The 72,089-nt window shown below is 36.0% G+C and overlaps 1 protein-coding gene and 1 pseudogene across 3 annotated transcripts; one reads left to right on the top strand and one right to left on the bottom strand.

Moving 5' to 3' along the window:
* Positions 1-13,883: 13,883 nt before the first annotated feature.
* On the top strand, positions 13,884-58,024 carry DCN (decorin). Of its 3 annotated transcripts, none has more exons than XM_055118346.1 (8): positions 13,884-13,963; positions 19,753-20,005; positions 39,785-39,897; positions 45,072-45,285; positions 46,430-46,543; positions 48,772-48,865; positions 53,366-53,504; positions 57,306-58,024. In XM_055118346.1, the coding sequence occupies exons 2-8, from the start codon at positions 19,786-19,788 to the stop codon at positions 57,498-57,500; spliced, it is 1,089 nt and encodes a 362-aa protein (XP_054974321.1). In that variant the 5' UTR covers positions 13,884-13,963; positions 19,753-19,785; the 3' UTR covers positions 57,501-58,024. The 3 variants fall into 3 exon arrangements, with proteins under 3 accessions (XP_054974321.1, XP_004602793.1, XP_054974320.1); XM_004602736.2 differs by lacking the exon at positions 13,884-13,963 and adding an exon at positions 15,748-15,881; XM_055118345.1 differs by lacking the exon at positions 13,884-13,963 and adding an exon at positions 18,698-18,814.
* A 6,088-nt stretch (positions 58,025-64,112) lies between these two features.
* LOC101554448 (60S ribosomal protein L18-like) lies at positions 64,113-67,596 on the bottom strand (annotated as a pseudogene).
* Between the last annotated feature and the right edge of the window lie 4,493 nt (positions 67,597-72,089).

The raw sequence follows: 72,089 nt of genomic DNA, 5'->3' as shown, positions 1-72,089 counted from the left end.
GGTGCCCACTCGAGCAAATCGATGAGCAATGGGATGACAGTGACAGTAACAGTGAATTTTAAAAAATGTAGCACTATATCACTGTCATCCCATTGCTCATCGATTTGTTCAAGCGGGCACCAGTAACGTCTCTCATTGAGATACTTATTGTTACTGTTTTTGGCATATCCAATACACACAGGTAGCTTGCCAGGCTCTGCTGCGCAGGCTCGATACTCTTGGTAGCTTCCCAGGCTCTCCTAGAGGGGCAGAGGAATCAAACTCGGGTCTGCCAAGTGAAAGGTGAATGCCCAACCACGGTGCTATCGCTCCGGGCTTTAAAAATGTAACTTATAAAATAAGAGGCATTAATTTCTGTTCATTTTATTGACTCATTATAATTGCCACACAGCAAAACCTGGCAAACTCCCCTTGGCATATTCCATATGACCAAAACAGTAACAATAACAGGTCTCATTCCCCTGACCCTGAAAGAACCTCCAATCATTGGGAAAGATGGGTAAGGAGAGGCTGCTAAAATCTCAGGGCTGGGGCAAATGGAGATGTTCCTGGCACTCACTTGAGTAAATCGATGAACAGTGGGATGACAGTGATACAGTGACAGTGATTATAATTAATATTTAGAATTTTCCTTTAAACTAGATACTTATAAGCACAACTAGATGTTCTTAAAATTTGCTAGTATAACATTCCTAACTTTTCATTCATATATTAATTCATTGAACATTCATTTTGAATTAATAAAATATTTGCAATACTAAATTTTAAACATAATATGCAGTATCTTTTGTCTCAGAGAATACACTATATGTATTGTCTTATGAGGAGAGATACATTAAAACTAACCAGCAAAATAACATAATTGTCAATTTCAGAAAAATCTAATGTGATTTATGTTGGTATCAGTTATTTTGTTTTATTTTTTTGAAGTAGAAGCAGATTTTTTTTGGAAAATTTTAAGAAGTGGAAGGAGGGAGAGAAAATGAGAGATAGTATGCACTTCAGAGAGAACATGGGAGTCTCCAAAGGCAGCTAGAGTCCCAACTTTTAATAATTAGATATAGAACCATGAAAATACACATCTCAAGAGGGGAGATATGGGTGACACGGTCATGTGAGCACAAACAGTACATAGGCTCAGGCAGCATATGCACCAATATCAATTATTTTAAAAGAAATTAACTACTTATAAGAATGAGGATTATGACAAAATATTTAAATAAATATTGAATATTTGCACTGTAGCACTGTATTCTTCTTGCTCATCGATTTGCCTGAGCGGGCACCAGTAATGTCTCCATTATGAAACTTGTTACTGTTTTTGGTATGTTGAATACTCCATGGGTAGCTTTCCAGGCTCTGCCATGGGGGCAGGATACTCTTGGTAGCTTGCCGGGCTCTCCAAGAGAGACAGAGGAATCGAACCAAGGTTGGCTGTGTGCAAGGCAAATGCCCTACCTATTGTGCTATTGCTCCAGTCCAAATATTTAATATTTAAATGGCTATTTTTAGAAGCATATTTCACTCATTGATAAAATAGAAACAAAGTATATCCATGAATTAGGGGGCATAAAGTGATATAATGCTTCAAAGGTCCATTAAGTTGTTCACTGGTGGGCTTCACATACAGTATGGAAAGGCATATTAAGTAATGAATCCAGAGACTAAAGCAAGTATCTGACATTAGCCTACATTCTTTGTAATGTGATTTGTCTCTGTCATCTAAATCTGAAAAGTCACTTGACCTGTGTATATTGAGTAAAAATTAAATAAAATTAAAAATTTAATTGAACAATTACCTTATCATATGTGCTACTTTGTGTGTGTGTGTGTGTGTGTGTGTGTGTGTGTGAACTACTATGATTATCTTAGATTTTACCTGCCAATATTGGGGAACTATAAGATGTCCAAGAAATGTGCAGTATAAAGAGGAATAGAAAATTACAGAGTGCAAGACATATCTCTAGATTCTTTGTACAGGATTTGCCTATGTATGGTAGCATGGCTGAAATCCAGTAGACTTTTAATTTTTGTAAATTGATTCACCCTCACACAAACTCTGGGGTGACGTGACCCAGGTCACTTGTATTATTTTTCTACCTTTATGGGACTTATTATTATCCTCTCACCTATACTCCTCCTTTCTTATATTTCTTTTTTTTTCTTTTTTTAATTTTTTTAAATTTTTTAATTACTGAGTCACAATTAGGATACAGTTACAGATTCATACACTTCGTGCTTGTTTTTCCCTCATGCAGTGTTCGGGAGCCCATCCCTCCACAAGTGTCTATTCTCCACCACCAATGAGCCCAGTATCCCTCCCACCCCCAATCTCATCCCCCTCGCCCCACCCTGCCTCTGTGGCAGGGCATTCCAATTTGTTCTCTCTCTCCTTTTGGGTGTTGTGGTCTTTAATAGGGGTATTGAGTGGCCATCATGTTCGAACACTAGTCCACTTTCAGCGCGCATTTCCCTTACCACGTGGGATCTCCACTCACAGTTTACTTGGTGATCCATTCTCCATTTGGTATGACTTTCCCCCAGCATGTGAGGCTGTTAGGTTGTATAGCAAGTTCCAAGCTATAGAGTCAACCTCCTGGTATTGTATACTACCATTCTTGGGTATTAGTCTCCTACCCTGTTATTTTATATTCCACAGATGAGTGCGATTTTTCGATGCCTGTCCCTCTCTTTCTGACTCATTTCACTTAGCATGATACTTTCCATGTTGATCCACTTATATGCAAAGTTCATGACTTCATCTTTCCTAACAGCTGCATAGTATTCCATTGTATAGATGTACCAGAGTTTCATTAACCAGTCATCTGTTCTTGGGCACTCGGGATTTTCCAGGTTCTGGCTATTGTAAACAGTGCCGCAATGAACATATAAGTGCAGATGTCGTTTCGACTATACTTTTTTGTTTCTCCAGGGTATATTCCCAGAATTGGTATTGCTGGATCAAATGGAAGCTCAATTTTTAATTTTTTGAGAAGTGTCCATATTGTTTTCCAAAGGGGCTGGATCAGTCGGCATTCCCACCAGCAGTGCAGGAGGATCCCTTTCTCCCACATCCTCTCCAACAGCGGTTGCTTTTGTTCTTTTGGATGTGTGCCATTCTCTGTGGTGTGAGGTGGTATCACATGGTTGTTTTGATCTGCATCTCCCTGATGATTAGTGATGCTGAGCAATTTTTCATGTACCTCTTAGCCATTCGTATCTCTTCCTTGGAAAGGTTTCTTTCATTTCTTCAGCCCATTTTCCGATGGGGTTGGATGTTTTCTTCTTGTAAAGTTCAACCAGTGCTTTATATACCCTTGACATCAGCCCTTCATAGGATGGGTATTGGGTGAATATCCTTTCCCATTCTGTAGATTGCCTTTGTGTTTTGGTCACTTTACTTTTGCAGTGTCTTTTGTGGTGCGGAAGCTTCTTAGTTTAATATAGTTTCATTTGTTTATCTCATTTCTTAAACATTATTTACTTCACAAAAAATACATTAACATAATAAGGAGTTGTTGCCTCAGAGTCATGCCTATTCATTTACATGACCTCCAAGGTTGTTTTCTCCCCACAATGTCAGAATTAACATGTTATAACAGAGATTTATGATTCTAAACCAACAATATTTAATACCTGGCACTTTACCTAAGTAAAGTTTGCTGACTTCTGCTCTAAAGAAAGATTAATATGGTCTATGGTAAACATACTTCCCTCAACCAAAGTGTATCAAGCCCATTCATTCACCTGCTTGCTAAATTAGAATGTTGTTTTATTAAGAACAATATATGTTCCACATAGTAAACTAAAAAATGATAAAAAACTTAACCAGTAGGAGTTATGATTCAACCTGTTTATTGCTAACATAAAAAGGATTTAATGTTGAACTTTTTCTTATCAAGATACTAGAAAGAAAAGTGTTTTATTTAAATAAATATATGAATTCTACCCAGTTTGACAAGTTTGAAATAAATTTGTCTTGGTTTATGCAAGTTTCCTACTGGGATGTTTAATAAAGTTGGCTACTATACAGTTTTTCTTGGAGCAATTAAAAATTAATATATAACTTCAGAAACATGGAAGGTCTTTAATTCTTACATCTATGAAAGCCCAAAAGAGCTTCCTGCCTAAGCAGGTTTGGTGAAATTATTTGAAAAGGAAACTTTTCTCAGCAAAACTATTGCTCTGATGAAATGGGTCATGATTTATTTATTTAATAAGTCATTCATTTATTCTCTGTTTAGTAAAAATATTTTTAAAATTTTAGTTTTAGATAACATTGATTTATAACAGTATACATGTATACATACTTTAGTGTCTGTGGACCTGTGGGCCTGGCTATCTACCCCGGGGCACCTCAAAGGGGATGGTCTTGAGCTTCCCTCCCCATCCTGATCAGAGCTCCCAAGGCTGAAGACCTCCAGAGCTTTAGCCACAGCCATGCTCATGTCCCGTCTCCACATGTTCGGGTGAGCCTCACGCATGAAGGTACTGGCAGAGGAACCCAGGTGTGTGGGACCCGGAGCTGAGACCTCCAAGCCTGCTCAGATCAGAACTGGGCCTCTTCCTCCCAGATTTCCCATTTTCCAGTAGCTAGGTGGTTACACCCAGGGACTGCCCCCGGAGCCCTGTAATCCCATCAAGGGCCAACATCTAGAGACTTAAAAACAAGCTCTCCCTCTGGGAGAACCAGCAGGGTACTGAGAGTTTCCTGCCCACATGGGAGAGCCTGGCAAGCTCCCCGTGGTGTATTCATATGCCACAACCCGTAATAATGATGGGTCTCATTCCCCTGATCCTGACAGTGCCTCCAATGCAGCATCATTGGGAAGGACGAGTAAGGAGGGGCTTCTAAAATCTCAGGGCTAAGATGAATGGAGACCTTACTGAGACCACTCGAGAAATTTGACGACCAACAGGATGATGAAGATGATGATGATGATGATGATGATGATGATATACTTTAGTGATATATCATGTGTACTCCCAACAAGCCAATATTCCTCACCTTTGTGCATAGATCCCTGCTTTATTTCTTCTTGCTTTATATTTTTGTCTATGTTTCTTTTGGTTTTATTTATTTATTATTTATTTTGGTTTAAGGGTTACACTGGTGGTGCTCAAGAGTTACTCCTGGCTCTATCCTAGGAATTATTCCTGAGGTGGTCAGGGGACCAGATGGGATGTTGGGGATTGAACGCAGGTCAGACACATGCAAGGCAAAGCGTCCTACCCAATCTAGGCCCCTACTGCATATTTTTCTGACATCTCTTATGAGGTCAGATTCCAAGTTTGTTTTCATTGAACATCTTCTAATTTCTCACTTTGCTTATATATATACCACATGTGAATAACATCTGCCTCTGTCATTTCAGTGAACCTAAAGCCTGTTTAATCCATGCTGCAGAAGAAAGAGTTAGTCTATTATTAGAAAATAGATTTCCATTGGATATATACATATATACATAAATGTGTGAATATATGGGGATAAGTATGATAACAACGTCTTTATCATAAAAACATCTGTTTTTGGACACAAGGGTTATTTTCAGATCTTGGCTATTGCAAATGATGCTAGAATGAACATCAGTATACACAAATCTTACTGAATTACTATTTCAGTGTCCTTTGGAAAAATATGTAGAAATATAATTGCTGGAACTTTTGTTGTCCTAGTTTAATTTTTGAGGAATCTCCATATTGTTTTTCATGGAGGCTGAACGAGTTTACATTCCCACCAGAAGTGAATGAGAGTTCCTGTTTCTACAATCCTACAAACTACTTGTTGCTAGCCTTTTGGATAGAGTCCATTCTCAATGTTATGAGTTGACATATCAACTATTATGTAGATGTGTTATGCAATTTTTGTTTCCCTAACAATCTATAATAATAAACATTTTTATGTTCCCGTTAGACTCTTTGTGTGGTCCTTGGAAAAATAGATCAATAGAAACATTTCAAACAAAATTCAAAATTAAGAAATATAATCATGAGTTTTTAAAGTCTTCAAAACACTGTACATGCTTAAATATGATATTTTGTCTGATATATGCACTTAGTGCCCGAACCCATTTTTTTATAGTTTCAATGATTTGTTTAATAATTATTGAGCAAATATATATATACATATCTATTCTTCTAGCACTATGAAAACTTTTTTTAAATAATGGGAAAAACTGTGAACCTTATTCACAAATATTATTTTTTTTTACAATCAGGGAGATAACACAAAAGATAAAACACTTTTCTTGCATGTACCAAGCTGGATGATACCTACAGCACTGTAGCTGGAGCCTTGAGCACCACCAGATATGACTCAAAAACTGTCACTGTCACTGTCATCCCGTTGCTCATTGATTTGCTCGAGTGGGCACCAGTAACATCTCCATTGTGAGACTAGTTGTTACTATTTTGGCATATGGAATATGCCACAGGTAGCTTGCCAGGTTCTGCCAGGCTCTCCAAGATGGGCAGAAGAATTGAACCTGGGTCGGCTGCGTGCAGGGCAAAAGCGCTGCACGCTGTGCTATCGCTCCAGCCCAACTCAAAAACAAAATAAATGGTGTTTCTATTTAATAAGAAAAGATGTGTTCAGTCTGGACATTGGAGTTGTAGCTCAAATTTCCCTCTTCAAAATGGAGACATTTAGTTTTCTAGTTGCCAGAATTGTTGACAATAGTAGAATTAATGTTTCATCCTTTGGATGAAGGAAGCGTCTCAGATTAGCCTCTACCCAGGGAAATACACATACTAAATCTAGCCAGAGTGCCTGGACCGGCCCAGGTGGACAGGATTGAGGCAGGATGTCTATGGAGGATTAAGAAAATGAGAGAGTAATAAGAAAGAAAAATGGGGTAGAGGACTAACAGCTTCATGGATCAAAAGCCTTACTGTCCCACATGTTTAATATTTACTGTTTCGAACCAGGAATCTTTAAAAGAAGAAGAGCATTCTTTGGTCAAGTGCCTAGCTCTCTTCATTTACCGAGGGTAAATTTTTACATGTCCTGGAGCCTCAGTATACCAACACAAGGACTAGTTGAGTTTACTCATATAACAGAATCCATGCATCTAACATATACCATGCATTGGTTTTTAGTATATACCAAGATATGTGCAACCATTACCATAGACCACTTTAGAACATTCAGTCATGACATAAACCAGCTAAAACTAGCTATTTGCTGATGTTAATCTCCAAGCATTAACATATAGAATATATGCAACCATTTTCTGTTGTTACAGAAATATTTCTAGTAAGACCAAGATTAAAAAGTTTACTTGACTGTGCCTAATGAGTATATTTGTGATAGTAATTATAAAATTTATTTTTATATTTCCTGTTTTACAGAACTGTTTAGCTCAATCACCAGAACTGAAAATGCTTGTTTATTAATAAAAAAATAGAATCATTATTCTGAATGCAGAAGAGCTAAAGCCTTTAAATTATATTCTCAACGGATATTTTATAAACAAAGTTTTGTTAAAGTTAAAGCTTCTCTGGTAAATTACATTTTATAAAGAGTCTGTACACTTATTTTATTTCTTTTATCTTTTGGTTTGGAAGAAGTTTTAGGTGTTTCCAAATTACATCTTGACACTGTTCTGGCAAGCATCCAGTCTCATTTATCAGTGTTTATTGCCTGGAGTCAGAGTTATCCTCCAGAAGAAGCCCTTCTCTTGAACAGTTTGTTTTTGGCTCCTGTTTTTCTGATTTTCCACTCATTCCACTGCTGCACTATTTGAGAGAAAAAAAAAGTAAATACAACCAAACCAAAATCAAGCTTTTTCCTTTCCCTAAGTTAAAAATATGTTGTACATTTCCACTCACAAGAGATGTCTGGAATAGGTCAATTTATAGAGATAGAAAACAGTTACAGAGGTTACTGGAAATTGAGAAGGGAAATGTGGAATTATTATTAAATGGGTACAGAGGTTCAGTTTGGTGTGATGAAAAAGTTCTGGAAATGAATCGTAGCTATGGTTACATAACATTGCAGAATACTTAATGACACTAAATTGAGCACATAAAAGGTAAAATGACATATGTGATACACACATTTGCCACAATAAAGAAACAATTAAAAAACTCTTTGCAACCACCAGATTTATAAGAATGTCATGAAACACTTGCCAGTGTATCCTTGGTGCCACCATATTTTAATTGTCTGCTGGCAAAAGTCAATATTAGCAACAACTTGAAATTTAAAACAACAACAACAAAAAAACACCGTATTTTCTGTAGCAGCTCTCACTATGTGGTTTTACTTTTACCAGACAAGCACATAATGTTCTTAAAGTTTAAATAGTTAAAAAAAGTTACCAAGTCACCCATTCTAAAGAGCTAATTTGATAGCAAATAGTTCTGTGGTTCTAAGCCTATGGGAAGACATAAATGCTCTGTTTTTGGTTGGGTTTTGTGTTCCTCATACCATGAGTAATACTACTGAAGTTATTGAACCTAGCCTCAGGGATTGAAGGTGTTTCATGAGAAGCCAAGCTTTTGATGTAAACCTGAATCCCCAAATGTGATCATGCTTCAGTTTTCTTTTGTTTTCCCAATAGACTTCGAACTATAAAGTAAACCCATATATTAATGATGTAACGCTTTTGAAAATGATCTGCTAAGACAGCACTCAATAAAAATGGACATATAAATAACTTCTAAAGAATGATATTTCCTCAGGTATTTTAAGCGGATTTATTTTTTAAAGTATACGATTGTTTCCAAAAAGTAAAAACAAAACAAATCATAAAGACCCTCCTGACTCAAACAAGGAGGCATGTTTGACTTCTGCTGTCTCACGCACACATTTATACACACATATATACACATATATAAGTATATCAAAAATTCATCTTATGAATTACTAAAGAATCAACTTCAGTAAGGCAAGTACAAAGTGAGAAATTGTTGCAATTTTTGAGACAACTTAAATAAATTACTTCTGGAGGGACTATAAATATTTCTGATAAGTTTTCTAACAGTGAGAGTGACAGAAATTTTCTAAACAAAGTCATTATTTAATAATACAGACAATTTGAATAAAACTTTCCACTCACTTGTTCATTAAATATCTGGAAAGATGTTCTCTATGGTAGTACCATTATTTTTAGTAGGTTACAGAATAAAGGGCAATATTTACAGACTTATTAAGTGCCTTACAGTAAATAACATACTATACTGGCATGCCTGTATTTGAATGCTCCACTTAATTGCGCATATAGAATGAAGAAAAGTAAAACTGTCTCTTAAACTCAATGATCTGTCCTGTGAGTTCTATTTGACACAAATTCATCTAATTCTTTCCTCATTAAACTTCGTAAAATAAGATACTCTCCTTTGTAACGAAGTCGCTTAAGGCCATACAGAGGCAGAGACAAGAATCAAACCTGGGCAGCCTGGTTCAAAGATCTAGGTGAGTTCTCACAATATGTAATCTCCATTATAAGCTAATGAAGAAAAGTCATCTTAGTTGAAGGAAATTACAAGCATCGGATCTTTTCTTTGCACAATCCCAGCACTATTACTCCTATCTGAATAATAGCCACCTCCTATGCTTGGCCTCAACTTTCACATTCACAGAGGGTCTTTTTCTTTTATTTTTAAAAGAAAGTACAGCATTGGTGAGCTTATGATAGCATCCCTCGTTCTAACAGCATTATTGAGTAAGTAAACAATCCAGGATAAGAGCCAGGAAGGGATCTTAGAGGTAACATCTGGCTTTTATTGCCTTGCTGTGGAGTGCCCACCTGTTTTCTTTATATGTACATCTTCAAACCTGCTCTCATCTGTAAAATCTCAACATTTTGTCAGTAGTGTTGGAAGACTTCATTCTACAGAAGAACTTGTTTCATTCAAGAACTCACAGGAATAATTTCTATTCATCCCTTTGTTTTATATCTTTGATAATTCAGATTGCCTGGTTTCTTCATATAATCTTGTCCTAGAATCACTGTCAGGATGACAAATTAATTTTGTCTGGCTCATTTTTGACTAATTTATAAAGACTAGAGGCACAAATTAATTTTTTGCCTATAATTCTAACTCAAACACGGTTATGTTACAAGCATTAGAGGGTAAAACATATACAAATATGTAGCTAAAAATGTTTAAAAATCATGCTTATATAAAGTAGAACATTATGATTGTACTTAATAATAGTGTTGTATATTCTAAAGTTTCTCAAAAAGCCATAAAAACATATGAAAAATTGTAACTTTATATATAGTGGCAGGTGTTAAATCAATTCATAGAGTTGATCATGTTCTAAATATACAAGTAGCAACTATTTTTTTTCTATACCTGAAACTGTAGCACTGTAGCACTGTCATTCCATTGCACATAGATTTACTTGGGTGGGCACAGTAAAGTCTCAATTGTGAGACTTGCTGTTACTGTTTTTGGCATATAGAATATGTCACAGGTGGCTTGCCAGGCTCTGCCATCTGGGTGAGATACTCTTAGTACCTTGCCAGGCTCTCCGAGAGGGGTAGAGGAATCAAACCTGAGTCGGCTGCGTGCAAGGCAAACACTCTGCCTGCTGTGCTATAGCTCCTGTCCAAATTAGACAAAAACAAAAACTTTTAAAATGTAAAATGAAAGAATATATGATGACAATCTCTGGCTCAGCATAGATACTCCAAACTTTAATCATTAATATATGACAATAGTAAGTTACTGGTGACACTATTTTTAATGATATCCATCTTGTTTCTAAAACATTAGTATAACAATGTGTTATGAAACAATAATCAGGGTTGGGGACAAAGCCCAAATAGATGGAGTTCACTCCTTATATGCCTCCTGGCTCCTGGTACGCATGGCTCTGTGAGCACTGTCAATCAGGCCCTTCTGGCCACCCAGCACCTCTGGTGTGGCCTAATTGCAGTTGAATCATGAACTATCAGGACTGCACCACTGAGCTGAGTATTAGCAAGAGTAGTTCCTGGTCCGTAGCACCGATGGAAAGGCTGCTACACACACACACACACACACACACACACACACACACATGAAAAAACAAAAACCAATACCCAGTTTCTTTGATTCTGGTTTTGTGACTCTATAAAATCAGTAGACTTTTTTAGTAAAAAAAATCTTTTCTCATATTACTACATTATTCCAGTACCATTTATAGTATTTAACTATGAACATATTAATTGGCACATAAGTTCACTAATTATTATTTATTTAATGAATGGATGATTGCATAATTTATTGAAGACTTTCCCCACCCCCTAGAACATTAACCTATTTGTTTTTGCTCCCTTTAGTAATTGCCATTAACATTAGCACATTCATTTAATGTTTGACTCTCACACGTTAAACACCAACCATTATTAGTTTCTGCTATCACCATCCTGTGCTAACAGTGGTTCCAGTTCCAGTAGGTTGATACTTCATTCCAGCAACTAGACTGCTCCCACTTTGAACTCAAAATTTTTATTGTTTAGCAAATCACAGAATCACCTAAACTATTGCATGTTGAGTAAAACAAGTACATTACAATTAGATAATCTTTAGACTCTTACTAAATGCTTAGGAGAATAATTTTGTCAATTAGCATAGCGGGTAGGGCGCTTGCCTTGCATGCAGCTCACCCAGATTTGATTCCTCCGTCCCTCTTGGAGAGCCCGGCAAGCTAGGGAGAGTATCCTGCCCACATGGCAGAGCCTGGCAAGCTACCAGTGGCATAGTCAATATGCCCAAAACAGTAAGAACAAGCCTCACAATGGAGATGTTACTAGTGTCCACTCGAGCAAATATATAACTACATGATGACAGTGCTACACAGTGAAAACATTACAATTCTTTATCAAACAGCTAGTAGTATGTGTAAGATTATTTGTATTTCCGTAGAGAACCAGACAAGGTAATAGTTCTCAAATGCCAAATTTTATTTTAAGGCTAACCTAGACAAATAACACCTCCCTCCAAAAAAACCACAAAAGCTAGAGAGAGTTAGGAGATACAGTACAGAGTGTATGGCAAGTAAAGCCTTGCTTATGGTACCCCAAATGGTTCCCCAGCACCACTTGTAGTGATTCCTGAGTGTAGAACATAGGGAAAGCTTTGGGCATAACCGAGTATGGCCAAAAAGCAAGCAAGCAAACAAACAGAGGCTATCTTATGTTCAAGGATTCCTAGAATTCCACCACAATCCTATTTCTGAACATCTCAGAGAAAAACTCTGTCTAGGGTTCAAAATAAAGAGTCATACAGTCCACGCCAGACCCTGACCTGACTTTGGAAAGTTAGTCTAAGAATAAATCAGTTGCATTACCTTTTTTGAAGATAACCACTCATCTCTAGACCTCTTAGAAAATAAAAGGGTATCAGAAGTAGATGTTTATAAGCTCTGGCATTCTTCTTCTCCTTAATATGCAGGTCCAGTTTAAATCACTTAAATCTGATGTCCTTGAGAATGAGTGACCAGTCTTGAACTCAACTTTGAAAATATGTAAAATATAGCTACTCTGGTAACTACTAGTTTTTCAGTAGAAATCATGGAGTTAGTGTTTCCTACAGAAGTTGTGGTGGGTACTTTGAATTAGAATATAATAAATATCTATACAGAAGCCATGCTTTTAGTGAGCCCACCTCCAAACACTTTAATCAGGATAAATGTAAGCGGTCTCTGTGTAAGCAATGTGTCTACCCTCAAAATTGTTCCATTTCCAACAGGTAGCAAAACAACTGGTTCTGTGATAACTCTGTGATTCCTTTTTCACTTTACACATGTCTATGATATGACTTAATTTCTTCTCTCTATAAGTGGATGTGACAATATGTGCAATTTACGACTAAAAAACACACATGTAATAAATCAGAAGTTGTTTTTTGAAACATACTTGGGATTGTGGAACTTAAAATCCACCGTTGAAAATTGGAAGATTTTGTTGTTGTTGTTGTTTTGTTTTCAGTCCACACCAGACAGTGCTCAGGGCTTAACTCTGGCTCTGTACTCAGGAGTTACTCCTACCAGGGCTCTGGTGATCACATGAAGTGCCAGGACTTGAACCTTGGTAGGCCACATGTAAAACAAGTGCTCCACCCATTCTACTATTGCTCCATCCACCCCAAGTTGGAAGATCTGTTTTTATACAAATATAGAGCTTAAAATTATTCGTAATTTTTCAAATAGCCCACAAATTTATGTTATCTGTTAATTTTGGCAAGTTATTTTCTATTAGAATAATTGGTGGACATTCATTAAAGTTGATTATAGTAGTTGAAAACTAGACTAGGTGTAGTTTCTGCTATGCTTCTTACCAGTTTTATGACCTTGGATACAAATGAATAAACTGGTTTTCTCATCTGTCAAAAACAAAATATAATTTCCATTGCTCAAATGGAACAATTACTACAAGACAGAGCACAAAATACAAACACACACACACAAAACAAATATCCATACATGAAAGGCTTAACTGAGTTACATACTATATTATTTATGCATATGTGTATATAACATAGGCTCACTTTTTCTTTACTCCAGTATATACGTTACATAATTTTTTTTACTTTCCCCTTTTTCTGGAGTGAGGGCTGCAGCTGAGCTGTGGTCAGCAATAAAAACTCCTGGCTCTGTATATAGGGGTCACTTCTGGTGGTGCTTCAGGGCACTATATGTGTTGCCAGGGATCAAACCCAGATGAGCTGCATGCAAGGCAAGTGCCTTACCTGCTGTATTATGTCTTGAGCCCTACATTAGGTCAGTTTCATCTATTTCATAGCTATGAAAAATGCGCTCAGAAAAATTAAGTAAGATTTTGTTTTGATTTGTTTTGTTTTGGTAGCTGGACCACACTAGGCAGTGCTCAGAGCATACTCTTGGCTCTGCACTCAGTGATAACTTCTGGTGGGAATCAGGGGACATACGGGGTGCTGGGGATGGAACCTGGATTAGATGCATGCAAGATAAGAACTCTGCTGGTTGTACTATCTTTCCGGCCCCAGGGTAAGTAAGATTTCTGCTTCCACACAGTTTACACTCAGAAGGAAGACACAGGCAGACAATGACCAAAACAGCAAATTGTTCTGCTTAATAAAAGTAAGATGATACACACAGCAGAATGATATGTCTGTGTTGTCTACTCCTGCTTTACTTCTATTTTTCTACTTTGCTAAAAAATGCTTTGACCTCCTCTCTCTCTGTTTCTTGCACTTTTATATTGTTATTGTTTACTGAGGCAAAATAGTTTTTATTGTTAAGAAATTTAAAGAGCTGTGAGGAGTGAGATAGAGAGGGAGAGACAGAGATAGAAAGAGAGAGAGAGGAAAAATTATCCTATTGTCATTTTTTAAATGTATACTTCAGTGTGCTTGGGTTTTGATAAAAAGTAAACCATGGTGCAGTTCATAATCATGATCTGGTTACTTAAATGTGCACCAAGTATTTCTTAATCATTTATAAAAAAACTGGGCTAGACATGATATGGTCGTATTGATGGAGAGAGGGTATTTATTCATTACTTTGATGATAATAGGATGAAGTATTTTTGAATTCAATACCATAAACAATAATACTAGTATAATTACTGCCTGACTATAAATAATTTTAATTAATTTAAAAATATAACTCAGGAGGTTGGGTTGAGAAAATAAGGTAAACTATCATGTGCTAACTCTACCATCTCATTTAGATAGCCACTTAAGAATTTAATTCCTCTACATTTCATCTAGGCAAGAGGATATTTCCTATAGAATTTTAAGCTTTGATAGCTCAAGGAGGGAAAAACAAAAAAGAGGTACTTTGAGGGGTATGAACTCGTGTGTCACAGATATTCAATTTATGTTTGCACCTGGAAACAGAGATGCACACAGAGGACTGTAAAAAATCTAGCAAGGGAATTTCAAAAAATTTAATAACAACTTCCCATTGATAACATGTTTTCCTATGCCTAAACTTCCGTTTTTGCTGTTTCCTGAAGTTTGAAAAATGCCATAGATTCTATTGGCTTTTCAAAGTTCTGGACTCTATAAAATTATAATTTATGGAAATACAATTTTTCATATACAGTCTAAATTGTGACCAACTCTAGCTTCTACATAGTTTACTTAAACACACACACACACACACACACACAAAGTCAACTGATATATTTTAAAGTCTGAGTAATGAGAGTAATAAATGGCATGCTTTTCCTGCAAAACAAGACTTTCTTCCAGAACACTTTAGAAGTGCATTCAAAATAGTACTTGGGGGGGAGGGGACCCTCCACTTGAATTTGCACAAATAGCCCAAGGCAAGAAAGAAACCAAATGAATGTTTGCACATAAAACTGCTCATTTGTTTTCACAGACCACATTTGAAATAACTACAAGATGAATTTCATTCCATTTGTGGTCATACACAATCTGCAAGAAAAGTGATTTCAGAAATATAATAAATGTTACTTGAATGCAGGACTACTACAAAGGGGTGGATAATGCACTAGAATTGGGGGAGGGGTAAGAAAGCCTTTGAACACAATATTTTAGAGAATTGAATCTACAGAATAAGACTAAATTTGAGTCAGGTTACTCTACTCTTACTACATAAGAAGTTTCCAATTTTAAGCAGATGCAAAGGACTAAAGCAAACGGGGAGGAAAGAGAAAAAAAAATGACCGATAAAGTTTCTGGCTACAATACAAGAGACATATCATTACCATATGATCTAATGTGGGTGTCAGCCGGATTTTGTTCATTGAGGGAAACCTTATTTTTTAACTGTGCTATGGAGTAGAAGCAGAAGCATTTCAATCTAGTGACAGTCACAGCGCAGCACCTACCCCTCCTCCTTTCCACACCTGCAAGCTCTTTTGCTTGGGCTGAATTTAGTGTAATTACATCTCAGCTTTGAGGGCTCCTGTGGCAAATTCCCGGATTAAAAGGTATGGTTTTCAATAATTGTCCTGAACTCTGCTACAGATTAATAAAACTTCAATCACATCGAGAGCAAAAGGAATCATTTATGGAGAAAAGGAAAAAGGGAGAAAAATTGAGCTAAACTTTGAGTAATCTTTATGCAGCATGTGAAAAAAGTATTGCTTAAAACAGAAGTTATATATTTGAGTAAGTGGTTGAATGCAATTCTTGAGTTCTTTCTCTTCTTGCAAAGATGTTTATGTTTTAAACCTGTAATCTAACATTATGACTATATGTGTGTATTTTGCATTTGTATTAGTAAAATGTTTAGCTCTTTAGGAAGACTTTACAAAGAAGTGTTCTAAACTATTAGACTATTTGTAACTGGTGATACATTTAAGGATTTATTCCCTTACCGAATTCCTGTGTATTTTAAGAAATTTTAAAACCCCAGAGAACTCTGGTGATTAATTGGAGCCCTAAATATATTTCTAAAACTGATGAAAGGATAGAAATTTTAACTAGAGAAGTTGTAAACATTAAGATAGTTATTCTGACTGTTAAAGACAGAACTATCTCAGTTACGTTTTCTAAAATGTAAAGAATAAGCCGTAAGTATTTTCAATCAAATGTACTCTTACTATAAGGTACATTCAGTAAATGTTAGGATGTATGTTACTTTCTGAATTTCAAAACAGGGTAACATGATGATTACTAGTGCAGAGAGCTTCAAGGATACAAATACCTGTGGCTTTTTCTTCTTGATATCTGACCAGTAAAGGAACCGTTTCTAATACTAGCACTTATATGTGGACTGATGTTATTGTTACTATTCATTATTAAATAATCCTATTATTATTAGCCTTTTATTTTTTTAAGTTATGGGAGACTGTAGCTTTGCTTTGCAATTATAACTTTAAGCATCTCACAATCCCCAAGGCATTAATTAATAACATCACACAAATGTCAATCTGCATGATATAGTTAATTTAAAGGCTGAGGTAATTTAAGGGAAAAGAGGATTTTTAGTAAAACTCTAATAAACAATAACAATTATTGGAGTAAAGAATTAATTTTAGCAATTAGCATTTAGGAACAAGAGATGCATTTTGAGAAAACTTAAAGCTGTTACAACAAAATATTAAAAGTGTATTATTTGATTAATAGTACCTTCGGTTCCTATGTGGGAGGATTTGTTTGCTTGTTTCTCTGACTTATTAAGGACAAAAACAGTTAAGGAAATAATTATTAGTAGTTGTTCATATTTCTTGACAATGCTCTTTTCAAATATGAAATTATAATTTAAAAGAAGTGATTTCATGGAGGAATTAGTATAAAAGTCCTAGATATACTCTTCCCCGGAACCTTAAGGGTTAAAAATGCACCCATGTGTAAGTAGAGCACATACAAACAAATGCTAGTGATATAAAATAAGTAATGGACACTGTTCAAGTTCAGTTTTAACCAACAAGGGATATTTAACAAAAGTACACAAACACAAACGTAGGCAATGGTATTCCTCTGGACGCTCACTACTTCCTTCTTCGGATGAGTGAAGCAACCAGACATTTTCTGCTCTGGAGAAAAGATTAAAACAACAACATCTGCATTAATTCTTGTTGCTATTTATTAAATCTGCAATGACTTTGCTTCATTTTTCTTCTAAAATTGTAAGACATTAAATATGCAAGGCTAGCAAACTTGTGGTAAACCGTAAACTTTACATTTTAAAGTGAAACAGACAGAAAACCCACTCAGCTCCCAAAGATCCTACCAAGACACACTGCCAAAACAATAGGGTCTCCTTTAAAGGGCAACCTAGTAACAGAGGGGGAATGGGCTCTTAGAGGAAACTTGAGAGTGAATTTAAAGGGACAGGACACATAATCATCTACATGGCATTAAAAAAATAAAAATTCAGAAACTGATATGTGTGCTGCTTTTCACATACTTCAGGAACAATGTTTTTGTTCAGTAACTAATAACAAAAGGGTAAGACACTAAAAATCATTAGTTGCCTCTCTAGTGGATCTTGGCAAAAATTTCCCAAGATTCAATCAAGTTAATGCATAAAAAGATTTCCTTGTGCATATGCTGCACTTGACTAAGGACCCCATTCAATTGCCTGCTTGCGGTTATGAATCTATAGCATTAATACAAATTGTTATAAGTGTAAAATTCAAAGGAAGTAAATGTTAAACAAACACACAGTATGTTTTGGGACTACTTAGAATAGTGCCAATGGGATTTTATGTTATCAACTTAGAAGTTGTTTTTACTTCACTTAATCAACTTTTCTTAATCATATTTAGTAAACTCATAGCAGTCAAACAATCAACTGGACAAAAATGTATAAAGCTTTAATTTTGTATTGAATGAAAGGACAAAAGTTGTCTGATGTCAAATGTATACTTTTTGTTAGTTTGTTTACAAGAGAGCCCTATTGATTAAACCAATAACATTACCTAGAAAAGTTAGTTTTCCTCGCAATTTATTAATTTATTAAAATTGATCACTTTGAGAAACTGGGTGAAAGTTATCTGTAAGCAAGAATCTTGCCTAAACACAAATAAGGGTTTTTGATCTTTGCTACTAGAGCAGAGATAATTTTGTGATCTGAAAAAGCAGGGATCTTACTGGAAAAATTGAGTAACTTGTATTGCTAAGAAATTGATGGTCATTTGAGTCATTTATGTGCATAATATTGTGCAAGCTGGAGTACAGAACAAAGAAAAATAAGGCACGCCCTGGAGGAGTACATCTTCTAGCTGGGGGGAGAGGGGCAGACCAAGCATGCAAAACAAATCACAATATTATTTGATAAGTTCTTTAAAAGAAGTAAGAGCAATTGTGCTTTGGGAACACAGAAGAGAGAGAAAGCAACATCCTGTTTGGATGAGCCAGGAAACACAGAAGGGACACCCTTTCTCTCCTTTAAACTTTGCAGACCTCTTACCAGGTAGGTGTTTTAATGGATGGCTAGTTGTGAGTAAGGGGAGGGAGGAACTTTGATTTGGGACTGGAAGTGGAAAATAAGGAAGAATAATGTGACTGGAGAAATCAGTTGGTACCAAATTACGAATGATTTGAAATGTAGCACAAGGGATTAGACCTCACTGTTAAGCCATGGGAAGTCAGCAAAGTGTTTGCAGTAGGTTTATCCAATTGCATCTGGCTTTAAGATGATGTTTTGGGTAGTGGAATGACAGATGGCACGGAGAAGAGAAAATTTCCAACACAAACCAGTTGGAAGCTCTTGACAGAGTTCAGAGAGTGATAAGAATGTCACGAACCAAGATAAATACTGAGGAATGGAAAGATAAGACTGGAGTCCAGAGACACTTCTGAAGCAGAAATTAGAGATTTCTCATGTGTACTGAATATGGCATGGCTTGTATAGTTTGTGTTGAGTGACCATTAAAAAGTCAATTATTGTAGATAATCATCATTTTTTTAAAAAATACAAATACAGGGCCAGAGTGATAGTACAATGGAGAGGCTATTTGCCTTGCATGTGGCTGACCCGGGTTCAACCCCTTGGCATCTCATATAGCCCCCTGAGCACCACCAGGAGTAATTCCTGAGTGCAGAGCCAGGAGTAGCCCCTGAGCATTGCCAGGTGTGAACGAAAGCAAAAACAAAACAAAACAAAACACAAATATACTATAAACTGTTTGAATTCAGACCCCAAATTCAAAGAAGCAGAATTAAATAGTATGCCATTTTATCATAATAGATACATGACTTAGTTTATACCTTATCATTCAAATGCATCCCTAAAGTTCTAATAAGAGAAGTGTTTTAAAAATATTTTTCTCTGTGCTCACTCCACTGTGTGGGATAAGAAATGAAAAATTAGGCAATGCTATTCGTCTGAACCTTTTGTTTACTTCCTAGGTTCCTTGGTTGTGAAAATACATGAGATAAAACATGAAGGCAACTCTCATCGTCCTTCTACTTGTTCAAGTTTCCTGGGCCAGTCCTTTTCAACAGAGAGGCTTATTTGACTTTATGTTAGAAGATGAAGCTTCTGGGGCAGGTTCAGAAGAGAAGCCCATAAAACCTGATGTTCCTATCTTCGACCCCCTAGGACCAATGTGTCCCTTCCGCTGCCAGTGTCATCTTCGAGTTGTCCAGTGTTCTGATTTGGGTGAGTGGGGTGTAGGCTGTCTTTTACATTTGTCATCTTCATAAAGTGACTTTGCATTTTTCAATTTTAACCTTTGCAACTTCAAATATGAGAGACAGTGCCACCTAATGAGGAATAAAGGAAGCAGAATAGGATAAAAAGGGAAGTAGTTTGAGATTATTTTTCTCTTTCTTTTCTAAAGTCAGGGTTTGATGGCTTTGAAATCATAGGCAAATCACATTTAAAACATCCAGCATTTTCTGACACACAGTCTATAAGATAAAAACTGGTCCTTTAATATCTTGTTCTATGCTTCCAGAGTGATGATTTATCTAATTCAATATGGTATCTTCTTGAATTTTAAATAATAAAATCTAGTTAAACTTTCAACTCTTGGACTCGCCCACTTAATGGAGATTGAACCTTACTAAGTTTTAAGGAATGCAGAACTATCAGTAGCAAAATAGTAAACTTTTAGTGTTAAAAATTGCCTCTCAAGCGGCCAAACACTTCCTTAATCTCTGATTTTTAGATTTAACTTTACTTTTGGCATTGCATAGTCCAACTATTTGTAGTTTTACATAGTCTTAAGGGAAATTTTTATAATTAAGTTATCATGTTAATATTTTATGTAACCACAAAACATGTGTTTTTAACATAACAGTGTAAATGTAGTTTGATTTATTGACATTCAAGAAAAACTGAGCCTGGGTATTCCAAGAGCACTATATTCTAAAGATTAATCTCCAGAAAGAATGAAAACCAGTAGAATGGCCAAAGAGAGATGAATTTAGTTTTCTTGACTGCTGATTCATATTCCTCTCTTTAATATATTTTCTTATTTCAAAAGAAAAAATCTTGCAAAATGACTAGTGCAGTTCCTTTATGAAAAAAAATCCACTGAGTACTCAGACAGATATTACAGAAATTCTTTCTGTTCATTTAAGAAGTGTGACACTAACTTCGACAACTGGAATATACACAAAAAAAAAACATAAAAGCAAAAGAAATGTTATGATAGTAACAATTGAAAAAAAAGGAAATAGCATCTTCAATGCTGGCATATAGTAGTGTATTGGCATTAGAAACACAGAAAAAAATAGTGAACAGAAATGCTTTCAAAAGGTCACATAATAGGGGCTGGTGATATTTTACTGAAGGTAGGTGCTTCTCTTACACAAGGTGAACCTAAGTTTGATCCCGGATCCAAACCCTGTATAGTATCCCCTAGTCCCTTCAGTAGTGATGCCTGAGCCAGGAGTAAACACTGAGCATCATGGGTGTAGTCCCAGAACAAAACAAAAAAGTCACACTATAGTACCACAGATTCATTGGTACATTCATTGCTTCTTTCATTAAGCTAATATATTTAGAACCCAAATGGGTCAGATGTGTTTGGGCCCAGAAAGTATGGGATTAGAAAGATATATATGGTCCCTTTATTGGTCAATTTTCTATCCCTCTGGTAGTACTTATATTTCATAAATTTTATATTCACTACAGGCAGAATAAGATTAGTATACAATTCTACATTAATTTTTCTAAACATTAAAAGATTATTTGCATTATTGATAAGAAAATTAGGTTGAAAAATATCCAAACCAAATAAAATCATCATTTGATGCATATGTGTTCACAAAATGTTAGCGTTCCTAAGAATGTGATAAATATTAAATCCAATTTTCTTTTGAGAGCAAATTTAAAAGTCTTTATGACTACTCCCACAATGTATAATCAATAATGAAGTGTTAATACTTGTAATGAAAACACAAACTTGTCTAGTCACTACCCTGAAGTTGTGCTGATATATATATGCATATATATTTATTTATTTAGCTTGTTTGGCAAGTAGTTAAGGCTTGACTCTGATAAAAACAGTGGGGGCACTTCCCCAATCTTTGAAATGGGGGAAATATATGCTCAAAACTAGACATAAGTGCAGTGGCTCATAAATAAGTAGTTTTTTGCCTTGAATATATCATAGCTGAATTTTGTTGCAGTTGACACTTGCATTACTTTAAAATGAGAACATTTTCCTACATTTCCCCTCAACTCTAAGAATTCAGAATATACATCAATTCTCTATTAAACACAAACTTATTGACCATTGTGTGAAAAATATCACCAAGAAAGTAACAACGTGTTGGGGGGGGGGTGTATATTTAATTAAAAAAAACCTGTATTCCAAAAGTAGACTTACCCAAATTCATTTCAATTAATTTACTGATAAGTATATAAATATAGTGTTATGTTTTTATCAAACATTTTTAAAAATATGTATTTTTTTCAAAATGAAAGAAATCCATGTATCTTAAAAATAATGAGCTGACATTTTTGATTACTAACCAAACTGCTGTTTATTTTGTGGTCTTGGCAAGCTGTTCAAGTCTTGACATATTCATTTACAGAAAAATCATAGTCTAGCGATCCTATAATTGTTGTGGGGTATATTATATAAAAGAGTTCAATACTTTTCTTTTGCAATATAATGATTAACTTGAATAATGTAAGAGAGAAATCAAAAAAGAAAAAGAGGAAACTCAGCTATAATTATGAAAGCTCAGGTTATGTTAATGTTCTTTTAAGTTCTATAGTTCTCCTAATATGAAGCTTTGATTATTACAATAATTTAAAAATAGACTTTACTTTGGAATGAGAGATATGAGTGTTGGATCAAAGAGATTGCACAGCGGGTAAGGTAAGTGTCTTGCATGTGGTCAACCTAAGTTTGATCCCTGGCATCTTTCTTACATGGTTCCCCAGTACACTTAGGAGTGATCCCTGATCTCAGAACCAGTAGTATGTTCTGAAAAATAAGGATTATCCCAGCCAGTATCAAAAACTAATGTTTTTTAATAGACTATTCTAGCCAAACCTTTTAATGAATAGTTAAATAGTTTTGAAGAACAAAGTACTCTGCCTTATTATCTAAGAAATTATTAATATAAATGAACATTTTAAATTATATTTATTTTAATTGATGTATAATTGGCATGATATTATGAGTTTAAAGTGTGCAATATAATAATTTGATAATTACTCACAAGATAAAAATAAATCTAGTTAGGGGCTGAAGCAATAGCACAGCGGGTAGGGCATTTGCCTTGCATGCAGCTGACCTGGGTTCGATTCCCAGCATCCCATATGATCCCCTGAGCACAGCCAGGAGTGATTCCTGAGTGCAAAAGCCAGGAGGAACCCCTGAGCATCGCCGGGTGTGACCCAAAAAGCAAAAGAAAAAATAATCTAGTTAATATCCGTTTCCTACCACTGATATCATTACATTTTTTTCTTCTTGTGAGAAGAGTTAAAGGTCTGTTCTCATAGAAACTTTTATATGATTTATTATTAAAAATTGTGGTAATATTTCTAAAAATGTTGGATCTGTGATTTTCAGTGCTCATACACAGACTAATGCCAGTTTTTAGGCATTCTCAGCCTAAAATTCACTGAGTAGACATTAAGTTTTAAATAATTCAGCATTAATAAGTAATTTGTGGGAGTAAAGAGCTAACTCCTAAGTGGAGAGGTAGCACATGTCTCGCACATAGCTGACTCTTGTTCTATTCCTCTCATCCCATGGTCTCTTAACATTGCCTGGTACAGCCTTAGAGTTTACTACCAGGCACTATACCAATCAGCTGTATCAATAAACTTTAGCTAGGTTGGCTGAGAATTACTGGACAGATTCCCAGGGCCTTCTGAGTTTTTCTTGGGTTGGTCAAGAAGCAAAAAAAGTCTAAATCTGTAAAACTGAGTAGTTGTTCCATGAGAAAACGTGAGGTCTATAGGAATGTAAATTGACTGTTTAATGGCTTTATCTAACTTATCAGATACTATGTTTCCTTGAACATGGGGATTGGGAAAGTTAATGCCTACTCTAGCTATATTAAAATTTGATGACAACTCCACAGATAGTAAATAAATTGTTTAGCTGACTTTATAATTTAGCTTATTTGAACCAGAATTTTATGAACCTCATATTTTACTCATATATTCTCTGAAGTAATAAAGCAATCAATTATAGAACTCATAAAAATGCCAGTATACTATAAATATGACAACAAATTCAGAAATTTATGCACTGCCTTAAAATAATAAGCCTATAATGTAACATACTCTTGTTGTACCTTACTTTAATCCTTATTTGATGTGACATTAGGTATGACTATATTTTAGGTGCAGAACTTCACACTTCTTCACACTTTGACTACAATACAAAACACCGTGCCTCCCCATAATTCACTTTCTCCTTCAATTCACTTCCTTTATTCTATAGCAGCCTTAGATCCGATATATAAGCTCAGAGATTTCTTTTTTTTTTAATTTTGTCTATTCCCTTACTTTTCTATATTCCACATATGAATCATATTGTCTGATGACATTTCTCTTTTGCTTTCTCAACTGGAGCCATAGCACAGTGAATAGGGCTTTTGCCTTGCATGCGGCTGACCTGAATTCGATTCCTCCATCCTTCTTGGAGAGCCCAGCACGCTACCGAGAGTATCCCGTCCACACAGCAGAGACGGGCAAACTACCCGTGGCATTTTCGATATGCCAAAAACAGTAACAAGTCTCACAATGGAGACATTACTGGCGCCCGTTCAAGCAAATCGATGAACAATGGGATGACAGTGCTACAGTGCTACAGCATAACCCCATTAATTTCTGTCCAATTATTACAACTGCAAAGATTCATTTTTTTCCTTTTTTCATTTTTTGTGGGCTGTAGCGATAGCACAGCAGGTAGGGCATTTGCCTTGCACGTGGCCGACCTGGGTTTGATACCTCCATCCCTCCAGGAGAGCCTGGTAAGCCCGAGAGTATCCCACTCACACTACAGAGCCTGCCAAGCTACCAGTGGCGTATTCGATATGCCAAAAACAGAAACAAGTCTCACAATGGAGACGTTACTGGTGCCTGCTCAAGCAAATCAATGAGCAATGGAATGACAGTAACAGTGACAGTGATTTTTTGTTTGCTTGTTTGTTTTTGGTTTTTGAGTCAAACATGCTGGTGCTCAGGGATTATGCCTGGCTCTGTGCTCAGGTATCACTTCCGGAGGTTCGCAGGGGACTTTATGGGGTTCCAGGAATTAAACCTGGGTAGGCAATATGCAAAGCAAGCATCTTGCCTTCTGTACAATTTATTTAGCCCATATTCATTTTATACCATGTTTTCTACATCTACTCATCTATCATTTGGTTGTTTCCAAATCTCGTTTATTGTCATAGCTCTGCAATAAACAGATGTAATGATTAATTGCATCTTTTCAAATTAGGTTTCTTGTCCTGATTAATGAGGAGTGGAATTACATTTTTAAATATTTTGAGAAATTTAACTGTTTTATCCCAAAGAGGGAGGACCAATATACATTCTCACCAACAGTGAATGGAAGTTCATATTTCTTCAATCTCGAACACAGCATTGTTCTTTTTTTTTTTTTTTTTTTTTTGCTCATTTTGTGGCCACACCTGGCCAGGCTAGGGCTTACTTCTGACTCTGCATTTAGGGAACACCGCTGGTGGGCCTAGAAGATCTAGATATAGTTCAGGTCAGCCACATGCAAAGCAAGCGTGCTATCCACTATACTCTCCATCCTCAGTTCTTGCAGTTCTAATTCTTTTTGGTGTATATAACTTTTACTGGCATTTTGTTTTGATTTGCATTTCCCTGATAAAACGTGTGTGTCAAATATTTTTTTAAAGCCCAATTATTGACCCTGGAATTGGATGCTCTGTTTTGTATAAACAATGTCTTGGAGACTGTTTCCCTGGTGGCTATATTCAGTACTGTCAGTTCATTGCTGATAGATCAGTGCTGTCAGGTGAAATTAGCACAACATTGTTTCGAGACTCTTCTTCCAAGTTAAAGGAATTTCTATTAATCCATTTATTACAAGAACATTTCAAAAGAATTAGAACATTTTAAAAACAAATAATTTTTATTTGCTTATGGTTTGGGGGCCACACCCGACAGTGCTCAGGAGTTACTCCTGGCTCTGCATTCAAGAAGCACTCCTGGCAGTCTTGTGGGACCAAATAAAATGCTGGAGATGTAACCCTTGTCTGCTGCTTGTAAGGCGCATATTCTACCTGCTTTACTACTACTCTAGCCCCTTTCAATAATTTTTGTTGTTGTTGTTGTCATTTTGTTTTTGTTTGGAGGTGACCCCAGCAGTGCTTAAGACTTACTCCTGCCTTTGCATTCAGGTATCACTCTTGGTAAGCTAGGAAGACTATATATAGTTTGGAGGCCTATAGATTCTTTTTTACGTGGTGTGTGTGTATGTGTGTGTGTGTGTGTGTGTGTGTGTGTGTACACGCATGCTGGGGGAGGGGGTTCACTCTGATGGTTCTCAAGGGCTTCTCCTGACTCTGCATTCAGAAATTACTCTTGGCACTGCTCAGGAGACCATATGGAATGACCAAAATTATTCAAGGCAAGAGCCCTCACCATTGTATCATTACTCCAGCCCACAATTAAAACACTTTTTACAATAATTCATTAGTGGACTGTCACTGTTACCCTGTTGCTCATCGATTTGCTTGAGCAGGCACCAGTAATATCTCCATTGTGAGGCTTGCTGTTACTGTTTTGGGCATATCAGATATGCCATGGATAGCTTGCCAGGCTCTAACATGCGGGCAAGATACTCTAGGTAAATTGCTGGGCTGTCCGAGAGGGGCAGAGGAATTGAACCTGGGTCAGCCACATGCAAGGCAAATGCCCTACCGCTGTGCTATCGCTCCAGCACAAAATAAATTATATTTTGCAGTCTTAACTCTCAACTCAAATTCTTATTTTTTGCTAACTAGCTGTAGCTTTGAAGCTTTCAAGTTATCCTCTCATTTGTTAAATGGGACTATATCTTATTTTATTCAATAGGAATACTGAATATGTAAAAATTTTCTCACGTCATGTTCAGTTACCATTTCAGCCAAAGTCAGTGACTACTTAAATAACAGCTAATTCTGTGGTCTTTGGTTTTCCTTTGAAATTGAGAATCTTTTATAAGGATCTATCAAGTATTATAAATCTAGATACAAAATAACTTTTTCTTTGGGGGCTGGAGTGATAGCACAGTATGTAGGACGTTTGCCTTGCATGCATCTGACCCAGGTTCGCTTTCCAGCATCCTATATGGTTCCCTAAGAAGCACTAGAAGTAATTCCTGAGTGCACAAGCCAGGGGTAATTACTGTGCATTTTCGTGTGTGACCCAAAAAGAAAAAAAAAGCTTCTTCACAAAAAAAAGTCATTTTACTTTCAAAATTAGTAAGGAGTGGGAAAGATAATACAACAGATATGGTGATTATCTTGCATACAGTTGGCCAAAATTCATTTCCTAGCACCACATATGGTCTCCCAAGTATTTCCAAGAGTGATCCCTGAGCCCAGAGCCAGCAGAAAGACCTGAACACAGACAGGCTTTCCTCCGACCCCAAGAAAAATATGAAAGAATTAATAGACAATAATCATAGAATTGTACAATTGTCACTGTGACCGTCATCCCATTGTTCATCGATTTGTTCAAGCGGGCAACAGTAACGTCTCTCATTGTAAGACTTATTGTTACTGTTTTTGGTATATCCAATATGCCACGGTTAGCTTCTCAGTCTCTGCCATGGGGGTGCAATACTCTAGGTAGCTTGCTGGGCTTTCCAAGAGGGGTGGAGGAATCAAACATGGGTTGGCCGCGTGAAAGGTGAATGCCCTACTGCTGTGCTATCACTCCAGCCCTCCATGTCTTCCTCCATGAATTGTACAGTTAGTTAGATATTTAGAGTTTTACAAACACTCACAACTTTCCTTTGAAGAAAATTAGTGTGGTTAAGTGGAGAACAATGAGCACTTATTATTTTTACATTCATAAATGACTCTCGGGGCTGGAGCAATAGTACAACAGGTAGGGCATTTGCCTTGCACGTGGCCAACCTGAGTTTGATTCACAGCATCCCATATGGTCCCCTAAGCACCGCCAGTAATAATTCCTGAGTGAAGAGCCAGGAGTAACCCCTGTGCATTGGCAGTTGTGACCCAAACAGCAAATAAACAAGCAAACAAACAAACAAACAAATAAATAAATAAATAACTCACAACCCACACTTAGAGCCTCTAGAGAGGACACTGGAAGATGCAAGAGTATTTTGTCATGCAGAAGCATTGTATTTATTTCTAAACCATGATATGGTAGATATTTTAATTATTTTAAGAGCAGGAAAAATATTTTCTCTGCTAATTGCATAGGTTTATTCGTACTTATTTTTAACCATTTTGCTTTAAGTGATGATTTTTTTTCCCCCAGTGGACACTACTTGTTATGTACAACTACCCAGGTTTTTGCTTGACTGCTGTAAAACCTCACACAGAAGGCAAAGAACCATTAAACTTTTTCCACAGAAGACTGTTGGAAATATTTTGTAATAAAGCAGAGAAAATGCAGGAAGTTCAGCTGCCTCATACTTTATCTTGGACCTAGAAACAGCAGGGATGTGGGATGATTTTCGTTTATTAAAATGATAATCAAAAGGGCTTCTTTAATGTGGAGTACAGGAGGAAGACTGTGCACATAGCATGCCCCAGAGGGTTCCAAATTAACATGTGATAGAGGTGCATTGTGACAGCTCTTCAGATGAAGCAAGAGCAATGCTCAAATATGACTCACTTAATCAAAACTTCTGACTCAAGGGGTTCAAAAAGGGACAGAAGAGAGGGCTCAAGAGGAGGCCAAAGAAAGCATCTGTTTCCTTAACCTGCCTGTGCCCTGACCACATCCCTGGTTTCCTTCTTCATCCCAGGAGGGAGAGAGACAGCTGTGTAGGATCAAGGCATCTGCTTAGACAACAGCTGGGATGCATTCTCCTCTGGAAGTTTCTCCCTGACTCCAGGGGATGTGAATAGGCTAGTTGGAATATCAATTTCTTGGATAAAGGGGAAAAAAGTAGAGAACTCTCTAGTCTTAACTTTTTCAAAGCCTTAGCAGTTTAGCAAAAAGAAAAAAATAAGTGTATTTCTTTGAGGATACAGATAAATAATTCAATGGCTTGAACTTCAGTTTTAATGTTTATAGGAAGCCTTACAATAAGTTCCATTTTAACTTTCAAGGTCCAATTTCCTTTGGCTCAGTCTTCAGATTGCTTTGGCTTGCAGTGTTGTATACTCTAACTTTATTCAATATTTTCCTTATGATTATTTTAAAATGTTGACTTTATATATAAGCATATATGGAGCTATAGCACAGCGGGTAGAGCATTTGCCTTGCATGCAGCCAACCTGGGTTTGATTCCTCTGTCCCTCTCGGAGAGCCCGGCAAGCTACCAAGAGTATTCCAGCTGCACAGCAAAGCCTGGCAAGCTACCCATGGCATATTTGCTATGCCAAAAACAGTAACAACAAGTCTCACATGGAGACGTTACTGGTGCCCGCTCGAGCAAATAGATGAACAATGGGACAACACTTCTACAGTGCTACAGTGCTATATATGTATATAAGTACATATATAGCATATATATATACATATATAGCATATATACACATATATAGTCGATACTTGGTATTGTTTATTGTATGCATAATTTATCAAAAGGGAAGTATAGTAATAACGAATATTTTTTTGTTTGGGGTCACATCTGGCAGCTCTCAAGCTTACTCCTCACTCTGTGTTCAAGGGTTACTCCTGATGGCACTGATCCTATGGGATGTAGGGCCAGCCCTGTACAGAGCAAGCACCATACCTGACTTATTCACTTTCTGACCCCAATATTTAATCATTATAACTCTTATACTCAACAAAATGTTTTATACTTGATAGATATTAAATGTAAATAAATTTTGGTGAATGAAGCATTAACATATTCATGAATTAGTGCTTGCATAGGTACAGAATTTTACAATATTCAGGATTCTCTCTAACTCGAAGCAGGAGAAAACTGTGTCTGCCTGGGCAGGGGGGAGTCATGAAGCTGGCATGCTGCTCCTCTTTTTTCTCTTTGCTGTGACTAAAGGAGCAGAAACCAGACTGGAATCTGAGAGGAAGATTTTATATTTATGAAACCTTATTCTGTTTCTATCTAATAGTGTCTTGTCTAAGAGGGACAGAGGGGAACAGTTGTATATGAAGCAGAAAGTTTTATTGGTGGGTTGAGACACTTGCTTATAGTTTTGGTCACATATAAATAACTGAAATATGTTGCCTTTATACAGAAACTAATAAGTAAGTTCAAGACAGCATTGAAAAACATTATATGGAGAAAAGCTGTATGAGTTATCTTGTAGTTTGGGCCCCTGTCCTAAGATAGGTAAAACAATGATGTTTGAGGTTAACCTGGACTTTGTCCAAGGTGATTGCTGGTATTAAGGAACAGAACAATGCTATTTGGAAATGAAACAACTGGGGGCCAGAGTGATAATGCAGCAGGTAAGGCACGTGTATGGTATAGAGCTAACCTGGGTTCTATCCGAGCACCCCAGATACCCTCCAGAACTCTGCCAGGAGTGATCCTTGAGCAGAGAGTTGGAAGTTAGCCCTGAGCAGTGTTTGGCATAACCCTCAAAACAAACAAACAAATAAACAAACAGGCAAATAAAACAACAAAAAGATTAAACAACTAGTAGAAAACAATTATTTATTAGCCTTTAGAAATATTACATGGGGATTAAGGGACTTTTCCTGTGTGTGAGAGACCCCAATTTGAGAAACCGTGCCACATCCCTACCCTCAAGTACCATTTAGAGCGCCTCCGGGGCACAACGTCAGCCGTAGTCCCTGAACATCTCTGGTTATGACCCAACTCCTGACTCTCAAATCATTTTCTATTCACATCTTAAGTACAGTGCTAGTTATATTAATAAATGACTCTTTAAAAGAAGGTTACATTCATTTTATAAAATTTGGGTGATAGAAATTTATTGGCTGAGTTAGAGAAGAAATCACATTTTGATGGAAATTTGTAGTTATATTAATGAATGTGCAATGAAAATAGCTACATTTAGGAAACCAGTGTATTCTTTTTTTTTTTTTTAATATTTTTGGTTTTTGGGTCACACCCGGCAATGCACAGGGGTTACTCCTGGCTCTTCACTCAGGAATTACCCCTGGCGGTGCTCAGGGGACCATATGGGATGCTGGGATTAGAACCCGGGTCGGCCGCGTGCAAAGCAAACGCCCTACCCGCTGTGCTATCACTCCAGCCCCAACCAGTGTATTCTTATTACTGTTACTGTATCAAGATTGTCTTAAACTTGATGAGTTCAAAATTACTTTTTTTTTCACTTGATGTTTTGATAGAGGAAGCATGATCAAGGCTAGACCCTCAAAATATCTCACTCTTATTGCTATCAGTAGTGAATTCAGGTATTCTGTCATCTGGAATATGGCCTGTGTCCTTTCCACTATGGAAGGCTCATTGTACAAAGAGTGTTTGCGTGGTCTTCGGATGCCTTTTGAATGAGCTTCCCAGAGGTGGGTAGCAGCTATACATTTCTGACTTACCTCAAGGGTTTGGCTGTGTCACTTCCACCACAGTCCATAAGTTATCGTAAATAATGCCATACTAGAAGGAAGGGGAATAAGTGTCACCTTTTGATGGGATTGAGACAAACACTTAATAAGAGAAGCATATATGATAGGAGATACAATGAAGGTTATCAGGAAAATACAATTTTCTACATCCTCAATTAAATTATGTAAATTTTCATGAAAAATGAAAGCATAAAGTATTCATTATGTAATGTTGTGGACATCACATATCTCTGTGGAGTTCATTGTTAAGTCATATGACCCCATAGCAATGCACAGAGTGAGTGTATCCCCTAAACAAATTAACAAAGACAATGTATAAAAGTTCTAATTTGTTTACAGCCCTATATATTATATTTAAATTTCTGTAAGCACTAATTATTTATAACCTTTATGATATAGATCATTTTAAGTTCTGTGAGTAGATGATACTACATTCAAATTTTAATTTATATTTCCCTGTTTTTTATTGTTACTGAGACTTTTTTATGTGCTTCTTGGATATTAATATGTCTTGTTTTGTAAAATATTCTTTTTCATTTCTTTATATTTTGGCTATTTGTTTTCTTATTGTTCAAGTGTGTGTGTATGTGTGTGCATGTGTGTGCATGTGTGTGTGTGTACATTTCTAGATAGATATTGTAGATGTCAATTCCCAGTAAACTACTCAAATATTTTGTCCCATTCAGTAACCATACTAAGATAAAAGAGAATTCTTTGTCCTTGGGTGGGGAGGAGACATCCAAAATGATATTCAGGAGATCCAGTGGTCCCTTTTTGTGATTCTTGATCAATTGAGCTAATCAGAGGATCAAACCAGAGTATGTGGTGCTGTTCCAGATCTATAGTGTCAGAGAATACCTGAGTCAATTTGCTGGTCTTTGGAGGTCGGCTGACACACCCAGTGATATTGGGAGTCTCCGCAGCTGCACCTGGTGCCGCTCAAGTGACCATAGGATGTCAGACATGAAGCCAGGGTACCTTAACCCCTGCACAATATCGCTGGCTCCAGAATAAAATTTTTAAACAGGATTTTTTGTTGTTGTTGTTGTTGTTTGTTTGTTTGGGAGCCACAGCCAACAGTACTCAGGATTTAAGCTTGGCTCTACTGTCAAGGATCTCTCCTGGAATGGCTCAGGGAGTAATCACATGCCTGTTTATGCCCTTATGGAGGATGGGGGACTTAAATCAGAAACATACAAGGCAAGAACATACAGGCTCTGCTTTCTTTCCAGCTCCCTAAATAGGATGCTTTAATGATAGTTTCTCTGATAGAGATTTTTCAGTCGATCAAGTCCCATTTGTTTATTTTTCTTTTTGTTCCCCTTACTTATTTGTTGGAGCCAAATCCTCGAGTAGGTAACAAAGCCAGCATCAAAGAGCTTTCTATGTTCTCTTCTGAATATATTAATGGTTTAGCTCTTACATACTAGTCTTTTTTTATAAGAAATTTATTTTTTAATGAGTTAATTATTTATTTATTTGTTTTATGGGTCATACCTGGTGATGCTCAAGATTTACTCCTGGCTTTACTCTCAGGAATTACTCCTGGTGATGCTCAGAAGACCATTTGGGATGCCGGGATTTAGCCCGGTCAGCTGAGTGCAAGGCAAACACCCTACTTGCTGTGCTATCGCTCAGGCCCTTACATGCAAGTCTTTAATCCACTTTGAGTTAACTTATGCAGGCATGAGATAGTGATTTGTTGTTAAATGTAATTTTGTTTTTTTGCATACAGTAATCCAAGTTTTTCAGCACCCTTATTAAAAACAAATAAACAAGCAAACAAAAAAACCACTTATTTTCCCATTTCGACCATGGCTTCATTATCATAAATTAGATATATGTGAGAATTTAAACATGGATTTTTTATTCAATTGTAGTGATGTGTATATTTAATTTTATTCTAATACTATACAATGTTGATTACTATAGTTTTATAGCCTATTTTGAAATCAAAGGTTATGATACCACCAGTATTTTACTTTGTCTCAGTTTTTCTTTGACTACTCGGAATCTTCTGTGTTTTCATATGAATTTCAATAATGTTTGTTACATTTCCTTGTAGAATGTCACTGAGCTAATTACCTCCTTTGCATAAGAGCAAAAAAAATCAAAGCTCAGATGACAAAATATTTTGTCCCAACTTACCTAGAACATAACAAAAGAAAAAGACTAAAATATAAGATGATATATCAAAATTTATCAAGAAATTTGGAGCTGAGACAATTTTTATCTGAGGATATTTAAGTTAATATTATAGAAGAGAATAATGGATGCATTTTCTTTTTATTTTACTCAGTTTTTGTTTTCTGGGACACACCTTGCAATCAGGGGTTACTCCTGGCTCTGTGCTCAGGGATCACTTATAGTGGGGCACAGGGGACCATATGTGGTGCCAGGGATCAATCCTGTTTGCTATGTGTAAGGTACTCACTCTACCCACTGTACTATCACTCTGGTCTCAATGGGATACTTTAAAAGATAAATTAGAAAAGAGGTAGAAACATTGAGTGAGTAGAGTATTCCATCAAATACAAAATTTATGAGCAGACCTGAGTCACTAGGAATTAAGCATAACATATTTGAGTGACAATGAAAAGGAATATCTTTTAAAAATATGTTCAATGTTTTCACATTGTTGGCTTTCGAGTAAGAAGTCGTATCATATGGTCATATCATATGGTCTACGTTAGTAATGAAGAACCTTGGATAAGCCATAAGACTCCATCTGGTCTATTTGTTTCCTATAAAAAAAGTATAGGAGGAGCTTGGAAATCTTTGTGACAAGTGATATTTTTGAATGTTGTAGAGATGAAATAATGCAGTTTGCTGCTATGCGAATAGATATGCTGAGTATCATGCTGAGTGAAGTTGGTTAGACATAGAGAGAAAGGAAAAGAATGATCTTTCTCATATGTAGGGTATAAAGAGAGGTAGTAGGGGAATAACAAATACCCAAAGGCAACAGAAACCAAGAACTAGTCTTCAATAGGGAGCTTACTATATGGCAGAGTTGGGATGGGGTGGATAAAATAGGACACCTGGCGGGGGTTGGGGAGGGACTGCAGAGAGAAGGGTTGGGGCAATGAGGAAAAGAAGTGGATACTCTAGGGAAAGTTGTGATGAAGGATTTTTGCTATACAGGAAACTCTTTGTGCTGGAGCAATAGCATAGCATTTTTGCCTTGCGTGAGGCCAACCCGGGTTCCATTCCTCCGCCCCTCTCAGAGAGCCTGACAAGCTACCGAGACTATTTTTCTTGCACTGCAGAGCCTGGCGAGATCCCTGTGGCATATTTGATATGCCAAAAGCAGTAACAACAAGTCTCACAATGGAGACATTATTGGTGCCCACTCGAGCAAATTGATGAACAATGGGATGACAGTGCTACAGTGAAACCCTACAATCAACAGTTTTATAAACCATTGTGCCTAAAATAAAATCTTAAGAAGACTAAAAATGATTTAAAAAATCAAATTTCTTATTAAGGTCAAGCCAGGTCTGACCATATGATAATTTATTACTGCTAGTGGGATTTTTTTTCAAAACATGATATATAGTGTAGGTTAGGTCTAATGTCATTAATATGTGTGATAATGTATGTTAAAATCAGCCATATTTTGCTTTGTTTTTAAATTTTCATATTTAAATCTCAAAATCTTAATGAATCTACTTGATCAGCATATGGATAACATTGAACTAGTTAGTAATTATGAATACTTCACTTTGTATCTTTCTAAGAACTTATACTTATTCTACCTAACTTTTTTTGCTTTTTTTTTTTTTTTTGCTTTTTGGGTCACAAATTACTCCTGGCGGTGCTCAGGGGACCATATGGGGTGCTGGGAATCGAACCTGGGTCGGCTGCATGCAAGGCAAATGCCCTACCTGCTGTGCCATTGCTCCAGCCCCAATTTTTCATTTTCCTTTGTAATTCTTTTGCAAACTAATTACATACTATTTTCCATATATGGTTGTTTCATGTTTTTAGATTGAAATTGGGAATAGTTCTTGTATTAATAGTACCATTAATATAATTAATATAATAGTATCACTAAAATTCAAAAACACACTATAATAAAACAAAAATATGCTGCAAGCCAAACTGTGCTTTATATACTCCTGACACATTAATTTATTCATTAACTTATTCATTTCTCTAGTTTTAAAAATTATTTTCCCTATTATCATCTTATTTTCTTACTTATTTTATTGAAACTTTTGTTACATGAAAAGACAATATGCTTTGAAATTTGTATAAACTCAAAATAATTTATTTTGGGAAATACTTCAAAGGAGTACACATTTGTTACTTAGATTGTAGATTTAAATATTTAATAATTGGGATTATTAAATAAGGAAAATAAACTGTAAGAATAAACTGAAAGATCACAAAGCTTAAGACATATGTATGCTAGTAAAAGAGACTCTATGAACTAAATTGAAAAAAATCAGAGCCTAAAGATGTAAAAGATACAAACATATATATATATATACATGTAGACACATATATGTGTGTATGTATGTGTGAGTATATATACATATATATATACATATATATGGGCTGAAGCTATAGCACAGCAGGTAGGGTATTTGCCTTGCATGTGGTCGACTCAGGTTCGATTCCTCTGCTCCTCTCAGAGAGCTCAACAAGCTACCGAGAGTACCTCTCCTGCATGGCAGAGCCTGGCAAGCTACCCGTGGCATATTCATTATGCCAAAAATCAGTAACAAGTCTCACAATGGAGATGTTACTGGTGCCCTTTTTAGCAAATCAATGAGCAATGGGATGGCAGTGATGTAGTGATACACACACACACACACACACACACACACGCACACTTTTTTGCAGTGGGAAACAGTTTTTCAAACTGTATTCGAAGTTGGGAATGCATCTTCCAGCAATTCTCTGCCAACTTAGCTGGCAGTCAAAGCTAGGTCCTAAAAACGTGATGCTTGTGAATCCTGAATGTTCAGGGGTCTCTTGCACATGGAGAGGGATGTTCAAGAAGCATGTTGGTTGAGGCTGGAGCCATAATTAGCTGTATAACGAGGTATGTGCCTTTCCCTTTGTGCTGTCTCTCTGGACCCTGAAAATAGGAAGATTTTTTTTTTTTTTTTTTTTGCTTTTTGGGTCACACCTGGCGATGCTCAGGGATTACTCCTGGCTCTGCACTCAGGAATCACTCCTGGCGGTGCTCAGGGGACCATATGGGGTGCTGGGAATCGAACCCGGGTCGACCGCGTGCAAAGCAAACGCCCTACCCGCTGTGCTATCGCTCCAGCCCCAGGAAGATATTTTTTAACACCAAGTCTTTATATACATACATACATACATACATACATACATACATACATACATACATACACACACGCACAGAGACGCACGCGCACGTACACACACACACACACACACACACACACAAACACTTCAAGAGCTGGAGATCTATCTAGTAAACAGGTGGGGCACTTGCCTTGCATACACGCTATGCGGTTTTGATCTTCTAGCACCACATAAGTTTCCTGGAGGACAGCAACAGTGATTCCTCCAGCTCAGAGCCAGGAGTAAGCCCTGAACACCACTGGATATACCACCCCCCCCCCTTATATATTTCACCTCAAGCGTTTCCAGTGATTGGGTTCTGAGTAATAATGAAGTGGTCATAGGGTTCAACCCACAGCACCCTGTATATCTCTGAGAACTGCTAAGAGTGATCCTTTAGCAAAAGCCAGGAGTAAGTCCTGAGCACTGTCCGTTATAGCTCAACTCTGTCCTCCAGCACCCCCACCAACCCTCCCCCCCACACACAAAGTATTTCCAAGGATTAAACTCTAGGAAGAGAATATACTCAAAATGTCATACATTCAAATTGATTTCGTTAATCTCTTAAAACCTGAAATTTATGTATACTTTATAATTAAAGAAATGTTTTAGAGATACTAAAATTAGATTTTAAAATGTTAAAAAAATAAGCACAAGTGGAAATAAAGAAGTCACAAAGGAAGGATGATATGTAGGCTGCAACATATATGTGTATACATTCATGTGTATAGATGTATTCATGTATATATCATATATAACATATATACACATACATATAAACAGTATCAAAGATTTCACAGGTATTTTCCAATCTTAATTACATAAAAATTTCAAATTGACTTTTCTAAGAATGCCATTATTCACAATTACAAAGTATATTTAGATATCATCCTCAAAGGTGAATGTTCTGGTAGTTCTTTCTTCATCACTAAAATCACTTCAATCTTGTTATTTATGAACTATTTCTGTAGTGAGTCTTATAGTGCGTGTTTAGAATCATGAGCATTTTTAATTCAAATTTGTAATAGATTATAATTGGAAACTTGACTTTAATACTATTAGCTGAACAGTGATTATGTAAACTAAAAAAAATTAAAAGTGCTCAAAAAAGGATAATTTCAGACTCCCTTTTTTTAATTTTTATGGAAAACATTAAGGTAAGAATTTTGCTGTCACATTATAATACCAGTTTGTACTTACATAGTTTAAAAATTAGAAATACAGATATTTTCAACATACCAGGTTTACATTTCTTATACTTTTCTTTTTAATTAAAAACTGAAGATTGAATTACATTTCCATAAGAAACATACTAAGGTGCCATCTCAATCCTACTTTTTATTCCCAGGTCCATATAAATTGATGGCACATAGAAGTAGTTAATAAAATTTTGTTGACTAAATAAATGAAATATTTACAGCACTTAAGTTTAAGATATAGATTTAGAATTCTAATTTATAGACATAGAATTATATATCTTAAACTTAAGTGCTGTAAATATTTCATTTATTTAGTCAACAAAGTTTTATTAACTACTTCTATGTGCCATCAATTTATATGGACCTGGGAATAAAGTAGGATTGAGATGGCACCTTAGTATGTTTCAAATACAGAAATAATTGTTTAACTTTGAATGAATTTAATCCACATTTTTCTTACAATGTTGCATCAATATGAAACAAAAAAAATAATGAAAGGTTAAGCACAGAAGGCAGAGGAAGGAGCAGAAGTAGATGGGTAGAGCTCTTGCCTTGCACGTGGCATGGTCTCCTAACTTGCTAGAAGTGATCTCCAAGAAGGGGTAATCCCGGTTGTGGTACTCAAAAACACAAAAACAAAATAAAAGCTGAAGGCAGAAAAATTAACGTTTTTCTAGTTAATGTTTATTAACGTCGAATTACTCAAAATGCCACACTTTTCAACCCAAACAGTCCATCCATCTTACCCGTAATAGCGGAATGAAGATTGACATTCTAAATTCTATAGAATATTTTGTTATTCAGTGTTTACATTTATAAACAAAAGCAATACTCCATTACTTAGGCCAAAATTTAAAGTCTAAAAGTAAGGCTTGCTGGAGAGATAGTACGGAAATTAAGTCACTAAATTTGCCTGCAGTCAATGGAATTTGTTCGCCCAGGCTTTGCAAGGAAACCCTGGTGTTGTCAAGGGTACCACCAGGGGTCATCCCTGAGCTCAGAATCTGGAGTTAACCTCTGAGCACTTACCAGATGTGACACCGACCGCACCTCGCCCCGCCCCTGCCGCCAATAATATATAAAAGTGAAGGTTCAAATAATAAAGCTTAGAGAAGCTACAAGCAATGAACTTATTCAAATGTTATTCTAATTAACTTTATTTCAATATTTGTTTAACCACTTTTCTGTTGGTTATAAAATATGCATTGCTTTCACATTCCAATTAAAGCTAAAGAAACATTTTTAAAAGACTTGAAACTCTTAAGTTATTGACTACGATGGGTATATGCTCATGTAACTTTAATGTCAGATATAATGTTAGTGTTTGGTTTACTAAAGGATCTTCAACTTATTATTTAATAAAGCATTTTACTACCAAGTGGATATTTGTTAGAAAGGTAGAGATTTACCAATCACTCATTCTTATCACTAACCAAAGGAGTTACTTTCTAATACAAGAACAATTTCAAAACATACCAAAAACTTAGAACTTTGAACCACATATAGAAAACGAAGTTTGTTATCTTATGCAGAAAATTATTTATATGGGAAAAGTGCATTCTGATTATCATAAAAATATTCTGAGTTGGGAAAAAGGTAAAAAGGATATTTTATATTATAATTGTTAGGATTCCTACAAGAAAAAAATGGTAAATATGTTTTAGTAAAATGGTCATTAAAATATTTACTGCTTTAAGAACATATGCTTTGTGATCTCTTTATATTCCCTTCTTACTAACTTTTACTTTCATGATAGGTCTGGAAACAGTACCAAAAGATCTTCCCCCTGATACTATGCTGCTGGATTTGCAAAACAACAAAATAACTGAAATAAAAGATGGGGATTTTAAGAACCTTAAGAACCTTCACGTAAGAGTTTATTTTTTAAATTTCCACAAGATATGACTAAATGTGTATTTTAAACAAAATATAGGAAAGGCTGCATGTTGATAAGTAAGTGCCAATTAAGTAGGTTAATCAGTTCTCTATGAGGGGTTGGTAATGGAGCTAAGCATCATATTTATTCATCCCTTAAAATTTATCTAATTTTATTAAAAATACTTCATGTATCCTTTGAGGTTGAATTGTGAAAATATTTTTTATCTTTTTTTGTCTCATGATTTATAAATAAGTTTATCTTCCAATAATATTTTAATCTAAGACTGAAACAGTGCACAAAATAGATTGTTGTTAGCATTATTGCATTATTTGCATTATTTAAAATTTACTTTTAAGTTGTACAAATTACTTTATAAAGACTCAGAGGTTGGTAATAATAAGAAAAGACTAAGTCACATATATTTTATTTAGTAAATATAATGCCCTTTCTTTGATAAGTGTTTAGGATAATGTCTGCTGTATCCTATATGCATAAGTTCTTATTATGACTTTTGGCTACCTTTCTTCTATTTTACTGCAACACATCCCATCTACTTTCAGGATCCCAAAATAAGAAAAATACATTCTCCATAACAGACTAAAAGAAATGTACTCTCCATTATAAATGAATAAATGAAATGCACTCTCAAAAATATGTTACAGAGAATTAATTGAAGGGACCATTTAACAAAGGAGTATAGAAACAAATAAGACATAATGATACGCCCAAACATATAGACCCAAAGAAACTTGTGAGTTTCTGAGCCATGGAATAGCTGGGGAGTTATAATCTTATTTTCTAAATTCCTGTAAATGTAGTCTATGGTTAAAGGTAACTGAGACTAGCAGACAAGGGCATCAGATTGATGCAATCCCCCTGAAGTCAGTTTTTCAGTGTAGAGGGAATGGTCAAAGCACAAAGAATGATAATATAGCAATAGATGGGGATATACTGTAAATATAAAATGGTGAGCTAAATCAAAGTTAAGCCTTGCCAGTGCAGCCTCTATAAAAGTACATTTTTATTCTCATAGACTACAACATTGGAACTCCTGTAAAGATTATTAGATAGTCCAGTGGTCTATTTGTGGGATGATCATAATTGGTCTCTACTCACAGTATAAGTTCACATTTAGAGTAAATAAAATAAACCATATTTCAACATCCAAAATGAATACTCAGTGTTCACTGTGTATTTTCTACTCTAATAGGCCACTGAAATTACTAAAATGTAGAATTGCAGTTTAGAAATTGCATTGACTTTCAAGCATCCAGATAATTGTCATCATGTGGCAAAAAATTGGAAATCAAGTTATATATATTCATGTTCCACAGTTACATATGGCAATTTAGAGTTAATAAAAAATAGATATGAGTGAAATATTTTTAAAAAATGTTTGGAAAAAATTGTTTATTACTTTGAACTACAAAATGACAGAATTCACTGGAAATTTTTGGAAAGCAGATTTTTGTTTAACATTAAAATACCATTCAGAGAATTTTTTAGAAGATTAAATGGATGGCATAGTGATGAGTCAGTTATCTACAGAGATAAGTTTAGTTTCTTATTGTGCCTATCATAGAAATACTTTTTAGAGTTGGGAGCAATAACAGAAATTCTCATACTATTTCTCATCACTATTATTGAAAATAATTGAGGGGATAGGGACTGGCATGATAGTACAGCAGGTAGGGTGTTTGCCTTGCACGAGGCCAACCAAGGTTCAATTCCCAGCATCCCCTATGGACCTCTGAGCACCACCAGGGGTAATTCCTGAGTGCAGAACCAGGAGTGACACCTGTGCATCGCCGGGTGTGACCCCAAAGCAAATATTAATAATAATAATAATTGTTATTATAATAGAGGGGATATATTATACTATTAGACAATAAACATAATACCTTTATAAATATAAATCATCAATCATCTGGATATTATGCATCAAATTAGAAATTAAGGTGTAAGGAAAAATAATGCAAAATTGAAAAAAACTGATCATGATATACTATGGAGCTATGGAGTTACTATAGTAAGGCAACATATCTGTCAACAATTAAATAATCAATATAAGCAAAACCAATCAACATCTATCCATTCAAGAAAATATAGCAGATATTTAAGGGGACAACAATCTTTCCTTAATATTTTAAAGATACATCATAAAGTCAATTAATGAAAAGAATAGCACATAATATAACAGCATAGGACAACACCAAAAGAACAATATATGAAGTGTGTGTTATTAGCACCAAGAGAGTATCCCACCCGCAGGACACAGCCTGGCAAGCTACCCATGGCTTATTCGATATGCCAAAAATAGTAACAAGTCTCACAATGCAGACATTACTGGTGCCTGCTCCAGCAAATCAATGAACAATGAGACAACAGTGCTACAGTGCTGCAGGAGTCAAAATACCTTAGAAAGTAATGATAAGGGCCAGAAAGATAGTACAGAAGGTAAGGTGCTTTCCTTGCGAGCAGCTGACCCGGGTTGGATCCCCCACACAAGGTCCTTACAGCAACATGAGGAGTCATTTCTAAATGAAGAGTCAGGATTAAACCCTGATCATGGCTAATGTGTGCCCCAAAAGAAACAAAAAAATTCAGAGTAATAAACTATTAATATCATTAGTTTCAATAAATTAAAATATTAAAAAGTGCATTTTATTTTATATGCTTATGCAAAGTTTATGTTTTTTAAAAAATGAAATAATCTTACTTTATTTCCAATTTCTGTATATTTAAGTGTAAACTGAATAAATTATTGAAATGCGTATGATCCTTAAATAAAAGGTGTCTAGTTTTTCATATGTCCTCATTGAATTTGGCATTTATAATAATAAGTTCTTACTTTTTCAAGACTCCTGCTAAGTATGTTTTTAATCAGTCATCAGCTTGGCAATCTCTTGCTCTCTACTTCAATTTCCATAGTGGAAGAAACAGAGTTTATTAGAGCTTCTAACCTTTTAGATGACAAAAAAACTACTATTTTTCTCTGGCTCTTTCATTTGTGATCATTTCTATCCTTGTTATTATGCAAATAAACATAATTTTAGACAAGAAAACTACACTTAATGAGAAGGAAGTAAAAAATGAGAATTTGGAAATGATTAAAATAAAAGAGATTCAATATAAAGTACTCTTTTATTCTCAATATCTTTAATGAATTTACCATTCTGTGAGTAGAACATGTTCTATAAGAGAAATTTTCCACTCATGTATATGCAGAAAAACTTAAAAATATATAAAATAATGGAAAAAGAATAATAACACTGCTAAGTTGAAAATGTGTTTCCTTTGAACTAAAGAGGTCAGTGAATCTAGTAATAAAGTTGTCATTTTTAATTAATTATCAACAAAATTATGAAATATTTAATACTAGAAAATGCTTGCAAACTGTATACTCAGCATTATACTCAGTACTTTATGTATTCCTATTTAGTCTTCATAAATTTTGTTAGATAGACATTCTCAATAATCTCTTTGTTGCATGTGAGGACACTCAAGCACAGAGAGATTAAATTGCTTGCTCATAGTCATAAGGCAAATAAGAGCCAGACTTAAATATCTAACTTTAGGAGCATTCTGGATTCAGTCTGTTTAGTAACAGTTGTTTGAAGATAGGATTACAACCATAAGCACTGTAGCACTGTTGTCCCATTGCTCATTTGCTTGAGCGGGCATCAGTAATGTCTCCATTGTGAGACTTGTTACTGTTTTTGGCATATCAAATATACCACGAGTTTCTTGCCAGGCTTTGCTGTGCTGGCTGGATACTCTCGGCGTCTCTGAGAAGGAAGAAGGAATCAAACCTGGGTTGGCCGCATTCAAGGCAAACACCCTACCCTCTGTGCTATCGCTCCAGTCCATTACAACCATAAAACTGTTAATAGTACTTGGTATAGTAAAAACCCTAAAAAAGACTCTGAAGAAAATTGTACATGCTATTGAGTCATGTTTCAATATATAACATAAAATAAATGGTCCTTGCATTTAATTATATCAAGTCTTCAGAATTTAATTCTCTAACACTAGACTTACTGCATCCTGTATATGTTGTTCATATCTTTAACATTTATTTAGAATTAATTAAGATTTTGTTTAACTTGACTGATGTACTTTTTAGGATTAATAAAATTTGGGTAGAGATTGTATTAATTGTAGCTTGGATTAATTAGTAAAATAACATGAATTATGTGAGGTATGCAGATTTATTATCAGTCGTTAACTTCAGAAAACATTCTTGACTTCCTGAGATTGAAAGTTCTCAGTTTCATTTTACGCATTTCATATTTTTGCCCTTTTTCCTGTTATTCCATTAAAAAAACTAGATGGTCATTGAAAATACAAATTTCTTAGATCAAAAGAATTTATCCTAAATTCCATAGAATTAATTGATAAAACAATGTAAAATAATAAAAGGTCATGATTTGGAGATATGAGATATCTGAAAATACTCTTATTAATATCTGTATTATAATTAATCTGATTTTAAATTTCATTTAATTTTAAAATTTCATAGACATAAAGATGAATTTGAATAAATTTTATATGAAAATCACAGAAAAATATATTCCCAAATATTAATGGTTGTTAATATAATAAATATGTACATTAAAGGGAAATGCCAAAGCAAAACAAAATTTGCTTAAATAGTTAAACTAACATGGAGATGCAAAGTAATGTATTACAACATAGTGCTAATATGTCAAGTTAAAAGAAAACAAATACGTCTAAACTCACGAGGCTTCAAAAAAAATTTATTTATTCCTTCTTCTGATAATTTAAATTGAGGCTACTCTTTCATAGGAATCTATTTCAACTGTTTATGAGGGTTTTTTAAAGGTAAATTTGACTTTGGTAGACAAATGACTGACACTGAATTATTTTTAGGTATTTTGAGTTTTACTAGTATTTTAATCTACAAGATTATTTTTTATAATGATGAATTAACAAATCTATATTCATCATATGTTCTTTTTCCTTTTGCTTAGACTTATGTACAATTTATGTACTTTTACTTTTTGCATGACATCTCACAAATTTGTATACTTCTTTACTAGCCTCATAAACAATGTATTGACTGTATATGTTTTTATATTTGAAAAGTGTTTGATTTATGAGGTATTTATTTTTATTTACTTATTTTTTTCACTACTTTTAGTCATTGATTCTTGTCAACAACAAAATTAGTAAAATCAGCCCTGCAGCATTTGCACCTTTGGTGAAATTGGAACGACTTTATCTGTCCAAGAATCAGCTCAAGGAATTGCCAGAAAAAATGCCCAAATCTCTTCAGGAACTTCGTGCCCATGAGAATGAGATCAGCAAAGTGAGAAAAGCTGTTTTCAATGAATTGAACCAGATGATTGTCATAGGTACAGATATTCTTGTAACTCTAAGATCAGAATATAAGCATCATTTTAATAGATTCAATGTAAGCTAAAGCTGTAGGAAGATGAATTAGTAAAATATTTACCTGTCTTACAAAAATAATAATCATAAGGCAACAAGAAATAAGATTTTGAGATTATTTCTGACGTTTTCAGTCTTTGTCTTTAAGGATATGAGACTGTGAAGAAAGAGCTTCATTTGCCTTATTTCACGTGGAGTATGATTATGTGATTTTTAGCTATGTATATTTGAGACTTTCTCCATATGTCTTTTCATTGCATGACTTTTATTTATGCTGAACATACATAAACAACTGATTTTAAAATGCCTTTGAATATTTTAGTATATGTGTGGTAGAACATTTTTCAGTTATATAACTAGATAATAAAATGTTGGGGCTGGAGCAATAGCACAGTGGGTAGGGTATTTGCCTTACAGGCAGCCGACCTGGGTTCGATTCCTCTGCCCCTCTCAGAGAGACTGGCAAGCGACCTAGAGTATCTCGCCCACACAGCAGAGCCTGACAAGCTACCAGTGGCGTATTTGATATGCCAAAAACAGTAACAACAAGTCTCACAATGGAAATGTTACTGGTGTCCACTTGAGAAAATTGATTAGCAACAGGATGACAGTGATACAGTGATAAAAATGTTGATCAAAATATTTAGTAACATTCTGTTATATATTACTTAGGAAAGTAGTTCATAAAAGACTATGATTTGCCAACATTCGCTATTGTTGATTTTAAATTTAGTTTAAATGAGTTTTTGTTATTGTTTTTGCTACTATTGCTTTTCTATAAATATTTGGCTTAGAAGATTCTGTTTCTTTTTCTTTTTCTTGAGATTGTTTAAAAAATGGCAATCAGGGACTTTTTGTATTACTCAGTGGTAGAGTTCTTGTCCCGCGTGTGTTAAACTGAGTTTATGCCTGGAATCGCAAAAATGAATAACAAAGGGAAATTTCCCGTTATTTTGCTCTCCTTTAGAGGATTATGTTTTTCTATTTTTCAATCAGATTGTAACTGACCCAAATTTTTGTTGTGTTCTTTGGTAAAACAAACACCATGCTGAATTTTAATTGTCCTAACATTGTGCTCTTAAAATTTTGTTCTTACTGTATTTCCAGAATTGGGTACCAACCCTCTGAAAAGCTCAGGAATTGAAAAAGGAGCATTCCAGGGAATGAAGAAGCTCTCTTACATCCGTATTGCTGATACCAATATAACCACCATCCCTCAAGGTAACAGAACTTTCCTCAAAGCAATTTGAAAATCAAAATGCAAGGACTTTGTCAAACTGTTTTGTATGGAAATTTGAATGGCTTCTCATATCACCGACTTTATTTTCAGTAAATTATTTGTACCTAGGAAAGTTTCTACTGTCAGACCTGTATGACTGATCCTGTGTAACCAGCTCACTAGAAATGACTAGTCTTCTTTGCCTAAAAAATACCTTTAGAGGCTAGAGCAATTGTTTGGCGGGTAGGGCATTTGCCTTGCACATGACCAACCCTGGTTTAATTCCTGGCATCCCGTATGGTCCCTTGAGCACCGCCAAGAGTAATTTCTGAGTGCAAAGCCAAGAGTAACTAACCCCTGTGCATCTCTGGGTATGACCCAAAAAGTAAAGAAAAAAAAGAAAAGATGCCTTTAATGCATAACTTATTGGACTGGATTGAGAGCACAGCAGGTAGGCCACATGTTTGCCTTGCACGTGGACGACCCTGGGTTCGATTCTTCCGTCCCTCTTGGAGAGCCTGGCAAACTACCGAGAGTATCCCGCCTGCATGGCAGAGCCTAGCAAGCTACCAGTGGAGTATTCAGTATGCCCAAAACAGTAACAAGTCTCACAATGGAGACATTACTGATGCCCACTCCAGCAAATCAATGAATAACGAGACAATAGTGCTACAGTGCATAAATTATTGAACAATGACTCTATATTATATAATTATAATGGTACATATTTTTAAAAGGCACCATTGTTAAAAAGAAATATAGTTCCTTTAAACTATGTTCAACTTTGTTAAAAATAATATAGGAGTTAACTTTGAAATGTAACAGAATTTTACTTCTCCAGTTTAATAGTGAATTCCTTTCCCTCTTAGAACATAGTTCATTGTGTTTACATAAGAGAATCTGCAGTGTCCCATCATCTTTTAAATATGTATATTTCAATGTATTAATAATATCAAATGCCAACTCATAGGGTTCTTTTAGAATTAAAAGAGTATTGAATTATTGACACTTTGGTAAGTAGTGGATTATTATTATCTTCTTTTCATCATTAAAAGTTATTTGTGTGTCAGGGAGATAATACTATGACTAAGACCTTTGCCATGTCCACAGTCCACCAAGTTTAATTCTTTCATGGCCAGGAGTTATTTCTGTGTACAGCTAATCTTTGACCCAAACTCCCTTCCTTCCAAAAAAGTTATTTGAATGCCCATTTTATTCAAGCACCAAACACTAAAGACAGTGAATGTGATATAATTCCTGACCGGAAGGAGTTAACTGCTTAAAGAAAGACAGAAACATAAACACCTTGACATAGTAAGGTTAGTATTAATGTGTAGTGAATATACAAAATTCTGGTGAGTCAGAAAATATAAGTAATTAAAACTTGATTGACTATTCTCACATTTCCTATCTTATATTTTTACTTCTTATACAAAGTTCTTCTCAAAACATCCCCTTTCTCAAGTTTCTAGTACTACTACTAATCCAATAATAATAGCTGGCCTAAAAATAGTCCTACTGAACAGACAATGTGATTTATTTTACTATATCCTACATTTATTTTGGAGCTAGAAAGATCATCAAAAGAAAGAAAAACAATATATAATACTGTTGCTATATTCATTAATACATCAGAATAATACTTGATATTCCAAAAACAGTAACAATGATAGTCCTCATTCCCTTATCCTGAAAGAGCCCCCAATACGCCATCGGGCTACACTAGCACACAACAGGGACAAAATAGAGACATTACTGACGCCCGCTCGAGCAAATCGATGAATTGGATGACAGTGACAGCTCATTTCTCAAGACATCAGAGCCAATGTATTATAGTGACAATCATGTGAAATTGCTTAACTTCAGTCTTCTCTATGCTCTAGGTCACTGGGAAATATTAATAGCAGTGGGGAAAGCTGTGCTGTCATTACATCTTATTTTACATATTTTTCAAAGGCAACAGATCCCAAGAATTGGTCTTCAAAGTTGTATTCTCATGCAGGAAGGTGGGGGAAGGGATGTCGGGTGGGGGGAACTAAAATAATGGTGGATGGAAGCAGCAAACCTTTAATTAACAACTTATGAATCATGGTAACTAAAATATTCTTTTATAAAGACAGATTCTTTGAAAATTTCTTTTAGAAAGTCAATGTATATGTCTTAATTAAATCACAACATCCTGCATTTATATTTATCTGCTGATTTAAAATCTTTTACTTTCTTCCTCCAGGTCTTCCTTCTTCCCTTACTGAATTACACCTTGATGGCAACAAAATTACAAAAATTGATGGAGATAGTCTGAAAGGATTGAATAACCTGGCTAAGTAATAATATTCTTTCTTGTCATTTTACCAGAAAAATAACTAGATGTGTTAGTGCCTACCTGCTCAGACTCAGAAGCAAGATGACTGAGATTTTTCCCATACCACATTTTATTGTTTATAGCCACCTAAATATTTGTATCAATTAAAATGTATGCTCAAATTCCTTATAAATAAATAAGGACACTATAATTTTAAATAAATTACAATAAAAACTAATGATGTAGAAATATTACCCATTCCACATTGTAGTATAAGGGTAGTTTTGATGTATCACTGTGTCACTGTATGACTGTCATCTTGTAACTCACTGATTTGCTCGAGCGGGCACCAGTAACATCTCCATTGTGAGACTTGTTGTTACTGTTTTTGGCATATGGAATATGCCACGCGTAGCTTGCCAGGCTCTTCCGTGCGGGCAAGATACTCTAGGAAGCTTGCCAGGCTTTCCGAGAGGGACAGAGGAATTGAACCCGGGTCGGCCTCATGCAAGGCAAAAGCCCTACCGGCTGTGTTATCACTCCAGCCCTAGTTTTGATGTATACTTAAAAAAAATCTATGAACATTTCCTCTATACTAAGAAATGAACTATCATACTACCCCAGGCCCTTCTTAAAATTTTTAAATGATTTAAGTAATTATGTCTTGTTATCTGAGATAACTTCACGTTCTATGTTGTAAGTGATAAAAGGGAGAGTATTGGAAAGCTAGTTGAAGTCTATTTAGAAAACAGAGTTCTTGTTCCACACATCTTTTCATGGCTGAGTATGAATATTTTTAATAGAAAAACTAAGCATTATGATGTAAAATTAGCTTGCTCCTGTTTTTTTAAATATATATATTAAAATTATATGCATATATCATGTCAAAAAACAAAATGCACAACTTGTATTTGAAAAATAGTAGTGCTACTAACTATAGTAGGAATGAATGATGCTTAAAAATTCTAAATATAGTATGTTAGGCCAGAGAGATAGTACACTCTGCAGTGCATCTGCCTTCATGAGCCAGACCTGGGTTTGATGCTTGGCATCAAGCACAGTTCCCTTAGCATTATCAAGAGTGGTGAGTGAGCACAGAACCAGGAGTAACACCTGAAACTGCGTGGATGTGTCCCCCAAAGAAAACAAAATAAAAACAATAATTAAGTGTGTAAGGTATGCCATCTCTCACTGTATCACTGTATCACTGTTGCTCATCGATTTGCTCAAGCGGGCACCAAAAACAGTAACAACAAATCTTACAATGGAGACATTACTGGTGCCCACTCGAGCAAATGCCGTTCGTAATATTTATTTATTTAGTTCTGAAAACGGTATGGGAATTTTGTGATTCTATACTTCAATATTGACATCACATACTTTGTATTTAAATAGAAGCACAAAGAGCTAATAAAATAAAAAATCAACTGAAATGAAAACTTCTCTGTCAACTTTTAAAATATTAAATAAAAACTTCTCTCAAGAGAAATAAAGATTTATCTTCAAATTCCATTCATTAACTCAGAGAAGATTGATTAATTGGCCAAGCATACGTTCCCAAATCTTGAATTTATCAAACACATTTATTTTTTGATTTGAGTCCAGGAAAATCTATTAAATCACCAAATCCTTATGTTGTTTGTTCCTCACTTTTGCTGGAACATGAGGAATATTTTGGTGTTATAATAATAACTGTGAAAAGAATTTTTAAAAAAGACAGCCTCTGATTTCAGAGTAGTATTATAGAGTGATTATTTCATTTACTTTTCAGGCCATGTGGGAGAAAATAATGTATGTTACTCTGCAAAAGTATAAAGTGGATATCAGGCAAACATCCCTTAATATTTTTTTTAAAAACCTACTTTACATATATTTGGGCTGGAGTGATAGTGCAGCGGGTAGAGCATTTGCCTTGTACATGGTTGACCCGGGTTTGGTTCCCAGCATCCCATTTGGTCCCCTGAGCACCGCCACGAATCATTCCTGAGTGCAAGCCAGGAGTAACCCCTGAGCATCGCCAGGTGTGACACAAAAAACAAAAAGCAAACAAACAAAAAAAACCCTACATACACACACACACACACACACACACATATATATATATATATATATACACACACACATACATTATCTAATCACCTCCCTCACTAGATTAAATATTATTTTTAATTATTTAATTACCGTGAGATAAACCATATCAAAGCTGTTGATAATTTGGTTTCAGTCATACAATGTTCCACAACACTGATCCCTCCACCAGTATACATTTACCCCCACCATTGTCATTGTCCCAGTTCCCCCCCCCCACCATCATACACCAACCTCCACAGCCTGTCTCTATGGCTGGCACTTTCTCTCTGTCTCTGTCTCTCTTTGTCTCTCTCTGTTTCTCTCTCTCTCTGTCTCTCTCTCTGTCTCTCTGTCTCTCTCTCTCTCTGTCTCTCTGTCTCTCTGTCTCTCTCTCTCTCTCTCTCTCTCTCTCTCTCTCTCTCTCTTTCTCTCACCCCCCCCCCCGCCTTTGGAGCATTATGGTTTGCAATGCAGGTATCAAGAGATCATTGTGTTAGCTCCTTTACATACTTTCAGCAACAGATCATAGTCTGAGTGATTATTAGCTGAAATACTTATTGAAAAGAATTATGACTTTTATGACTTTCAGCTGATTTTTCTTTTATCCTCACAAGTCTAGTCTTAAACTGAACAAAGTAGGTTCTCCAAAACGTTTGTTAAGTGAATAAGTATCATTAAGAAAGCAAACTTACAACTATTTTTAAAGAAATAGATGCCATCAATCACTTAAAATCAACAAATCTTAGCTTTGTAGCACTGTCATCCCATTGTTCATTGATTCAATCCAGCGGGCACCAATCAGTCTTAATCTTGATCATCTCAAACATCAAGATATGATCAAAATTGGAAGATTTTGGATTCATATACCAGAATCTAAACCACAAAAGAACATGTTTGGTTTTGTTCTTTTTGGGTCACACCTGTTGATGCACAGGGGGCTACTCTGGGCTTTACAGTAAGGAATTACTCCTGGCAGTGCTCAGGGGACCATATGGGATGCTGGGAATCAAACACTGGTCGGCCACGTGCAAGGCAAATGCCCTACCCGCTGTAATTTTTCTCCAGCCCCAACCTCAGAAGTACTTGAGACCTAGCTGAAGGACACAGAAACCATCCTACAAAACCTACTTGAAGCCTTTTCTCTGCATTTGAAGGGAATCCATTTCTCCCTGATGCTTGCTGGATCTTTACCAACACATTGTTCCTTCATCCTTCATGCCTATCTCTTCTTTTTTTGTGTTGGAAGTGCCATAGTTTTGATAGATTCATCACTAGAACATTCATCACACTAGTATGCTCTTTAAGTCAGCTTTGTCTGATTTAATAATCCTGATTTTTTATGAAAGGATTTCACAGCTTCAGAATTTTCAGTTATTAGTTATTTAATAGTAGCACTGTAGCACTGCTGTCCCATTGTTCATCGATTTGCTCTAGTGGGCACCAGTAATGTGAGTCATGGGATTTAATAGTAATTTTTTAAAAAACAAAACAGAAATATATTCAAAGATCAAGACCAGAATCTGAGAATGTTTTCACCAGGCAAATTCTTACAGTAACAGATGATCACCAACAAATGCTTTCTAACTAATATGAAATGCAAACTCTTAGACTTTCCAGCAGAAAGAATTATTAGCTCATTAGAAACTTGAAGCTTTTATTTCCAATAAATAAATGCATATGATAAATATATATTATGATTGGGGAAGTGGCTAAATGATAATAGTAATCTTTTTAAGAATATCCCATGTGTATTTATTGCATTTATCATACAGCCTTTGATCAATTAGCTGTTTTAAGCCCAAATGTGATATAACAATTTCACTTTTCTTATCTTTAAGTTGTTTTTATTTAGGCAATGTGATTTACAACATTATTATTAATAATAGGGGCTGGAGCACAGCTTTAGGTCATTTGCATTATACATTGCTGACCCGGGTTTGATTCCTCTGCCCCTTTTGGAGAACCCGGCAAGCTACTGGGAGTATCTCGCCCACAGAGCCTGGCAAGCTACCCGTGGTGTATTCAATATGCAAAAAACAGTAACAACACGTCTCAAAATGGAGACATTACTGGTGCCTGATCAAGCAAATTGATAAGTAATAGGATGACAATGACAGTGACTGCTTTTCTTATGGAAAGAATGAATCCATGCAAACCCACAATTCTGTAGTTCTACAGAGGATATTCACAAATTACATTTTATCTTTTACATATCCTGCTGGCTACTGTCAAAGGAGTCTCAAAGAGGGTAGCACTAGGCTGAAAACTAAAAAATAAGTGTGCTCTATTTTAAGTCAGAAAGTTTGGAAAAGGTACTCTAGTCAGATGGTATGGTCAGGGAAACAAGGGCTTTCTGTTTACTTGATCAATTGATAACCACCTGTGAGGAAAAAAAAAGTAAAAAAACAACCCATGTTTGGTTGTAAGCATTTATTTCTGTTTTCTGTTGAAGGCTGGGACTAAGTTTCAACAGCATCTCTGTTGTTGAAAATGGCTCTTTGGCCAACACTCCTCATCTGCGCGAACTTCACTTGGATAACAACAAGCTTATCAAAGTGCCCGGTGGGCTGGCAGAGCATAAGTACATACAGGTAAGTCAATGCCACAGAATATGAAAGTGAAAGTGAAAACTGAAAGTGAAAACTGTCTTGGGACAAAATCTCCCTACAAAACAAGATGCTCTGCTTCAAATAGATTTTTTTGAAGAGATATTTTTAAAAGTTCCCACATAAATAATATTTCTGATTTTTGTGAAGAACCAATTTCAACTATTTAAACAACAGAATTCTTTTCTTGAACTTACAATAATATTTGCTTCTAAAAATAACATTTTTAAAAGAAGTAAATAGTACCCAGGCTGGAGAGATACGACAGTGGTTAAGGCATTTGCCTTGCATGGAACTGACTTATATCTGATCCCCAGCACTGCATATGGTCCCGGAAGCATCACTGGGAGTGATCACTGAGCACAGAGATCAACCCCAAAAACAACCGTTTGTAAACCCCAAACAAACAAAGAGAGAAAGAAATAGTTGCAATTCACACGTCAGGTAGCATAACAAAGTGAATGACATTATTTATGACACAGAGGTAAGGAATAAACTAGGTTTAACTGTTGGTTTCCATGGATGTCATATAAGTCAAATGGAATGTCCAGCTGTGACTGAATCAAATTCATATAACACATCAAGTTAACCCGCCTTTATAAAGATAAAAAGATAAGCTTCAGTGGTTCACTATGGCAATAGAGCTTTATAGTATTAATCTCGATAGTATAAAGCATGCATATTGCCTTTATTTTTGATAATAATTTCATACGTAGAAGCACAAGACATCTAGTGTTATTTTGAATAGATAAGCATGATACTCTGGTTATATAATTTTTAAATGTAATGTGTTCAGGAATACATTTTACATATTTCCTTACTTAAGCTACATTTTTCACTTTTTATTTATTTTTTTATTTTTATTTATTTTTGCTTTTTTTTGGGTCACACCCAACGATGCTCAGGGGTTACTCCTGGCTTTGCACTCAGGAATCGCTCCTGACAGTTCTTGAGGGACCATATGGGATGCCGGGGATCGAACCCGCTGTGCTATCGCTCCGGCCCCCGATTTTTCACTTTTTAAAGGCCATATCTAAACTGTTTCTTTCAGAAATTTAGATTGACACCTACACTGTAATTTAGAAACTGCAGCTTGACATTGATGTTTCATACTAATTAATTATTTTGTAGAGTATGTCTTTTGGTGATCTAGCACCATTGTATTACTGTAATCCCATTGCTCATCGATTTGCTTGAGCGGGCACCAGTAACGTCTCCATTGTGAGACATGCCGTTACTGTTTTTGGCATATCAAATACACCATGGGTAGCTTGCCAGGTTCTCTTAAAGGGGTGGAGGAACTGAACTGGGTTGGCCACGTGCAAGGCAAATGCCCTACAAACTGTGCTATCTCTCCAAACCCTTGGTGATCTAGTATCTTGAATTTTTTGGCAGTGCTTTAAGAGTTTTATATTTTGCTCTACTTTCAGTCATTTCAATAAATTACCTGTTTTATTTTTAATTCATCAGCGAGTCAATAAAACTGAAAAACTTCTGAATTAAGCTGGCATATCAAGTTTAGATTGTTAGATTTTAGTTATCTGAATGTTGTAAACACAAAGATAAACTTAGAGGTATTTTTGGTCCTCTATGGATCTTTTATTCTACAGGAAGGAAAGGAAATTGACTACATAAAGTAATTCTCATGTTACTTAGATTTTCATTGGATCTTTCGCAGTAGTGTAGCAGTAAGCATAGTTGGATTCTGAGGTAAAATTGAGATGTTTAGAAGACACAATAAGGAATATATATAAGTAGGTACAGACATAGTATTTACCTCTATCTATATATACACATATATATGTATATATGCATATATACACTGTATACTTGCTTAGGTTTAGGTTTTAGGTCCCACAATAAAAACCTTATTGATTACTGGTTTTCATTAGTTAATAATTGTGTTGCTATTGTTTTAACTACACCTAGTAGTTCTAAGCAGCTATTCCCAGTTCTGCCCTGAGCTGCTTTTCTGGCTGTGTGTTTGGTAGCTATGAGGTGTAAGAAATCAGATCTCCTGCAAGCAAGTCTTTTTATTATTAACACTTTTCTAGTGATTTTTATCTCTTATGGATCTGAAACACAAATATTTAAATTTGATAAAGTCCAAGTTAGCATTTTTTACGGTTTCATGGGTCCATTCAAATTTAAATAAAATTTAAATATTTTAGAACTTCAAATAAGAAGATTTTGCCAGTTTTCTAGAAATTTTATAGTTTTAACTTTTATAGTTATATTTATAATCCAATTATGGATCAACTTAGTGTATTGATTCAGTGTATTTCATGACAGAAAAGTTTATTTTTCATGTGGATAGCTAATTGTCTCAATATTATTTGTCATAAATTATCTTAAACATGATGATAAATCTATTTCAAATATCAATACAGTCAATACTCACATTACAGTCATAAATTAGAATTTGTAACAGAGAATCACTTTTGTCAAAATTTCTAACTATTCCAAATGCTACAGTTATCAACTGCTTTGTCGAACGTGATTCTTTTCTGTATCTCCTGTTTTTATTTGCAATGCACCATATCATTTTATTATATAATTTTATTAAATCTGTTATTTTATAAAAATATCAAATGTAACTAAAGTAGGGACTGGAGCAATACTGTAGTGGGTAGGGCATTTCCCTTGCACACAGCCGACCTGGGTTTCATTCCTCCATCTCCGCACGGCAGAGACTGGCAATCTACCTGTGGCATTTTCAATATATCAAAAACAGTCTCAAAATGAAGATGTTACTGGTGCCCGCTCAAGCAAATTGATAACAACAGGATGACAGTGCTACAGTGCTACAGTGCAGTGATTTTAGGGTCTTTGAAGATAGGTCAAGAGTTGGTACATGATCCCGGTTTGATCTGCAGCAACTCATGATCTCTGAGAACTATTGGTTTGGCCCTGGTATTCCCCAGTACTATGGGATCTGAGAACACGTAGTTCTCTGCACATCATCAGGCCAAAGTATGGAGATGTCTGGCCTTGTTGGCTAATAATCGTTAGTGGTTCACAGGCCCCTTGCTTGGAAGTCATCCCCATAAAGTCTATCATTTTATTTTGGCTCTGAAAACATAGTACTATGTGTAAACACAATTTTAAAACTATGAATCTGTGCATTATTTCTTCAACATATATTTATTGGATAACTAATTCTTTTTGTAGACACTGGAGATACCCTCATAAACACAACAGGTTCCACCATGATGGATGAAAACTAAGTAGATATTACAGTTGTTTTATATACACAGACAAAGACACAGACACACACACACATACACAATAGTCAATGAACATATATACATATAATACACATATATGCTAGTATATATGTATATTATGTGTATATATGCACATAATACATATTGCATATTAATAGTGGCTGCAGTTGTTGTATATGTGTATTGTTATATATGTATAGATTTATGAGACTATATGTGTATATATCTATATATGTCAGTATTCTAACAAGTGCTACTCACAAGCAGTGCTCAGAGGGTCCAGAAAAGAAAGAAAAATGTTTCATAAGAAATTTTAAGATATATGGGGCCAGAGCGATAGCACAGCGGTAGGGCGTTTGCCTTACACGTGGCAGACCTGGGTTTGATGCCCGGCACCTCATATGGTCCCCCAGGCACCGCTAGGAGTAATTCCTGAGTGCAGAGCCAGGAGTAAATCCTGAGCATCGCTGGGTTTGACCCAAAAAGCCAAAAAAAAAAATATTTAGTTCCTTAGTGTTTTTGGAGGAAAATACTTATCCTATGTTATTTCATATTGCAGGTTGTCTACCTTCATAACAATAATATCTCTGCAGTTGGGTCTAATGACTTCTGTCCACCTGGCTACAACACCAAAAAGGCTTCTTATTCTGGTGTGAGCCTCTTCAGCAACCCAGTCCAATACTGGGAAATCCAACCATCCACCTTCCGTTGTGTCTATGTACGCTCTGCCATTCAGCTTGGAAACTACAAGTAATTTCCACAAGGGGAATTTTCCATATGACACTACAAAATATCATTATCATTTCTCAGAAGAAAAAGTAAAAGAAGTTAGATCCTGAAAATATAACTGCAATGTGGACGTTTTTCCCACATGATTTATTATTCATAAAGTCAAATATGTGGTTTAAATAATTGCCTACAATAAATAAAAAAATGCCTGCCAGTTTGTGGATCTTATTTTGTAGCTTTCTGTTGATATTAACTGAGCTATTGCAGATATCCTTATATCACTGCATGTAAAATCTGGAGTGCAGATATATGTCCACAATTCAGTAAAGCTTACTTTTTTAATTTTCAGAAGGAACCAAATAAGAAAGTACAAATCTTCTGTAACTCATAAGTTTGTTAGTTCATATGCCAGAAAGGAAAAGATAAAATTCTAGCTATGTATTAACCCCACTTATACTGTTAAAGCCTATTTGAGTGCATTGACTCAATATAGACTATGTAAAGTTTTTGTTTATGTCATTGTTTTGAAAAAATAAATTTTCAAATGCATTAAAAATTAAGTGAATAAAAGTGTAACTTTAAATCTTTCGTACATTAAGTATACAGAAGAAAATGCTAAAGAAAATGTTTTCTTGGTACAAAAAAAAACAAAAAACAAAAACCTAAGGGGCTGGAGTGATAGCATAGCGAGTAAGGTGTTTGCCTTGCACACAGCTGACCTGGGTTTGATTCCCAGCATCCCATATGGTCTTTTGAGCACCACCAGAAGTGATTCCTGAGTGCAGATCCAGGGATCACCTCTGAGCATCGCTGGGTGTGACCCAAAAATAAAAATAAAAACAAAAACAAATACATATCACTTGTTTTCAGGTATTTCTTCTTTCCCTGTACCTGATATGTGTGCATTATAACACACACACACACACACACACACACACACAAACATACACACATTCAACATTAAGCTCAGTAGAGAAAAAACCAACCCTTTCTAATTAGAAAATTGATATTCTCAATTTTTAAGAACTATAGCAATTTTAAAGCTATTGCATATGTAATTCGTCTATTCACTTGAGCATATTTTGTCTAATGCCATTTGGATTGGCAACTTTGACTTCAGTCCCATCAATGTTGATCACAGAGAATGAGACAAACCATGTGAACTGCCCAAGCTTTAGGTTGCCTAGACAGCCATCAGTGATCCCACAGCCTAGATATTTATGATCATTCCTCCACTCCCTCCAGGCTCCTAAAAGGTAAGCCATTGACCCATTGTTGACAGAGATGTTTAGGACACTTAGAAACTCAGAGGTTGGGGTATTTTACTTAGTTCACTATCAGGTATCCTTAAAATAGGGAGCAAAGTTCTGACAATTTCCTATTCTATTTTTGCCCATGCACAGAGGTGGGGCAAGAGAGTCTCCCCAGGGCCCCTCAGAGGGGGTGGGTTTCAGTTTCCTTCCTCCTCGCCCTGAGCAGAGCTCTGGCGGCCAAAGACCTCCACTGTCATCCATTTGTTCATTGATTTGCTCGAGTGGGCACTAATAACATCTCCATTGTGAAACTTCTTATTACTGATTTTGGCATGTTGAATTCACAACGGGTAGCTTTCCAGGTTCTGCCGTGTGGGCGGGATACTCTTGGTAGCTTTCCCGGCTCTCAGAGAGGGACGGAGGCATTGAACCTGGGTCGGCCACATACAAGGCAAACGCCCTACCCTCTGTGCTATAGCTACAGTCCACACTTTTGGGCATTATGATTTGCAATACAGATACTGAAAGGCCATCACTTTTGGTCCTTTATCTCCTTTCAGCACACATCTCCCATCCCGACCAATCCCTCCAACCATCACTTTCTTAGTGATCCCTTCTTTATTCTAGCTGCCTTCTCCCCCAGATCATGAGGCAGGCTGCTAACTATGAAGCAATCTTCCTGTTCTTTTTGTCTATTGTCCTTGGGTATCAGTCTCATATTATGTTATTTTATACTCCACAAATGAGTGCATCCTGTTATGTCTGTCCCTCTCTTTCTGACTCATCTCACTTAGCATGATACTCTCAATACCTATGGACTTATAAGCAAATTCCATGACGTCATCATTATTTCTTTCTACATAAGATTTCCTTCTACTTCAGAATTTCCCATTTAAAGTTGGTGAGCCCCTCTCCAGTGCCTTATGTGGAGCAAAGAGAAAACAACTTTCTCCTGATCTATCTTTGCCATCTTGGATCCACTGGGAAGGTTAGGACTTATAAATTGTACACTGTGCTCGTTCTCAGTATGGACCATAAATCCAGCCAAACTCTGCTAGGTAGCTTTCAAGTCCCACCTGACATCCATTGGTCTTGCATATTCGAGTAATCCCCACTACCTAGTTTCTCAGGGGGCTGTGGACTCAGGCTGGAGCAGAGATGATTCTTTGTAGGAAAAGAAAGCCAGTCCTTACCAACGGCTTCTGGGTTCTTGTCCTCACAGAAAAGAATTTCAGGAGCAGATGAGTAGTGAGGCAAAAACATTTTACTTGGAGTTTTTTTGAGGAACTGGAAGGAAGGACAAAAATATAGAGAGAGTAACATGTTCAAGAGAGATTGAGGGCTTCTATAAAGATGGAGAGAGTCAGAGCACTCTCCTCAAATGGGGACTTACAGTTCACACATATGCTCAGATACCGCATGTGCTTGACCACATGGGTACAAGCAGCACATGGGCTTCCGAAACATATGCATGCCTGTAGGCATGCTAGCATTAGATATGAAAGTACACATCTCAAAAGGGAGATGTAGGCCATCACATGTCTTGGGCACCACATGCACATGGCCACAACCCGTGGGCTCGGGCAGCATATGTGCAAGTGTTCTTTCTTCAAGTTGGATTTTATAGACTTTTTCCCTGTTACCCCACATGGGCCTTTCCAACTAGGCAAAAGTCAATTGAACAGTTTGTTACCAAGGGGAACAGATGAAAGTGGTTTAATGGTCTTCTTTGAAATTCCTTTCCTTAGCCCTTTTTTCTACTGGAGTATCTCTCAGAGCTGTGGTTTCAGCCTTCCTTGAGTCTGTTGGTGCTGGGTGAAGTCTTATTAGGCCATAGTTCCTGAGCTCATAAGGTGAGCTCTTTATAGCCTTTAGGCTATTGGCTTTATTATTTCCTAAAAATTCCATTGCCCTAGGCGTCCTTTCCTATTTACCTATCTATATCACGTTGATCAGATCTAATGGAAAACCAGCCAACATATTGTTAGCCAGGAGATGAAGACTCCTTCTGAGACAGCCTGAAGAAAGGAGGAAATAGTAAGGGAGATCTGGAAAGAAAGGAGGAAATCTAATCAGGACTTTTAGAGAATAACCAGACTAAGGTTTATAGTGATAATAACTGGATTATTGAACACATTGTACCAACTGCGGACAAACATTGTATTAATATCACATATTATCTCAGGTATTTTGTCTTAACTCCAGAAAATTTTCACAAATTTTTGCATTGATCAGAGGAGCCAATAAATAAAACTTATTAACGGAGCTGTGAAATGATTAGATGAATTTTATTTTTCATTATAACACACTAGTCCACTTTTGTAATTAATATGATAAAGAATATTTTATTACATGCATGCAAGTACATATATATATATATATATATAGTTATATATTATTTTTGAGCAATACCCCACAGTGCTTAGGGCTTATTTCATTTCTGTGCTCAGATATCACTTCTGGCAGGGCTTGAGGGAATTAAATCAGTTCTGGAATCAAACTCTTGTCGGCCCATGTGCAAGATGAACCCCCTGCCCTTTCTATGATACTCCAGCCCATTAGTTAACTTTTTAAAAAGAAATGTGATCAGTGACAAAGTATAGGATCTCATCCATGCTCAGAATGTAGGAAACTCAGGCTCAATCCCTGACACCAGGTGGTCTCCTGAGGCCCAAGCTGAAAGGAACCCTTCAGGACTACTTTGTGTGGTCCAAAAACAAAATGAGGAAATAACTATAAACAGAAAATGGTTTATATTACTGAAAAGTATATAGTTGTTGCAAATATATATAAGCATAAAATCAATATTATTTGAAAAATCATGAAAGTTTGAGAATCAAATTAGGCTGGTGCTATTGAGGTCATAGTCTGTCATACTAATTTCAGCCTGATATGTATAAAACTGTTATGGGTTACTTATTTCTATGCAAAACTGTTATGAAGTAACCTAAAATGCCAATGATGTTTTTTTACTATTCTAGTTTCAGACAATATTCGTGGTCATTTGTTTAGTGTGTCTTATTCATTTCTTCAATAAACTAATATGAGATATATTTTGGGCATAAAATAACGTCTGGTAGAAAGATGGTACAAAGAAGCGTAAGGCAGCTCTCTGGTCACATCAATATCCCATGCACACCACAGCTTCTTGGGTTTCTCAGTACCATAACTATGCCTGTGATCTCTTAGACATTGCAGCTACACATTTTCCAGACTGTCACTAAATTATGTTATTTTTGATGAGTGTGAGTGTATTCTATTCAAATTTGTGCCAGTTAGGGCCATCACAGCTACAACAACAAATAAGGGAGATGGGGAATGTAAGAAAAATAAATCTAAAATACATTTTAAAATAGACATCATATATATATATACACATATACACTGATATATATATATACATATATATATATGTATCTCAGTAGCTTGTTTAGTAGATATGAGCTATCAGTTTCAGTTATAGATCCGCTTTGAACCATATATATATTTTTCTTTTTGGGTCACACTGGCAATGTGCAGGGGTTACTCCTGGCTCTGCACTCAGGAATCACCCCTGGCAGTGCTCAGGGGACCATATGGGATGCTGGGAATCGAACCCAGGTCAGTCGCGTGCAAGGCAAACACCGTATCCGCTGTGCTATCTACTCTAGCCACTTGAACCATATCTTATTGTACAACTCCCATAAGAAATAATTAACCCTGGGCAGGAAAAATTGTACAGCAGGCAAGATTCTCACCTTGAATGCTGCCCACCCAGATTCAATCCCCAACATGAGCTTCAATCCCCAACTTGACCCTTAACTGGGTGTTTATCTAATTAGTACCAATCTTTACTATTACTATTATAGCTATGTAAATCATCAAGCCTTAAGAACTCAAAAGATCATTATACTTAGCAGTATTATGCATTATTTTAATAAGTTAGTCTTATGCATAGGATTCCCCCCAAGTTGGAGCGATAGAACAGCAGTTGGGAGTTCGCCATTCACGATGCCGACCCGAGTTTGATTCCTCCGCCCCTCTCGGAGAACCCGGCAAACTACTGAGAGTATCGAGCCCTCGAGGCAGAGCCTGGCAAGCTACCCGGGCGTATTGGATATGCCAAAAACAGTTAACAATAAGTCTCTCAATAAGAGACGTTACTGGTGCCCACTCGAACAAATCGATGAGCAACGGGATGACAGTGATCAATATGTTTTATTGATCATTTGTGAAATGTTGTGTCTTAATGTACACCTGGTAACTTCTTTAATACTGACAATGGTTAGACATGATTTTTATTTTGCAGATAAGGGAATGAAGTTCCTGAGAGATCAAGTCAATTTTCTGTGAATGCACAACTTGTAAGAAAAATAAAGTTTCTACTAGGAGTGTTCTGTTTGGACAAAGCACTTTTCATATTTAATAACAATGGTTCACTGGATATTACAGCATCTTCCATTTTCTTTGCAATATTTTCAGGGCTATAATGTATTCAGCAATTCTAACAGTCAGAGTTAGTGTTTGCATTTTAAAACGTATGCATCTGATCATCAAAAAGTATACAGATATGTTATGCCAGTACTGCTCAATTTTGAAATGCTCTTTATTAAACTATACTGGCCAGTGCAATTTTACAAGATGCACACAGCTCTGGAACACTAAAAATATCATGCTGTAGTCAAAGAGAAAAATTTTACAAAGTTTTTATTTTAACAAATTGAAATGCAAACCGATGCATGATTTGTAAATATTTTAGACATTATGTTTTCTATACTGCTAATGAGATTTTTATACTTTTGGTGATTTAGATGGTACAGAGTAAATTCCCATCTTTGGAGAAGCAGTTATTTCATCTGTGCTCTACACTGAGGAGATAAGAACAAAAATGGTAGCAACCTTAACTTAAAAGTGAACAAGGTTTAGAAAAGAACAGTTATTTGATTATATAATTGAGATACAGTAAAACATTTTATTGCATAAATATCTTCAAATTGCAGCTATGAATTAAGAAAGGGGCAATGAGTTTTGCCAAAGACACAAAACACAGAGAAGACTTCATCAAGAGCTAATGTTTGAGGTAGATTTTGATGGACGTATTAGTGTTTTTCAGCGAATTGTGGGGTCAGGGGAGAGGCAGAGCATAAATTGAAAAACTCAGATGTATACCTGAGGCCATCTCTGAAAAGTTGTAATGAAGAGGGCTCAACTGCTGTGCCTTTTTCTTGAGGAAAAAAAGGCCGTAGTTTATAATTGCATTTGATATATAGGGATCTAAGGATAACAGGAGAACTCATCCTCTGTTCATTATCCTACTATAGTAATACTGAGCCATGAAAGAATAACTTTTCATAATGTTTTTTTTTTTCAGCAACCAAAATCTTTCACAGTAAAGCAGGCTCAGATCAGTTCTTATAGCCGCGGCTGGCCCTTCTGCCTCGGGGACGCTCGAACTTGCAGGCCTTGGAACGCACATAGGGTTTGGTGTGGCTGCGTGGGGTCCCGGGAGCCATGCCAAAATGCCTATACACTTCCCGGCCTTTGCGGGGTCCGGAGAGCAGGGCAGTTCCACAGCCTTTGGGGGAGTCCAGGGCCAACTGGTCAAAGGTTAGGATTTTGCCTCCAGCCTTGATTGCAAGTTCGGGCGCGGCCAGTCACATGCAGGGCACACACCTGCAGTTTGAGCACCTGCTGAATGCGCACATCCTCTGGGATTGTCCCCACCCCCACAGCTGTCTTGCCTTCCCCACCAGGAAGCTGCATCTTGCGGATCATACGGGACAGGGACAGAGGTGGCCGGTTGGTCCGGCTCATGAACAGTCTCTTCAGCGCACCCTGATTGAACGTGGAGTTGGTGCGTCTGGCCAGAAACCGGTAGCGCTTGCCCAGCAGCCTCAGGGAGATGTCCTGACTCTTGGGCTCTTTGCGCCGCACCTCCCCGTCTTTGTTTGGCGGATATTGACTCCCATGAAGGCGCCTTCAGTTCGGCCAGGTCCGGACAGAGAGGACAGGGCCAGATGGGCGGGGAAAGCCCTGAGCGAATGGCGTGCGATGCGGTGCTCTAACTTTGCATAATGTTTAATGGGAAAGGGGAAACATTATTTTTGTCTTCTCTCTTATACCTCCTGAGGTTTCCTGTTTCTATGACTATAATGAAAATGTATTGTCCTCTGGAAATTATTCAGATATTTAATGTTGTTGTGTTTTTTGCTGTTACTCTTGAGATCTGAACTTGAGTGCGTGTAATCACTATATACTACATTCCTGCTGCCCCTGTATTATAAGCTTCATTGTGGGCAGGAAAGCTCTCCAGTAATTCTCAGAAACTGGCTTCCACCTCCCTAATAGTCTTGCAATGAGAGCTGGACTATGTAGTGCTTATGCCCTGAGATGCAGTATTGCTTGTCGTGGTAGTGTTGGGATAGACCAGCATCACTCATCAATATTTAAGGGCTACCAAGGATACAACTGTTGATGCCTAGGAGCCACTAGAACTTTATCCAGTGATGCTTGGGGACATGTCATGCTGGGGATTGAATTTGGGGCCTCATACAAGCAAGACATATGTGCCGCAGCCTTTTGAGCAATCTTCCCAGTACTATACTATATCCTTCATCTCTCTCTCTCTCTCTCTCTCTCTCTCTCTCTCTCTCTCTCTCTCTCCTCTCTCTCTCTCTCTCTCTCTCTTGTGTGCACGCTCTATTTCTATCTCTCTCTCTGTCCATTTTTTTATTGTTGTTTTTGTTTATGAGCCACATGATGATGAGGCAGTACTCAGGGATTACTTCTGGTTCTGCACTAAGGGATCATTCTTAGTAGAGCTCTGGAAACTAAATGAGATGCCAGGGATTAAACCTGAGTTAGTTGTGTGCAAGGCAAGAATCCTACTTGCTGTATTATTACTTCACCCCATAGGAAAATAATAATAATTTTAATTTTAATTTCTTAGTAAAAGAAATTAAGTATAAAGAAAATAGAAACTTAGACTATGCCTGATATGTGGATCAGAATGATGCAGCTGTGTATATTGCCAGATAATGGTCATTCAAGATCAATGCATGGAATCTTCATGAATATAATTCCCTAAAATGTTAGATCATTGTTTAGGGAGAGGCTAAGACTTTCCAAGTACTCAGGGTACCTTCCTGGCTCTGTGCTCAAAGATCAATCCTGATAGTACTCGAAGGACCAAAAGCAATGTCAGGAATCAAACCAGGGTTGACTGCATTTAAGGCAAGTAACTTAATCTCCGTATTCTCTCAAGTCCCTGAAATTTTAGTTTATTTGATTATGGTAAGAAAATTTCCCTTAAGACAAAACATCAAACAGTCTAAGTTTTCTCATTGAAAGGCCTTAGTGGCACCATGTGGCATTGTCCATACCTTAATTTCAAAATTCCAGCCTCCAGACTATGAGGAAAAGATGTTTTAAATCAATTGCTTTAGCAACCCAAGAAAACGAAAAGAGTGAGAATTTCTCACAGAGGCTCACCAGTGGGAGATAAGACAGACATGGGCCACAGGATGTCCCAGAGGACTCAATAGCTTTGCTCCTTGAATGAAAAAAACATGGAACAACAACATTACTGGGAATTTCTTTGAAAAATACATACCTGAATTCCTTCTAGACCCGGATCACGTTCATGTTTCTTTGAGATGACTGTAGTCTGGGCTATGTTGCCTGGAAGATAATAAAAATGTCACTAATATATTCAACTCTGTTCCTATGCTGGACTTTAATCTTAGAGCCATGCCCTAGATCAACCCATTTAACTCACATACCAATTGATAAATCCTTTCCTCTCCTTCAAGACATTCCTGCATTCTGTGGTTTATTGCAGTTGCAGATGCAGAAATTCCTTGTCTTATCTCTATACAAAATAGAGAAATGCCTAAGCCTGTAGGCAAACTAAAAATGTCATCTTAAATTTATTTTCAGTAAAAATTCTCAGCAAGGTTTAGTCCCAGGTTGACCCTTCACATACACAGAACTCTGTATCTTACTTCATTTGCCTTACAGATTGGGATTTCTTGCTGTGCAAATATTGGAGTTTCCTTGGCCAATTTTATAGCCATTTCTCTCATGACTTGGTTGCTTATTTTTAATTACCACATTAATTTTTGTATATCCCTCCATGAATTCTAGCACACCATCTGTTACAATTACTTAGAGTCATAGATCTGTGACAAACTTCCAGTTTCACACTACAAAGCACGCTTAGCGGGGGCAAAGTCAAGAGATGAAAACACTTAACCAAAACAAAATACAGACAGAAGCATTCAGAAATGTTAGGCAAATTTCAAGTACTGTTAAATAATTTTAGAGTAAGCAAAAGGATTACTGTCCCCAAATGTAATATATCTAGAAAAGAAAGGGTGAAATATCGCTGAATTACATGACTCCTTACACTGGGGATCAAAGAGGTTATTCCTAGAGCACTTCATCTGCTTATGACTATAAAAGAAGGACCATCACTCCAGCCCAAATATTAGTTTTAAAATGAACTCAAAACATAAAAATTATATTTTTTTTCATTACAGGGTTGGAGCGATAGCACAGTGGGTAGAGCATTTGCTTTGCATGCGGCCAACCCCGGTTCAATTCCTCCATCCCTCTCGGAGACCCCTGTAAGCTACTGAGAGGATACTGCCCACATGGCAGAGGCTTGCATGCTACCCATGGCATATTCAATGTGCCAAAAACAGTAATAACAAGTCTCAAAATGGAGACGTTACTGGTGCCTGCTCGAGCAAATTGATGAACAATGGGATGACAGTGCTACAGTGCTACATCTGACTAACTAAATCCAGCATGATACTCTCCACATTCATCCACATAGTTGCAAGTTGCAAGGATTTTATCTTTTCTTATAGGCAAGTGGCATCTCATGTTGTATTTGTACCACAGTTTATTTTCTTACTCATCTGTTCTAGGCCACTTGAGTTGTTTCCTGATTTTGACTATTGTGAATAGTCAAATATTGTAATAACAGTGTGCTAAAATGGGCATAGAGAGTTAGTTAAAAGGAGAGGGATGATAGAGAATATCTCCTTCATATGTGGGGTATAAAGAAACATAGAAAGGAAATAATAAGTATACAAAGGGAACAAAAACTGAGAGCTAATAAGCAGTAGAAAGCATATCACTGTAGGATGATGAGGGGAAAGTATTAGGATACAAAAGGGGGCATTGGCATAAAGGTGGAGAGAAGAGAAAATGGTGGAGGGTGTGGTGATAGATTGTTTTATGCTTGAAACCCTGACATAATAAATATTGTAAATAATGGTGTCATAAAATTTAAAAAAGCATCATCAAAATTGTTCAGTTCATCAGTTTGAATCTGATGTATCTACTAGAATATAATACTTTAATCAGAAAAAAACTTTTACTAACTTCTGTGTTCTTGACATTATCCTAGTAATTGACATGTATCAATGGATAAAATCTTATACTTTTGCATCATGGGTTGAGGGAAACCTTCAAAGTCAATACAAGGAGAGTACAAAGAAAATAAAGGAAAAAATAGGACTGGGAAACAAAGGATTAAGAAGGTAGGACTTGCTACATTATATTGTAATGATGGAGAAATAACTTCTAATAAAGTGACATTTCTGCAGAACTGTGAAGTCTGGAAGGAAGCAAATAAAACAAAGGAAACTTAGGAAGATTCAGAAATTTTAATAATAGCTAGATGGAAAATGTCAGCAGATGGAGAGGCCAACTAGGTGGAGATTGGAGAACTAATAAGAACCTAAATTCTAAACTTTTCAGACATTATTTAGAATATTAACTTTTCCTCTCAGTTTGACTAGTGTCTGTTGAGAGTTTTCTGGAAACAGATAACTTATTCTACTCTCTATAAAATGACCCTACTGGTAGTAGAGATGGAAGGGACCAAAGATGAACCCCAAAAGGGTATTGAAGATGATATTGAAATAATCTAGTTGCAGAGCAGGATGGTTCTGATGTGGACGTGGGTAGAGAAAGTGGTAAGAAACCTCATTATGTAGAACACTTCTGAAGATATATACGAAGATATATCTGAAACCAAATAGGATCTGAGTGAGAATGAATCGAGAAAGGGATGGCTCCAAAAATTTTGTTCTGAGTCACTGGGAAGAAAATGTTGCCAGTGCAGAGGATAAAGATTGTGAAAGCTTGAGGTAAGTAGAGAGAAGATTGAAAGTTTGGGTTGGAATTTGTTCATTCTGAGATTCCTCTAAAATCTCCCTGTAGAATTATCAAGGAAACTTTGAATATAGGAATCTTGAATTGAGGATGGAAAATTGGGCTATAGCCATAAATTGGGGAAACGCTAGAAAGTAAATTATTGTTTTATCCAGGCAGAAAAGTCTTGAATTTGTCCAAACTAAGCAATCATACTGTACATGTTAGTAACACATTTTGAGGTCCAATTTTGGCCTTTTGCAATGTTCTTGTGGTTTCTAAGATAAGCGTGTTATATGCTTCTCTCTAGATGTCCTCGTTAAGATCCTGTAAAAACTTCCCAAATAGTCCTTGCTTAAATGACAGGAAGGCAGCAAAAACTTTTAAGGAGAGGAGAATTAATTGTTAAAAAAATACAAAAAACAAAACAAAAAATAGCACCTTTATTTTCTTGAGCTTAAACATGTATAAAAAGTCTTTTTTTATTTCCCTCAAGAATTCACATAAACAAAAGTTCTTTTTTTGCCTGACTTTAAAGTGGGTTGAAAATCCCTGGCAGTTTGACATTTAACGAGTAAACAAACCTCTGCCTTAAGGAAAGCATGTTCTTGCAGGAGGTCTCCGGGGATTGTGGCCACTGCAGTACCACCTTTCACTAGAAAATTATGGAATTACATATAAATTCTACAACAAAGGCCACTCTTTCATAGAATTCCAGAATATGTAATTCTGTGAAAACTTATATTGGTCAAGGCTTTATAAAAATTCCTTAGGATACTTGTTTTTCACAAGGCAATCCAATTTGATTTCTGGCACCATCCATGGTTCCCTCAGCATGACCAGGAGTGATCCCTAAACGAAGAGCCATGAGTCAGGCTTGAGTACCAGGGAACACGGCCCCAAAATAAACAAAAATAGTCCATAGGGTAATTTGATCAGACACCGATATGTGAAAATGTATAAAACATTTGACTCTGAAATAATTTAATTTTCCCTATTCTTTCACAAAAGCAGATATTTGTGTCATTGTGGTGGGGTATCAATTGGTCATCTTAACATGAGCATTTGAGAAACAGTCATAAATGTGATCATTTATTCATGGTTCATTTTATACATACACATTGAAGTTTTATATTATAAGAGTTATGCTAGATCTGAATAAAACTGTGTTTTTCTAGTGAAAACTATGAGACATGAAAATGATAGCATTTCAATAAACTTTCAAATAAAAAGATAATATCTGAGCAGGTTTGAGAGGAAATGAAAGTCAAAAGTATTGTGTAACTGTTCAAGATTAAAAATTATAATGTTAAAGTAATTTCCTGTGGCAGTCCTTAATTTCAGAAAAACATCTGGAACCCTGTAAGAAATATCAAGTCACTTACAAATCACAGACCAAGGTTTTACTGGCCTAGGGAATGATAAACAAAGTTTGAAGACCAGATGTTTCTGATACTGTTATTTTGATTAAGATTCTTCTCTCACCAATTGGGTTGATAAATGGATTATTTTTTATGATATTCCTTTCTAAGTTCAGCAGCTATAGTAATGGATACAGATTGTACACATTTGAAAAGTTAATGCAGAAATTTCTAAGAAGTTTCATAAGTGAGCAGTTGAATTTTGCTTAAATCAGAAAGCTGCTATTGTATTCAAAGTCTATCCTTTCTCCAGATAAACAGGATATACTTTCAGATTCCTCACCTTGAATCCTAGTTGCAAAAGTAGGAAATCAGACAATATAATGTCTGGTGTTTTTGTAGGTTTCTCCCATCCCTTATCCTTCCTTATTTCTGTCAGTTGTCAATAGCAAACTTATTTAAAATTGTTTCTGATTCTTTACATAAGCAACCATTTATTTTGTTCTTTTTTTTCAATTTGCAAGATATAATTGAGATATAGCAAGTATTGCATGCATTTTAGGTATTACAGCATTTGGTTGACAAGTGTATCCAATGTATCATCACTTTATCACAACCTAAAAAAATCTCTGATAAAAGTCAGACAAAAAATAAGCAGTTTAAAAGGGCCTTTATAGAATACTCAGTTGTAGTCTAAGCTTAGGCATAGACCTAACATATTTTGTCTTACTGTTAGGTTGTTCACACAATTGCTACAGTGCTGTTTTATGGAAAGGATAAGCAGAGAAAACAACTAAACACAATAGAGTCTTTCAGAAATGAGCACACACATGTGCAGCAAAACAATTTTCAGCTTGACAGCAGCATTCCATAGGGAAAGAAAAATTTTTTTAGTGAATGGATTTCGAATAACTGAATATTATTCTGGAAATAATGCATAATGGATACTGCCTTATACAGTATAAATTAATCCAGAATGTAGTCTAAATTAATGTGAAAGCTAAAATAATAATGACTTTAGAAGAAAATTTATAACAATGTTTGTGAACATGAGGTAAATTAATATTTTATAAATTAAATACAAAATGCATTAGCCATATAGTAAAAGTGATTAACTGCATTTCATCAATTTTAAAAACTTTAACACTTCAATAAGCACATTGGGGAAAAGGGAAGCTTGAGAGAAAAAATTTATAACACATGTTTAACAAAATACTTTAAGCTAAATCATATATATTGCTAAATGTTCAAATTCTCTAAAACCAAACACTCTTCAAATTTTTTGACATTTCACATACACAAAGTTGCATATAAATTACAAAGCAAATGTGAAATATTCAGCAAACCTATTTATCAGATGTGTTGGAAAAAAATTAAAACACATGATGACTATAGCACTGAGATAGTTTTGTACTGGAAAAGATATTGCACTGAGTACTAAAAATATTATAAAGGTATATTAGAAGATATACTAATTAGCTCATTCTGAGTAATTATTATACTTTTATTACCATTTATATGAAGACCCTGGCAAGCTATTCATATAAATATAGCCCGTGGTCTATTCGATGTGCTCAATGCAGTAAAAATAACAGGTCTCATTCCCTGACCCTGAAAGAGCCTCCAATGGTTGGAAAAGATGAGTAAGGAGAAACTGCTAAAATCTCAGGGCTGGAACAAATAGAGACAATACTGGTGCCCACTCCAGCAAATCGATGAACAGTGGGATGACAGTGATACAATGATACCACTTATATATGTCTGTGTACATATATGTATGAGAAATTCTATTGAAGAGGGAAATGAGAACCATCTCATCTGTGACATATATACATATGTGTATATATGTACATG

The sequence above is a fragment of the Sorex araneus genome, chromosome 10 (assembly GCF_027595985.1).
Source record: "Sorex araneus isolate mSorAra2 chromosome 10, mSorAra2.pri, whole genome shotgun sequence".
In the NCBI taxonomy this organism is placed as follows: Eukaryota; Metazoa; Chordata; class Mammalia; order Eulipotyphla; family Soricidae; genus Sorex; species Sorex araneus.
The sequence above is the reverse complement of the archived record's forward strand: the minus strand, read 5'-3'. Positions and strand labels throughout refer to the sequence as shown.

Coding starts and splice junctions, on each gene's coding strand:
- DCN (XM_055118346.1), top strand. CDS start 19,786: ATGAAGGCAACTCTCATCGTCCTTCTACTTGTTCAAGTTTCCTGGGCC. Junction 39,898..45,071: donor AGAACCTTAAGAACCTTCAC/GTAAGAGTTTAT, acceptor CACTACTTTTAG/TCATTGATTCTTGTCAACAA. Junction 48,866..53,365: donor GGATTGAATAACCTGGCTAA/GTAATAATATTC, acceptor TTTCTGTTGAAG/GCTGGGACTAAGTTTCAACA.